This window comes from Halichoerus grypus, chromosome 2, assembly GCF_964656455.1.
Source record: "Halichoerus grypus chromosome 2, mHalGry1.hap1.1, whole genome shotgun sequence".
Taxonomy (NCBI): Eukaryota; Metazoa; Chordata; class Mammalia; order Carnivora; family Phocidae; genus Halichoerus; species Halichoerus grypus.
In genome coordinates, this window is record NC_135713.1 from 2,629,452 (window position 1) to 2,701,540 (window position 72,089).

Genomic DNA, 72,089 nt, shown 5'->3' on the forward strand with positions numbered 1-72,089 from the left:
CCTAAGATCCTGTGGATCTCGCATTGCTTCCTGTCAGGGCTCCGTTGGTGTAATTCTCTGTCTCCTGCTTTCTTCTCAGCCCAAGTTTTGCCTGATTTGTCACAGAGGCGCTGATGTCTTTAGAATCTGTTGCAAGAAGACCCCAGGTGACTGTTGTGCATCCACGGGGCTGACGCACAGGTCACAAGGGGGGCCCCGCCGGCTGGAGGGCAAGAGGGGAGCTCAAGGTGGTAGGAGCCCCGAGAGGCAGGGGCGCCACGGGCGAGGTCGGGAAGGCAGTTTGTGCTGTGTCTGAATTGCTCAGCTGGTGTCTTAAGGGGGCATTTCTCGAGACGCCTCCACAAAGAATAGTGTGAACTTGAGTCGGACCTTTCACTGGTACTAAACATGAATGTTTCTGTAGGGATTTTGGTGATTGCTATTCCCTGGGTCCCGGGGGCTTTCGATGGGGGCGTGGGTGGCTACCCTTCCCCCACAGCCCGACAGGGAATCACCCTGCCCCAAATGTCAACAGAGCTGGGCAGTTAGTCCTGTATAAGCAGGTTCTCCCACAGCTCCGCACCCCCAAAACCCATACAGTGTGCTATATGAGCGTACCATGATGCCCGTATATTAGCGGTCAAAAAGAAATAGAAATCTTACTGTCAAATTCAGTAGTCTTCTGACGAACAGCGCACACCTGGTTACTTCAGTGTGAGTACCTGTAGGGTTCTTGGAGCCCTTCTGAGCTCTAGTGACCGCCCCCCCCCCCCCCCCCCGCCGCAGGACATTGGCTGCCACATTCATTCTAATGTGAATTAGAACTAGCTCTGCTATCGCTAACGATTGAATTGGGTTTTTCTATCTCTTGAAGAAAAAATTAGGAAGAAGTAAATCAGGGAGTGAGAGTACCTGCTGAATGATTTAGGGAGGAGAGGTCAACCCTTCTCTAGTTAAAAAGGTAGGCATGCAAGGAGACCTTCAGCACACATGCCATCCATCCCCGTGCCCAGAGTGTGGGCAGGGCACTATGCTGACATCATGCTCAGGGCCAGGGGACTGCTGTGCACTTTGGTTCAGTTGTCCCCAGGGTCAGACACAAAATCATCTGCATGTGTGAGAAGGCAGAGCCAGACTGATTGCCTTTTCTGCCTGTTGGAAAGGCTCTCTGGTCCCCGACCTGTATGGCATATGGGGAGAAATTCTGATTTCCCCGCTGTGCTTGCAGCCTAGGAGCTGACCCTGGCTTCAAGAAATGCAAACCATTACGCTGCAATCTCAGAAGGGCAAACAAACAAGCAAACAAAAAATATCTACAATAAACAGCTAATCACAAAAGGAAGCAAATACCAACAAGTGAAATCTAGAACATTCAGAAGGGAAGCAAGCCTCATCTTTTAGGCAAAAAATGTGAGGTTGGTGTGTTTACTTGGAGCAGCCGTGAGGGTGTCTGGGGTCATTGACAAGCAGCTGAGCCATGTGCAGCTTGGGGAGCTCACCGAGACCCCATTCCTTCTCATTTGGAAGCTGAACATGTGGAGTCCTGTGGTGGGAACGTGGACCTCCAGGGAGCCTAGAACATTGGCTGACTCCACTCGGGACAGCGACTTGGAGCCCACCCTCCAGGGACAGGAACCCGTGGGAAGATGGGGTCAGGTGGCAAGCCAGCACTGCAGACATGGAACGGCTTACTTAGTGTTTCCCATCTGCACAGGTGCACCAGGCTCAGGAGGAGCTCCTGTGAAAGGTACAATCGTCACGATCCATTTGTTCACGGCCCCACAGGCCAACGGGCTGAACGTGCTCTGGTGACTAGACTCACAGGCTGGATAGGCAGAACATACATACATCGCTTTTGGGGGCTTTGTCCATAATAGCTCAAATGGCATGCTTCTGGGGAAATATGTTCAGTTGTTTTTTTTGTTGTTGTTGTTTGTTTGTTTTGTTTGTTTGTTTCGCATTTCAGTAAAAGAATACAGAACTTGAGGGGTTGTTTTGAAACAAAATGATGAACTTATAGATGCCTACTCCAGTAGCTTGGCAGTCCTCCCCATGGAGTTAATAGGATAGAGCTGAAATGCTCAGCCATGCTAAGAGAGAGGGATCGCTCCCCTCCCTCACCCCTGCAATCCGGGTGCCGTCTGTGGTCCTGCGTGTCCCCTGGACATCTGTGCTGTGAACCCCTGAGCTTCATCCCTGCTCAGACCTGGGGGGGGCAGGTGGGGTCTGGAGAGCCTGCTCTATTATCTCGAAGCAACTGATCTTTCTAAATCCACGGGGAGCCCCTGGTCTCTCTTGTGCGTCCTTCAAGGTGACTCTGACTTTGACTTCCCCTCCAACCCCAGGCTCTGCATTTTGGCTCTGTTCTTAATCCTGCCCAAATGGCCTTTCCCCCAAGGCAACAGCACTAATTTTGACTTTCAACCCCAGAGCAATCCAGGGGCATTTTTCCTGTTTCTATATATATACTTTTTTAAATGAGAAAAGCATAAGAAGGATAAGGAAGAAGAGAGAATAAGGACTCTTAAGAGCTTCAGGGAAAGATGTGTTTGCCACATTATTTATGAGGGTGAAGTATGGATGAACTTGAGGTCTCAAAGGAAAATGTTAATTCAATGGATTTTGATCCAACCACCCAATGGGAAAAGATACTGGCATTAAAAAGGAAATTTCAGAAAAACACTTAAAACTATGAGTCTGTTTGTGTCTTAATGATAAGTGACAAAAGATGGGTACTGACTGTGCTTATGCTTTGATCCCAATTCTGGAAAAATATATATGGAGCCGTATTTCTAGATTTACCCACATAGATACTGAAAAGAGCCTGGAGAGAAATTCACAAAAATATTAATTGTGCCTCCCTATTAAGTGTTAGGATGTTGTTGATTTATGTTTCTTCTTTACGCTTATATGAGTTTCTGACATTTTTTTTAAATGAGAAACAAAAATTTTGTAATCAGAAAAAAATTTCATCATGCAGACATTTGTGGACAAAACTCCACTTCAAGTTACAAAATCAATGAAACCATCTCTTTCTGAGATCTGGGCTTGGATGCAGAATGTCCTTTAAAATCAGACGTGATTTCTGTGCAACTGTTGTGCGCGTGTTCCAGCCCACGAAGGCGGGTGCAGAATGGACAGCCTGGACTGTGTATAGACCACGGTTGTACCCGGTGGAGCTGTGCACCGAGGACAGAGAACTCCCTCACGGGACAGCAGGAAGCCGACACTGGACAGCTCTGTGTTCCAAGTGCTATTTGGAGATGAAAAGTCACCTCATACAAACATGCTTAGGTACCTGGATGCCACCAAATGCGTGTCTCATGGGCGAAGAACCCCACAGAGCACTTTTACACATTTGTCCACCTCTAGCAGAATCCCTGCAGCACTAACAGTGGTCAGGTCCTCACCGTCCCCAAAACTTCAATGCCACTCGGCAGGCTTACGTCTCAGATAAAAGCCCCCAATGGCATTCCTCAGTTTCTAAAGATCAACCTATAAAAATTAATGTTTGGGCTATAGGATGAATTTTTAAAAGAGCTTTAGCAAAATAAAACAGAGGCACAGAATTTCCTGGCATCTTGGGGAGCGTCTTCCTGCCCTGTATTCATGTATCCGGTCTCTGTCACCTTCATACACCAGCACCGGGAATCCAATTAACACCAAGAACCATCGTGGAGGTCTGGCAAAGAGGACAGGTGCTTCCGGGCTCAGCAGTGCATCCTCTGGGCAAAAACCACGTGGTTACTCGTTACTTTCAGAGATCATGACTAATAACAAGTTAGTTACAATTTCCGTTTTCAAATTTACCTTGTCGACTTCTCCCTCATTGAATCCATCCTGGAAGTGCTTCTCTGTAAGGTTCTCCTTATTGACACTTATGGTTATTTTACACTGCACACCAACAGGAGAAAGCGAGCCTTGTGGTACCACAGAAAGTGCTTGAATGTGAGGTGTGGGGTCCAGGCCACCGAGGCTTCTGGTCCTTGGGGGCTGGGCAGCCTGCCGCGCCTGCTCGGCCCCTCCACCGTGTCTTAGATTGGACAAGACTGTGGGTATCATTTACTACGATGGAATGAAACTTGGTTTTCTTTTTTATGAGTACAAAACAGACAGTTCCACAGCCCACAAATAAAAATGCATGCATTGGACACACACACATACGTTCATACACATTTGTGACTGAGGAATGGCCTTATGGAAATATACTGACCATACCCTCTACCACAGTCTGGCATCTTCCTTTCTACTCAACCTTTGGATGCTGGTTGTGACCAACGACATTTGTGCCATGATCTGCATCCTGGCAAATGCCCGTGCACTTGCCTTTTCAGTCGGACCCTTCCAGGAGGTAACGTGAGGATAGGTCAATGCCGCCGTGATCATAGCATTTAGCACATTCCCTAGACAGTGAGGAGATGTTCAACTACATGTGGTTGGCATGCTGAGGACACTCACTCTCCATGGCACCACCCTCCAGAGGCAGGTGGCCGGGCTTGGTGAGCAGCTCCGTGGTGCTAGCAGGGACCCAGGGCCCTCCATCCTTCTGCCCTGCCCCCCTGACCAGTGGGAGGAAATGGGGTGTCCCCTTAAGGTCAACATAAGCCGTGGCAGTTCCAGGGTCATATGCCTATGACCTCAACCTTCAAGGAAGACAGAACTTCTCTCTTGAAGTCTTTTTTTTTAAGATTTTATTTATTTATTTATTTATTTATTTATTTATTTATTTATAGCATGAACAGGGGAGGGACAGAGGGAGAGAGAAAGAGAATCTCCAGTAAATTCCATGCTGAGCGCAGAGCCGACACAGGGCTTGATCTCATGGCCCTGAGATCATGACCTGAGCCAAAACCAAGAGTCGGATGCTTAACCAACTGAACCACCCAGGCGCCCCTCTCTTGAACTCTTGATTTTTTTTTTTTTTTAAAGAGGGAGGTGGGGAGGGGTAGAGGGAGAAGGAGAGAGAATCTTTTTTTTTTTTTTTAAAGAGTTATTTATTTATTTTAGAGAGAAGAGACAGAGAAAGCGAGCGTGAGCAAGGGTGGGGAGGAGCGGAGGGGGAAAATCTCAAGCTGACTCAGTGCAGAGCCTAACTTGGGGCTCGACCTCACAACCCTGAGATCATGACCTGAACCAAATCACGAGTCAGACGCCGATCCAGCTGTGCCACCCAAGCGCCGGACTCTTGATTTCTTATAAGCAAGGGGAAGGTTTTCCATCAGCCTGAGGGCAGGTTATTCTTTGGGTCAGCCTGGCCCAGACTGGATCCCATGCCAGGTGAAGGTTGTCAGAGACCAGGAAGGCAAGCATCTTGTTCCTTGAGATTCTGGGGTGGCCAGAGGGCTTTGTCTGCAAGGAAGGAGTGAGTGTCATGGGGGTGGTGGGGACAGGTGGAGGGACAGGTAGAGGGGGAGAGGTGAGTGTTAGCCAGAGTGCGACCCCACTGTTCCCCTCATCCGTGGGATCCCGGGAGGCTGGTTAGATTGGACATCTACAGGACTCTGAGCAAGAGTTCCCATCTACTATGAACCTACATATGCCTGGAAGTCTAGCCGTCCTACCCACAGACATGCGGAGCAAGACTGGACACAGCGGGGCAGCTCCTGAATGGAACCCCTCGACGCCCGTGGTCAGCCAGGGGGAGCCCGCTCTCTGCGCCTGCGGATTTGCTCTCTCATTACTGCACCCCCGCACACTTCTCCTTCCCGAAACCCAGCACTCCCACTCCCACTGACGACCTGAGTCAGACAAGAGTCCCCTCAGCCTCCCATCGCCTCGCCTGGACCCCCCTGCTCCGCCCCCTCCCGTGATGGGGAGGGAGAGTCCCCGCGCGGAGACCAGATTCTGCCTTCAGGCATGTACGCTTCCTTGTACTGGAAGTGTCCACTTGGCCGTGTACAGCCTTTCTCTTCTGCATTATCAGGTGCACCGTTTACTGTCTCCTGGATTATTTTCTTTTGCAAGCAAACATATTCTAGTATCTCCCTTCTCAAACTAACCAACAAAAGTTCTGCGGTCTTGATGTTATGAACCCGTTGAGTTCAACAGTCTCTTCATTCCAAAAGCCCTGGGATGATCGCCCTTCCTGCTTCTTCCCTGCTGAGTTGCCTTTAGAAGCTGTGTCCCTCCCCTCTCGGCCCGCTCGCCTCCGTCCAAGCCAGCAGACCTCCCCCTTGCACAGGTGCCGGGAGTGTTTGCCCCACCCCCCGCTGGGCACCGCTGGCCTGCTGGCTGGAAAGCTCCCTACCAGTTCAGCTGCGGGCATCGGGGACCTCCCCGTTGTCCTCGCTGCCCATTGGCCATCACTGCCCCATCATTGCACTGGCTCCTCCTGGCCGTGAGTTCTGGGGCGAGTCGGGGGTCCCTTCTCCTCTCCCCTCATGCTCTCCCTAGGCCACTGTGTGCACGTGATGGCTCTGGATAGCGTCAGTGTGCAGATGACTGCAGATGGTCGCCGCTCAGTAGCCTGGGGCTCACTGACCGCCCCGCAGGGCTCCCCATACACTCAGACCCAGTGCCCAGAGGGGTCCTTGGTCTCCTGCACCCAGATCTGCTCCACACCATCTCTACCCCGCAAATGCCCTGGAGCCCCATTCTCCCGGGTGCTCAGGTAGGAAACAAGGGGCTATCTCTTTCCGTCACCCCATGTCCTGTCCGCCAGCAAAGTGCTGATGCTGCCCCCAGCACGTCCCCCTAATCCCACCCCTCCTGGTCCCGTCCACCACCTGCTCTTGCCTGGATTGCTGGAAAAGCCTTCCTGGGTCTCCTCTTGTCTTGCTCTTGATGGGAAAGGGCCACCAGGGAGGGCTTCAAAATGCAATCAATTCTTATCCCATGTCCCCTTATTCTGATCACTATGTGCTCCCTATTGCTGTCCCTTAACAACAACACCACACACACACACACACACACACACACACTTTTTCCACTGTGGTTCTCAAGAGAGAACGTGACGTGTCCGTTTGATAAATGGGAAAAAAGCCCCCACCCTTTCTGGCCATAACCCGCTCAAGCCATCATGCAATCTTGTGTACAATAATAACTGAAGTTTTAAAACAGTTCAGTCCCTGTGTGGCAGGAAGAGGTCAAGGTAGGTGCCATTATTATCCCCACTCTACAGACGAGGACACTGAGATTGAGAGGCTCTGTGAGCTCCGGGGGGACAGAGTCGGAGGTGCTGGGTGTCCATGTTGGGGCTGTGCAGCCCGGTTCTGGGGGTGCAGACCCTGGACGGAGATGAGCAGGCTGGAAGATTAGCAGGGAGAGCCCCACAGTTGAACATCTATGGAGGGGAAGGGGCAGCCCCCCCCACGGGAGCTCACAGGGATGAGGCGAGGGCCCAGGCTTGTCCCCTCCTGCAACCAGGGATGGGACCCCAGGGAGGGAGTGTGACCTTGGGTGAAGGCAGCAGCCGACTCCCGTGGACAGGACTCCGTGGCTGGGGACAGGTCCTCTGGTCCTCACCGGGCCCCTGAGCAGCACATCCCTGCGTCCCCTGGGGGTCCCAGGCTGTTGGCTCTGGAGCCTTCACGCCACCCCCAGGCTGAGCACACAGGCTCCAAGTGCTTCAGTGTCGGGACCAGAAAATGCTTTCGGTCCACCGAGCGCCGGTGGCCGCTACGGGCTCACTTCCCTCCGCCTGCCACCCTGGGCTCATGCGCTTGTGCCCAGGCAGGGCTGGGCCCCTGGGTAACAGAGCCGTGACCCTTCTCCAGAACCGCCCGACTGGCGCTCATGCTGGCTTGCATCATGCACAGAAACAACTTGCCGCTTTTCTTGGGGAATTTTGAGGATTAATAAGTATATTTGAAAGGGGTGATTCGGTCATTGGGGTAAAGCGGCCTTTGCTGGGGGAAACGGTCCTCCTGCTGATGAGATGGATTTGAGTTTCCTGTGGTCATGCCCAAGGCCGTTTCTGTCCGGCTTTCATGGTGAGTTATGTTATCTGAGTCCGGGGAAGGCAAGGAGATGGCTCCAGAGGTTAACAGGACGGAAGGGAAAAAAATTGATTTTTCCATCCAAAAAGTCATTGTTGCATTTGATGGCAGAGAGCTTTAAGATCACAAAGCTTCATGTGCTGTGTCCACTGCAGTCAGCTGGAGTTTGCTGGCTCATTTCCCCCACCCCCTGAATGGAAATATCAGGATTAATTAGCCAGCTAGTCCACTTCTTATGAAACTGGCTTTTCTATAGCTACAAACGGATAATGGTTGCGGTTTATCCTTACGGTCTTGGCATAAACAAAACATGAATAAAATGAAAAGCCATATAGCTGAAAGGCAGCTTTGAAGGTAAAGCAGACAACTGTTCAGTCCGTGGGTTGATCGGAGCCTGTGCGCCTTCATGATGGTGGTGTTGATAGGGACCGCGGCCAGACCTCCCGCTCCTACAAGAGGTGGGGTGTCAGTCTCCGATGGTTCTGGGGTTTTTATGCTGGCACCCAGGGCCGGCGTTATGGGTAGACGAGGACTAGGGTTTCTCTGGAAACTGTGTTTCCATGGCAAGAGCTTTTATTTAGTTAGTTTTATTTGGGACTTTTTTGGGGAGCCAATGGCGATTCGAGGGACTGAGGCTTCCCTTCCTCTGCTCCCTGTGGCCGCCCTGGAGATGGACATCTCCAAATTCTGGAAGCTTCCTTGCACATGCAGACACGTTGTCCTATAGACACAAGCCACAAGTGGACACCCCCTTCTCTGCCCCAGCTGTCCTCACCATTCTGATGTGAGAGCAGATTTGAGCAGCTTTAGACTCCCACGGCTCCACCACCGAGACCCTTCCTCTTTATTCTCAGACCCTTGGACCGGGGTTTTGCTTTTTAGCCACGTCTAACTTTTCCTCTATTGCAAGGATGGTTTCTTCACTTGGATCGTTTCTCAAATACTGTTTAAAAAAGCCTTTATCCAGAAGAAATTATTTCTTTCTCAACACGCTAAACGACTCATTTTGTTTTCCCCCTCTGTAATGTGTGTTACCATGGCTAAAGAGTAGGCCCGAGTTTCCGATGAAATTTATTTTATGGAAATATTTTCGTCTTGACTCTCCTAACACATTTACACAGAGTCTCAGCCACCAGCTCCCCAGGATTCCTGCCTGGATACCCTTTTCCCGGGGAGACCAAGGCCCCATCCTCCAGCCTGACACCATGACTGTGTCATGGGGCAGGGTGTTCTCTCCTGCAGGATGCATGGGTCGCAGCAAAACCTGGGGAAGGACATGATTCATTCAGAATCTTTTAGAGCCCCAAACAGATGCTGTTTTCTGAGAAGCTCTGTAAGGTGCATCACGTTGAAGCAATCAGAGAACATAACCAGTCACAGTAAAAAATAAGACTATGAGCTTGGCTTCTGCCTACATGCACCGCATGAAGCCTGAGGTAGATGTCCAAAGCCTGCATTTGCCCTACTGAGTGTATTTCCTTATTTCCCATCTATTCTAAAAATGGTCTCCGAAGCTTGCAGGAAAGGCACAGTGACCACAAGGTTAGTAAAGGCTGCCTGGGACATCCAGAATGTGGGAAGTAAGAGCAAACACACCCACACTATGGTCTAACAAGGCTACAGTGACCAAAAACAAAATCAGGAGAAAAGAAGGCAAGACACGACATAGGACCCACTTATTAACAAATGTGTTCGAAATCTGTTATGTACCATGCTCTGAGCCATGTGATAGGGGCGAAAGACAAAGGACTCATTACTGGGATTCATCCTTGACTTTCCCCATGTCCCCAAAAGACAGATCTGACTTGACTGAACCACATTGGTAAGTTACTGTGGAGACTCTAGAAGTCTACCCCGTACATTGGGGAAGGTATTTTTCCCCTCTAAAACTTGAGAGTAGATATTCTCCCCCACCTTAGCCATGGGAACACTTCAGCAACACTCCCCCTGAACGTGCCGGAGTGAGTGACGGGGCCCCTGGGGTGGACTCGTGTTTCCCTGGAGCACGCACACTGTCGGACACGTATACCACAATTTGTAGGATTGAAATCATTTTAAAAGACCTGATGCAAGCTACGGACGTCGAGTGACAATGCCTTGTCCATGACGATGCATCGATGGTGACAAACACGTCCCTCTGGTGTGGGGTGTGGATGGCGGGGCGGCGGGGTACGTGGGAACTCTCTGCGCTCCTACTCAATCTTGCTGGGAACCGAAATCTGCTCTATAAACTGAAGTCTATTAAAATATCAACACCGACAGCACTGATAACAGTATTTCTAAATCCAAGGTTTCCCCCACCGTGTGCTCTGGCCTCCAATCTGAGCCCTAACTGGCCACCCCCGCCCCCCAGCCACGGCTCTTCTGTCCAGGTCTGCTCTCAGCTATGGAACTTCAGATCTTTCCATCATGTGTCAAAATAAATGGAGTCTCTCAGTTATAGGATACCTTTATCCTCCCTTGTTGCCCGCAGACTTCAGAGGAGACCATACCTTTCGTCTCCAGAAGAAGAAAGAAGGCTGTGATCTCCATATTGCAACACTTTTATTTACCTTATCTGTAATATAATTAATAGATGACTACGCGGAGATCAAGGCCCTTTCAAAGGGAATGAGACGGCTTCATATGAAACTTGCTCTTTTGAATCAGTCCAGGGCTCTATCAAAGTCTGTGTGATAATTTCATGTAAATCCTGGTGTTCCGAATATGTATCTTTTAACCTGTACCTACCATTTTTAACACAGTACATTTCAAAGACATCGGAGCCTGGTCTAATTTGTATTACAGAATTATAGTATAATCGGCAAGCCGCACATCATACTGATTCCTTGGAATTAATATGGAAGCTCCTTATAAAGACATTCACAGCAGTCTCATATAGACTCATCTCACCAGGGCTGTGATGGGGAAAACCACCTTCTCAGGTTAAAACCTTCTGGTTTCCTGCCGTCAAGATCCCGCCGTGGATATTTGGATTTTGAAACTGCCCTGTGGCAGTTCCCAGGTCCTGTAGTGTCTAGAATTGCCCCAGCATGGGCATGAGCAGTTGCAACTCATCACCATTTGAACCTCTGATGCATTTGGTTATAGAGTCTCCTTTGCTTAATTTGGGCAAATAAAATATCTTACAAATAAATATTGCTATTTCTCTCATTGGTCCACCTTGTGGGCTTTCCTAAATCATTCATCACGAGTGTGACTTACAACAATAGACATTTATGTGCTCACAGCTCTGGAGGCCAGAGGTCCAAAGTTTAGGTGTCCCAGGGCCATGCTTTCTACCTCTTCCAGCTCACGGCAGCTCCTGGGGTTTCTTAGCTTATGGCCACATCACCTGGCCTCCTCTCCTGTGTGTCTGAGACTCAAATCTCCCTCTGGCTCCCTCTTATAAGGAAGCCTGCCATTGGCTATACGGCCCAGGCTGAGTCCAGGATGATCTCATTGAGAGATCTTGAACTTTATCATATTTGCAAAGACCCTTTTCCCAAATGAGGTCACACTTACAGGTTCTGGGGTTTGGAGCGTGTGCTTAACATTTTTGGGGAAACTATTCAACCCACTGCACTTGGAGAGTTCTGGATGTAAGTTTTCAGTCCCCAGACCCGCTTTAGAATATGAGGATGCCCTTTTCCTATGGTCTGCAACTCTGGGGTTCTGGAGGAAGTTTTCAGACAGGAGACCAGTCCCACTTAGCACCCTGGTGCATGGTGACATTGCATGCCATCCCGTAACTCCAGAATGCTCTAATGTAGACGGTATCACAACCACTGTGTGAGACAGCAGGTGCAGAGTGGCCCGGTCCCCTGAGCGCAGTGGCAGGGCTTGGCGAAGATGGAGCAGGCTTTAGTCAAGAGCCGCTGGCTAAGTCACTTTCTCATAGAGGACTTTGCCTCCTGTCCCAGGCCATCCTTCAGGGCCAGCTGCATTTCCCCTATAGATTTAGGACTTCCTCTTCCCGCCTCACTACCTTCTCTGCTTCAGGCTGCCCGGGGGCCCCAGGAGAGTTTGCATCTGCCACGTGCGTATAATGACGTCATGTCCACCAGAGCTGTAGCTGTCCTTCCAACTGAGGGATGGGGGAAGGGAAGGTGACTCTTTCCGAGGCGTTTGCCCCATAGAGTAAGACAGGAAGCTCTACATGTGAAGTTTCATGTCCGTGATCCATTCTACCTTTCTGCAAAGACCCTGCTCCGTCGGTGCCCTTCCGGCTCTCTGAGCTGAGCGCCCTCTGACAGACAGACAGCGGCTCTCAGGCTTGGGGAAGCTCATTTTAACGTGGACACCTGCCTGCACTCAGGAAGTCTGGGGCCCGGGTGGCCCGGGAGCCTGCATGTTACAGGCTCCCAGCTACCTCTGCCCACAGGGTCCCAGCGCCGGCAGCAGCAGTGGCGCGGCGGGGCTGTCTCCCCCGTGGTGCTGGGGGAGCAAGCCTGGAGACCTCCCCTGCAGGGCCAGCGTCCAGAGCAGCGCACGAGAATCCAGGAGGACGGTCCTGTCCCTCCCGCCTTTCCGTCACGGTTCACTCGACAGGTGTCCGCACTGCCACAGGCCGCTGGGTGTGGTGGAGACCCGGCTGCTCCGGGAGACCCCAGGGGGAGGCTCTTTCCCCACTGCTGGCAAAGCGGCTTCTTTGGAGCCCACCGGCTCCTAAACTCGGCCCCCTTTCAACCTCCACGGGATGAGAAGCAGGAGGAAGAAAGAGGTAATGGTTTGGTGGCCCCTGATGCTCAGAAGCGCCCAGATGGGAGGTGTGCACGGAGTGCTGGTCCCGGGACACACAGCTCTGGCCACCAGCCTGCGGAGCCCGAGAAAGCAAACAGGAAGAACGCTGGGTGGTGTCTGCCCCGGAGAGGGGCCGCCCGGGGTTGGGGCTCTGGGAGAGGGGCGCTCTTTTGGAGGCTGTGGGGAAGGAGAAGCTCCTGGGAGGGCTGTGGGAGGGGCTCTCCTGGGGGGCTCTGGGGGAGGAGGCTCCTGTGGAAGCTGTGGGGGAGGGGAATTCTGGGGTGCTCTGAGGGGAGGGGGCTCCTGTGGTGGCTGAGGGTAGAGGAACATTCTTGTGGGGCTTATGGAGGGGAGGGGTCCCCCTGTGGGGGCTGTGAGGGGAAGGGGATTCTGGGGGAGCTACGGGGGGCACCCTGTGGGGGCTGTCGGGGGAAGGGATTGAAGTTGAGCCTTGTCGAGTGTAGACCCTGGAAGCCTCCTCTTGGCCGAGGCACCAATAGCACATGTCTATCTTTCATGAGGGGGATTAAAAACAATGATGAAGGGATTTAGCTAAATTGCTCTTCAAAGTATCGCTTTTAAGTGGTAACATCTTGCACCAAATAGCTGGGCTGCCTGTGATCTGGGTGCAGCGTCTCCCTCCCTTCCTGTGGCCCAGGCTGGAGTGGGGGGGCCCCGTCTCGCCGAGAAGCACCCTGGTGGGGAAGCGCGCTGGCATGGCCGGGTTCCCCCCTCGGCCCCCCTTCCACGCGCCCATGCTTGTACTTCCTGTAGTTGGGGTCGGAGCCCTTGGAGAGCTTCTGGGACGAGCAGTCGCCCCCTCGGGCCCGCGAGCCCAGCTCTGGTCAGTCACGTGTCGTGGAGGTCAGGAGATGTGGACAAGGACAGAGGTCAGGGCCCTGGTGCCAGCCTGGGATGCTACTCCGCAGCCTCGACGGAGAGATGTCCGTGATGGCTCCATACGCACCCCCTCCCTAGTGCAGGAGGAAGGGCTCAGCCGGGGGCCCCAGCGGGTCGCTGGGCGGCGGAGCCGGGGTGAGCTTGGACGAGACCTCGCTGCCCCATTCCTCCCCCTCGGAGGCCGAGGGCTGCCGGCCGTGCCACGTGCACCCTCACGCAGGAGGGGTGTCCAGGCGGGTGCTGCTTTCAGAGAGATGGAAGCTTTCTGCGAAGCTTTTAGTTCCTACGTGGGGGTTCACGGAGCTGACAACCTGCTTTGTGCAAAAGGAAAACGTAAGTGGAGATTGTTTCTCTCAGCAAAGGCTTTTTGGTAGTGGGCCTCATTTACTTGCAGCGGACAGAGATGCTCTTCTCGATGGTTGCCGAGGCTCGGCGTCCCTGAGGCAGTGAGGGAGATCCCTGGAGGGGCAATTTCTTTCAAGTCCTGGGGAATGGAGAGCTCCCGATGGGTTGAATTGCCCCTTGGTCTACTCTCTTCAATACACAAGGGTCTCAGGGCAGAGATGAGGCTCAACCTTTAGACAGGGGTGCTCTCTCCCCCCTACTGCCCGCTCGAGGAACAGGGCGGAGTACCATCAAGCTCCACCTACATTTGTCAGGGAGGGGTGCTTCCCCCCGGAGAGCTCTTGCTGTGGTGCGGAAGGAACCTGAGCCAGACAAATGTGGGTGGCAGTCTGCTGCCCTCTGTAACAGTGTGACCTTGGGAAAGATGCTAAGCCTTTAGTGGCCAGTGATCCTACCTACCTGAGTGCCCAATGAGGGGATGAAGGGATGCGTCATGGGCGGCTCACAGCACAGCCCCCGGCGCATAGTAGGTGCTTAATAAATGTTGGTTCCTTTCTGCATTTTTTTTTTTCTCGGGGTGGAAGGAGAGGTCCTAGAGAAGTCTTCGTGACCAGAAGGCTTCTCTAGGTCAATATTCTGCGTATCGTCAGTACCTTTGCAATATCTTGGCTGTTTCCTGTTCCTGGCCACAAGGTTTGGAGTTCTGAGGAGGATACTCATCTTGTCTTCCGGAGTAGTGGGGGAGTCTCCTCCAACCGTGTGGGTTCTCCTCTCCTCTCTTGTCCCATGCATCTTCTTGGAGACAGGGCCTTCTGGACGCCCTGCAGGGGTCTGGGAAGCAAGGGCTAACCCGGGCCGATCCCACAGTGAAGTCTTACCACCTGGCTCTAGACTGGTGGCTGTCAGCAGACGCTCAGCTGTAATCTGAGTTTAGTCCCCATTCGCCTAATTACTCAGCAGACAGAATACCGCGCGCGGCGCTTCCTGCCCATCACAGGGTGAAGAGGCAAGGTTATGCCAAGTACCTGTGGGGTGAAGCTGCACCTGTGTGCGAGGACTGGGGCTACTGCGACGGCTCGAGCAGCTCGAGACCCCTCGGACCCTCCTGATGGAGCTTAGAGAGGGATTGGAAGGAATGGCAGTGCGTGGAGCCCGGGGGTCACAGGTGGGGACAATGGAGGGCTGTGTCACGCTGTGGGTCTGGGGACATCCAGCTGGATTGCCCAGGCCCTTCCTCCCTTTACCTGGAGCTGGGATGGCTCCATGGGCACCGGCAGGAATAACACTTCCTGCTTCCATTTCCAGGTGAGACACAGACTTCCGGTCCTCTGCGGCACTGTTTACCTTCCGGGAGCTGATGCTGCCCCAGCTTGGGGACAGCCTTATCTTTTGTCACTTTTAGCAGTAACAACTCAGTTTTGCCAAGAAGTTAGCAAACACAAAAACCTTCCCTGTTGAGAAGATCTATCACACAAATGGCTGCTTTGGATGTCAGGCAAGTCCAAGTCCAGGAGACGTCATTAAGGTTTGTTCCTGCCTCCTGCCTGGTGTCAGCCTCATTAGCTGGGCTGCCCTACAAGGGAGAGGAAGACAAAGGGCAGTGTTGTTGGGTTGAAGGTGGGAAGGAGGGGAGAGAAGTAATGTCTTTTATTTTTCTGTTGAATTAATTCTAATTTCTACAGCAACACATAGCACATTTTTGGGACATCCACATAACCCCAACTAAACATTAAAACCATGCATTGCTATTCTGGGAATGAAAACTGAAAAGCATTGCTACTTTTGCACAGTCTAAGTCATTATAATTTTATGACTTTGGTTAACATTGAGCTATAAAATTCAGTAAATAACTGTTAAAAGCAGAGTCATTTGCTCAAAAATATTTTATGAGCTTCATTTTTGGAATGGTTGAACTTTCCACTAGATTTCCTCCCCTCTGTGTACACAGATAGCTCATGTTTTGTACAACTCTGTGTGTTAACAATGCTTCTCCTTCCTGACTGCTCGATGGATGGATCAGAGGTGGTTGTGCTGTGTCTTGATGATTCAACCAGCAATGCTGATTCACCCACTATTTTCTAGAAAAAACAGCTGTATTCTCAGCTCAGCATGCTTTCAGTGGGGTTATGCTTAAATATAAATCACTGCAGCCATCTCAGAGGCTCCTGGACTACCAGAATCTGCCACGGTTTCCATTCTTGGGGTCAAGAATGGTGAACTTGACCTCCCCAAAACTCATTTGCACTGGGAAGTCTATGTAGAGGGGGTACTAAAAATGACGGTGTTTGCCCTTGCACAGCTGATGTGTAATAGTGGAATATGGGGGAAGATAGGATCCTGAATTGCCCCATGCAGCTGGAACATGGTGGGTTCGCTACTCATTGTTCCTCATAGGTCCCCTGTGCTCAGGAGGCACATGAAAACTCCTCAGGCCCTGTAATGACCCAGTCTGCATGGGCATTCGGCAGAGGTTCTGGGAAGAGGGCATCCAAGGCTACCAGTTGGTGGGAAACACTGGGAAATCCCTAGATGTCTACTCCAGGGGCCATGATTCAGGAAGGGGGTCCATGCTGCCAGCATCCTGCCCAGCCCACCGTGGACAAGATGTAGTTGACTATTTATAATAACCCTGCGGGTGGCATGAACCCATCTTAGAGATGCACAGACTGAGGGGCGTGGGGCTAAGGAGCTTCTTCAAGCCACGCAGCTGTAAGCTGGCAGTGTCCCAACCACAGTGCTATGGTGTCTGAGCTGCACCGTCAGGGCCATACATCTCACCTGAGGGCCACTTCTGTCCCCTGAGGTCCCTGGGGGTAGGCCGCCCAAACAAGACTGCCCCTTGGGCTCCATCTCTGCTCATCCATGCTGCATCCCAGATGTGCCCATACATTCCTGGACGCATAACACAAATCCTGTTTAGTTGTACGTGCAGATGGACTTCAAAACAACATACACTGGGCACCTGTGTTGACCTCAACCCCACTCCTTAACTAGCCCTGGCATTTAAATTGTAAATCCAACTTTTTTAAGCAAGGACACTACCTAATAGGTTGTTTTTTTATCAACATCATTTTGTTTTATATATGGAAGACCTTAAGGGGCATCTGGCTGGCTCAGTCAGCAGGGCAGCTCACTCTTGATTTCATGGTCATGAGTTCAAGCCCCACATTGGGCATAGAGCTTACTTACATAAATAAATAAATATATACGGCAGTCCCCATGCCAGGACCTGCAGCAGCAGTAGACCTCAGCATTTCAAAATTTGGAACGTCCTTGAAAAGGCAGTAGTAATACCTTCCATGGCTAATACCCGCATACATTCCCGTTGAGGTTTTTTTATTCTACCTGGCAAAGTAGAATCTACCTGCCGCTCTTTTCTGGCTATTTCTTTTGGGGAGTGGTTACCCCTGAGATGACCCATTCGGGAGGACGCTGAAACATCGGAAGCACTTGCTGACCGGGGCTCTCGGGAATTCCCTGGAGAGATGAACCAAGTGAAAGCTCCCATCTGTAGCCCCTCAGGCCCATATTTCTTTGTCTGTGTCAAGCATCCTTAGGGGTCTCAGACCCAGATTCTCAACTATATTCACTTTAAATTAAGGTTTCTTAAAATGTGTAATCTTAGAGTGAGCATTTCTGTCTGAGAGTCTGCTTCCCCCCCGCCCCCCCCCCCCGCCCAAAATCTTGTAGTGTTGATCAGTTGTGATGGCTGAAGATGGACGTGTCGGCCAAAAATAATTGGGAAATGGAGGGGGAGCCCCAGTCACTGTATAAAGCCAGAAGGGCACAAGGTGTTCTCTAGCAGGTGAAATGGGGAGGGGGTGGCGGAGGGAAGGCCTCTGAGCACTTTTAGCATGGGCCCGGGTTTAGATGATGATACCACTGATGAAATTTTCCATTTCCCAATAATTAAGTTGAGGTCCCGTATTTCACTTCTGATAAGGAGCTAGACCACCACACCATTTTGGAATTCTAAAACACCTAACACGAAGCTCCCCGAATGGCCTTACGTTGCACCACCATCCCACATGCTGGCTGATTTAGCCCATTTCATTGGTTCAAATTTACAGTGGGAAAAATTTGACAGAAAGACCACGCTGGAAAGAGCAAGGAGTTTTACCTGGGGAACCAGTGAAGTGTTTGAGATTCCTCCTATGAACGCAGACTCAGAGCCCGTCATGCAAGTTACTGTTACGGGCTACCATCATTTCTGATCTGTCTCTGTTCCTGTTCCCTGACTCTGTAAGAGGGGCTAGCTGCAGAGACAGAAGGAAGGCGCTAACAAGTGTCAAACGCTTCTCAGGTGTCAGAGATTCACTTATCACATTATCACCTCATTCCTCCCTTGTGGAGCCCCATGAGGCAAATATAGGAATAACCTATAGCAGCAGATGAGGAAGCTGAGCACGGGACACTGGAGCGCATCCTTCCAGGCTGAGGGGTGGCAGAGGACACGGCAGGCCTGGAGCCGGCACCCCGGTGCGCTGGAGGCTGAAATCACGTATTTCCCGTTGCTTACCCGTCTGAGGAGACACACACGCACAGCCCACCGTGAAATAGCGCCTATAATGGTGACGCCGCTGGGGCTTCGGCAGGTCGCGTGCCTGCATCTCACGCTACAGCACATCCCAGCCGGACCCCGGGGATGGCATCAACCTGCCCCCCTTCGCCCAGCCAGCCATGGGGGCGTGCCTTCCTCCTGTACATGGGGAGAAGGACACGGGTAGTATCGGACAGCTATTCAACATGTGCCTTTTACGGCCTGTCTAACAGAGATGTCTGAGTTTGTGCATTTTCCATGGTCTTCATCTGAATCCAGATAGTAAACGCTATGTCAAGATTTAGAGCCCAGGAAATAAGTCCATTACCATTCTCAGTAGGTGCCACTTATATGCTTCTAAACCACATCTGTCGAGACAAAATGCGTTTCCGGGTCCTTCGGCCGCCTGGCGGCTGCACCATCACTACAAAATGTGCAGTGCTGGGCCAGCGTGAAGCCCAGAGCCGCCCGGGGTCCTCTGGGGGCCCTCCTGCAACCCGGAGCTTGATGCAGCCTTGCTGCTGTCCATGGGGATGCTCGGCCACCAGTCCCTGTCTGGCTATCCCCCAGGACCAGGCAGGTCTCAGACAACAGACACCAGCTGGATTTGCAGGCAACGTATTTTTCTTGAGACAAAACCCCACATCTTGCCTAATTTGATCAGTGTGGTCAGGAAATCTGATTGCCATTCCACGAGGCATAGCCTGACAAATGAGAAGGTCCTTGCAAACCCCAGCCACACACACCGGAGAGAGGAATCCCTTCCCCACGCCCTGCTCCGGCTCTGCCTCTGCTCCCCGTGGCCCTTCCCTCTGCCTGCTCCTCCCTCCAGGCCCCGGCAGCCCTGCACCTGCATTTTGGCTGAGACAGCGACCAGCTCACAGGTGGCCGAAATTCGTTCTTTTTACTTTGCAGTCATGCTGGCCATTGAATCCTGGTTAGACTTACTTCTTGGTGAATTCAATATAAGAATTCACTTTTGAAAAATCTTTTTAAAATTTAACGTTACTATTTTGAGTGTGAAAGACATCTCTGTGTCCTAAAGTTAAAACCACACGCTGAAGGCAATCTGACTCTTACAAGACAGACTCATCAGTTTCTGGTGTATCTTTCTTGCTCTTTTTTTTGCAAAAATAGTGAAGTATATATAGACATTCATTTATATTTCCATCCTTCTTTTCTTCTTTTTTAAAAAATAGCAGGCTATCTACACTTTTTGTTATTTGATTGTTTTGCTTACAGACAAGTCTGGAAATCATCTACGTCGACTGCTAGAGAACGTCCTTGTTCCTTGTACCCCTGTGGAGCACTCTGTTGCATGGACGTACCAGGGTTTATTCAATCTTTCCCTGTGGCTAGGTTCCTGCACTGTTTTACCTCATCCAGGAGATCGGACGATACCATGCAAGAGAACAAAGGACCTCACGTGCCTTCTGGCAGATGCAGTGGGGAGTATGGGACATTAACCAACAATTATGCTTGCGGGAAATATCCAACCTGAGTCTAATTGTGAAGAAACAAAAAGACAAATCAGAATGTGAGACATTCTTCCAAGATGTCAGGACCAGGAAAGACAAATCAATAAAATTGAGGGAGCAGGGTGGGGGGTGGGGGGAAGGAAAATGAAGACACCAGCCATTGAATTCTGTTCTTGGGCCTTGGTTGGGCCGAGGACGGAACTGAAAAACAAAAGAGCTCCAAATGATGTTTTGGGGACAACTGAGGGAGTCTGAATATGAACTGTATACTAAATAATGCCGTGACATCAGTGTTGACCCCTTGGCGTAAAGTAGTGACGTGGGGACCATCTCTGGTGAAGGGTTTAGGGGGAAGAGGCTGTGATATCTCTAGCTTATTTTCAAGTGGTCCAGGTTGTGTGTGTGTGTGTGTGAGATACGTGTGAGTGTGTGTGATGTGTGTGATAGGTGTGAGTGTGAGAGCATGGGTGTGGTGTGTGTGTGTATGTGTGTGTGATGTCTGTGATCTCTGTGAGTGTGAGAGAGTGTGAGTGTGTGAGTATGGGTGTGTGTGATATGTGTGAGATGTGTATGTGTGATGTGTGTGAGTGTATGATGTGTGTGAGTATGTGTGTGTGATGTCTGTGATCTCTGTGAGTGTGAGAGAGTATGTGACTGATATGTGTGAGCATGGGTGTGAGGGTGTGATGTATGTGAGTGTGTATGAAAGTGTGTGAGTGCGTGGGTCTTGTAAGTGTGAGTGTTGATATGTGTGAGTATGCAATAGGTGTGAGTGTGTAAGTATGGGTGTGAGGGTGTGACGTGGGTGATATGTGTGGGTGTGTGTGGTATGTGTGAGATGTGTGTGAGTGTGATGTGTGTGAGTGTGAGTATGGGTGTGTGATGTGTGTGAGCGCATGCGGGAGGTGGGGACAAAGAGTGAGAAACCAACAGAGGGACAGAGGAAAAGAGCCAAGTGTGACTCTGAGCAACTGGTACACATACAGGAAAGTATGTGGATCCTCCCTGTGCTAACTGGAAAAAATTTTCTCATAGGTTTGAAATTTTTCAAAATTCACAGCAAAATGAGTAAGTTAAAGGAAACATTCTCTATAAAGAAAAAAAAGAAAACCAAAGTGATTCTGCTTTTCGTTAGGTCCTCCTTTGCAACATATCGAAGACTTTAGGGGGGTACTTTCATGATCTGAGAATGTGTGCTCTCGCTTTTGTTGTTAATTCAAGCAGATTTAAGCAAGTGAAGTACACAGAGAACTAAAATGTGAGGATTCCAACCCTTTAGGATTTAGACCAATGCCTGGCACTGTGCGCCCATTCTCCGCATTATTACCATCTGCTGTGGGTCGTGGGGGGGTACTTCTGAGGCTCCCTGGACCCCGCAGTGCTGGGAGCTCGGTGCTCTTACACCCAGAACTGTCTCCTAGGTTCTAAAGGAATTGAGACCTTTCTCCTTGATGTCACAAGCAGAGTAGAGCCCCATGTGTTTCTTGGACTCTCAGACGTGGCCTCCTCCATAAAGTCGGAGTCTGGAGTCCAGCTGAGACTGACTCCTCACCAGTCCCTTGCAGCCCGCGGTGGGGGTCTGGAGATGCGTAGGCTTCCCAATGGGTGGGGAAGGAAGACCATGGTGTCCCTATGAGGACACGCCCACCTATGCCAAAATAGGCCTGCACAGAATGGGGGCAAATCTGCAAGGGATTAGGCCAAGTGGGAGAAAGGGCAGCCGTGAGTGCTGGAGTTCCCGATGCTGGACCGCATTCAGAGTAGGGTCCCCTCGGTTGCTATTCTGAGGGCAGTGAGCCTGGAGGCTCAGGGCCAGAAGGAGTTGGGGGCCCAAGGCAGGACTGCAATCAGGACACAGACACCTCTGCGTGAGGGCCTGCTGCCCAGGCACACGGAGCTCTGGGGCAGAGGAGGGAGCGGGGTGCGAGAGGGAGGGGCGCTGGGGCGACAGCCAGGAGGTGGACCTGTGGGCGCAGTACCTGTGTCTCTGTGTGGGGAGGGGGGGTCTCGGTGGTTCCAGGCTGTTTGCCCAACACCTTGTCTCCTGCGGGTCAGGTCCTTCCGTGTCCACTCGGTTCTCCAACGAAAGCCACCTTTCCTAAACTCGGTTCTGCGTGTTTGGGGGAAATATGGTAGAACAGTGGATAATCAAATATCACATTTCCTTATTCTAAGGTGCTGACAACTGTAATGTGCACCATTAATTCAATAACAGTTTTTCTGGAATTCATCTGAAATTTAATGCCAACTGGTCTTCCCAGATGCACCCTGACTTCAGGGATGTCTCAAAAAGCGTCTGAGCACAAGGAAATACTGTGGGTGAGGGCAACGCGGGGTGAAATCAGGTAAGTGCGTCTTTCTGCAGAGCTTCTTGGAGCCTGTGACACGTTGCACGCAGCCCCCATCTCTGGGGCATGCCTGCAGATTGAACCCACTTACCCAAGCGGGTCCTCCCTGCTGGAGATTACACCACATCTCTGCCTTGGAGCCGCTGGAACTGGGGGTGTCTGCTCTGAACCTCAGCTCTCCTTTCTGTGGGGCAAGCGATCTGGTCCCTTGGCTGCCTTTAGGGGACCCTGGGGGGTGCAAACCCCCCACAGGGTGTGTGCAGTGGTGTAGGAACTCCCCAGGGGATCCCTCGCCCCCCCAGTGCCTCTTGAGACCTCCTGGCCCCCAGACCTTCTGCCCCTAGGTTCTTCCAGGTGCTGTTTTTGTTGCTTCTCTGTGCCCCTGGAAGGGCAGGAAGGTGAAGCTGTCACTGTGGGTGATGCCCACAAACCAGTTTCCCGATGCCATGACGCCCTAGTGTGTGGATGTCCATCAGAGATGCACATGCGCCACCCAGCAGAGCGATTACTAGGGACTTGGAGCTATTGATCTATTTATGCAGCAAATATTTACCAATTGCCTGGATTCTTCTAGGCTCAGACATTGAGCATGAACCTAATACGAGGAGCATCTTCTATTCCAGCCATGGGAAGAGTCAGTACGCTCCATGTAGACTACAGAAGATATTAGAGAACGCAAGTGCCCAGGAGAAAACAAAGATTGGAAGAACGGTGAAGGCAGGTGTCCTCAGGGGCCGTGGGCTGGAAACCTGATCCAGGCCAGAGAGAACTGGGTAGGCGATCCCTTCATGGCCAGTCCTGGGGCTCTAGTGCTGGCTTCCTAGGACAGAGGCTTCCCCTGCAGTCGGGACCCACCCCTCTGGATTCTCCTCTGGGGCACGGCCCTGGGGCAGGGTTGTGACCTGGGTTGGGGTGTCGTCGGTGGGTTTAGTAATACATGTATGTGGTTTGTGAACACAGCCTGTTACATAGCCATTAGTGGGAATGCACCCATCACCCACGGGCCGCCTTGCCGGGGTCCCAGCATGTAGGTTCCAGGTCAGAGGGACTGGCTTGTGGCAGCACGACTCTGGGCGCCTGCACCGGAACCAGGTCTGACGCCCCCAGTGCCAGGACATGCTTCCAATCGTTGCTTTTGGGGGATTCGGTTGTCCTCCAGGCTTGCTCCAAACAGGAGCCCTTGCCTTTCAGGACTATTCCTGCTTGGATGGCGCACCCCATGGTTGATGCAGGATACTTTCTCTTCTTTCTTTCTATTTCTTTTTAAAAATGGGAAGAGACCAAAGTCGGATTTACCAGATGTTGTTTGTTTGTAGAGCACAGACCTGCTACGTTGCCACACTCCAAACATCAAAGATAAAAAAACAGATTTCAATCAGACACGTGACATCATCAATCTACTCTTTACAAAAATGATGTTAGTAAATCATTGTCATAAGAAGAAGCAATAAAAATGTGGAAAGCAGTATTATAGACGTGTGTCTGGAAGTTGATTAATAAGACATGTTATCATTTTGGATTTTGTGATATATGTGGTCTTCATCAAACTTTTAAAATTTGTAATTTGTTTTATGTTATCCTTCTAAATAAATATCTACTTTGGTGTCTAATTTTTCATTGGCAATTTTGTATATTTTCTTTAAAAAGGCCCCGTCTCAACCCCTGCCTCAACACTTGTATAAGCTTCTGCCACCCAAAACCTGGATCAGTCCCAGAATGTGGACATTGAATGGATGAACTTTCTAGATAGAGAAACATGTGCAAAGGCCCTGGGGTAGAAGTGTATTTGGGCTTCAGGAAAAGTGAGGAGGCCACTGTATCTGGAATCAATGAATGATGGGGAAAGCAGTCAGGGAGGTGGTCCATGGGTGTGGCCTTGGTGGGATCATGGAGGTATGGTCTGGGTATTTATGAAGAAAGAAATGGGGGTCTTTGGGGGCACTGGGTCAGGGAAGTAGCCTGATCCCTCTTATGCTTTATGGAATGATTCTGGCTGTAGTGTTAAGAACTGCTCTCAGGGCTGTCCACGGCCCCTCCCAGCTACTCCCAAGTTGTTCAGATTGGCTCAGTGTTCTGGGAACATTTCCCCCCAGTGAGATATAGACAATACTTGGTAATGATATGGAACTGACCTCCAGACACCTTTCTACAGGGTCAGATCTGGCCAAAGGACAAGAAGGCAGTGCTTTAGGTCTGGGTGAGGAGGTGTTTGCCTGACCCCACAGGCCAGCCTTCCAAAGCCTTGCACATCCTGATTCATGGCAGGGACCAGAGTCTGCTTTGGACAAGAGGGGTGACCACACATACATGTTGACGGTGGAATGCATGCTGTCCAAGGTTGAAGCAAAGTCCGGGGATGCAATACACTTTTCAGTCAAACTTCATACTTTGAGATAATTTTAGAATTACCTGTGGTGGTATGAAATAATATAGAGAGATCCTTCATGCCCAGTTTCCTACGATGATAAACATCTCGCATAAATATAGTATGAAATCACCACTGGATAATGACATTGATATAACCCACCCATCCTGCCCTGATTTCCCAATTTCACATATGATCATTGTGTGTGCATTTAGTTTTATGAAATTTTACCACCTGGACAGATTCAAGAACGGACCACCACAATCGAGACGCACACATTGCCACCCACCCCAGAGTCCTACACAGTGCTCGTTTTCATAGCCACATCATTGCCCCTACCCTGCCCCTCCTTAACACTTGGAAACCACCAACCTGTTCCTTATTTCCAGAATTGGGTCACTTTAAGAATGTTATGTAAATGGATTCACACAGTATGGAAGCTTTGGGGACTGGATTTTTTTTTTTTTTTCACTCAGCATTAATCCCTTGAGATTCACTTAGGTTGTTGTATATGCCGTTGGTTCATTTCTTTTTATTGCTGAGTGGCATTCCATGGCATGGATGGGCAAAACACTTTTAAAACACATTTCTCTAAGATGTTAATATCTAAAATATATAAAGAATGTATGCAACTCAACACCCAAAAAATAAATAATCTAATTAAAATGGGCAGAGGACATGAACAGACATTCCTCCAATGAAGACAAGCAGATGGCCAACAGACACATAAAAAGATGTGCAACATCACTAATCGTCAGGTTAATGCAAATTAGAACTACAATGAGAAAATCAAAAACACAAGAAAAAACAGGTGTTGGCAAGGATGTGGAGAAAGGGGAACCCTTGTGCACTGTTGGTGGGAATGCAAGCTGGTGCAGCCACTCTGGAAAACAGTGTGGAGATTCCTCAAAAAGTAAGAAATAGAGCTACCCTACGGCCCAGCAGTCACACTACTGGATATTAAATGAAAAAAAATGAAAACACTAACTCTAAAAGATATATGCACCCCTTCCATGTTTATTGCAGCATTATTTACCATAGCCAAGATATGGAAGCAACCCAGGTGTCCATTGACAGATGAATGGATAAAGAGGCTGGGAGATATATATCAGAATATTACTCAGGCATGAAACAGAAGTAAATCTTGCCATTCAGGATAACATGGATGGATCTATAATGCTAAATGAAATGAGTCAATCAGAGAAAGACAAATACCATAGGATTTCAGTCTTATGTGGCATTTAAGAAACAAAACAAACAAAGAAAAAAGAGACAAACAAAAACCAGACTCTTAACTGCAGAGAACACATTGATGGTCACCAGAGGGGAGGGGGTGGGGGGATGGGGAAGTAGGGGATGGGGATTAGGAGTGCACCTGCCGTGATGAGCGTTGAGTAACATATAGAATTGTTGAATCACTATATTGTACACCTGAAGTTAATATAGCACTGTATGTTAATTATACTTGAATCAATAGTCTCTAAAAATGAAAAATACATTTCTCATTTCACAATCCCTGGGAAAAAAATCTCAAAGCGTTCCCAACATGTTTTGAGTGATTTCAGGGTCCTTGGGATGAGTTCATGCCAGTGCAAGAGAGTGTACTTGTGTGACTCCACATCCAGGGGTGTTCATCGAGAGAAACCTCTGGAACTCGCCTGGGCCCCGGTTCAGTGATGGGGAATCACCGGGGGGTGGGGACAGTTCCGGTCACTGGCCATTTGGGCACTTGGGGCTTGTGGGGTGGAGGGTACCGGGAAGAGGCCCTGGGCTGCATTGGGGGGAGGCCATGGCTTCGCTGTCCCTTCAGCATGCAGACACAATTGTCTCCCAGGACCAAGAGGGGGTGGCAGTGAATATCAGCAGCTGTGCATGTCCCGTAGGGCTTCCCCCAGATGTGGAAAAGCCCCTCCCAGTTCCCTGCACTGCATTGCGGCCACCACTACTTTCCTCTCTCTGAGAATAAATTGGTTAATTTTGCAGAGTGCCTTGAAAATGCAGAGTGCTGTAAATGCTCGTGATGTAAGTGGCCCACATATGCACTGGAAGGAGAAGGTGCAGAGGGGACTATGGCTTGTAGTTTGCATAGTAAATTTCATGATTGCTTCTGGAAATTATGCTTTCTTATTTACAAGGCTTGTCAAAGAAATAAATTGAATGGAATCACCAGATGGCCCTAAATATTGTCTTTATTGCTTAGAACCGTCTTGAGAGAGCTTTTGTTCTAGGGACTGGAAGCCTTGCAATGGGGACCGAGGGAGGCAGAGGGACATGGCGCCTAATTCCAGTGATTGTCACGGCCATCTATTTATTTGCTCAGGGAGGTGAGGGGGAGACCATCTCATCTAGACTTATTAAAGGGTCCAAAAGTGTAACACTCTTCAAAAGGGTCACTATAAATATGCCACATACTATATTTCATGGAGTTTATGGGAAAGGAAATTGAAATCTCCTAAAAATAGAATTGAATCTTGTCCAAACAATATTGGATACACCAAACGAGTGTTTTTGTTATTACATATAACAGGCTGATATTCTGAGCACATTTTCATAAACCTTTAGTTTGTTTTCATAAATGTTGGACTTTCCTACAATTCTTAGGTTTCTTACAATTACCCGCCAGCGTGACAGTGTTTTAAAACTGAAAATGAAAGGGTCGTTTGTGGCAGGGCCTCCCCTCCTCCCTCCCTTCCTGCTCAGGTAGCTGGCTCTGCTCCCGTGGTCTCGGGGCGGCCCGGGCGCCAGGGGGACGGATCCGGACTCTTCTGGAAGCGTCCTCGGTCTGGCAACAGAAACGAAGTCTCCACCAGCGAAACCCCATCTGCTGCCCCACAGACGTGTGCCCTGAGAACCCACGGCCACTGGAGACCAGAGATATGACCAGCGCCATCAAGCTTCTGAGCCATCCCCTCCAGGAGGAAGGAAAAGAGCCCCATTTGTTGAAGCCACTCTTTGTAGGGTGTGGTGCATTAGCCTCCCACTCTTCATCCACTTGGACACTTTAGGGCGGGAATAAAATGGTCACAATTATTGTGCAATGACACGAACAAACAAACATGCACTGGGCTTCTGATTGCACACAATCTCGTGTATCCACAAGCCCATCTGGACGCCTGGACCTGGATGCGGGGGTGGACGGAGGAAGGGAGGAGGCCCCACACCTGCGTCTTCAAGGGAAGGCATGCAGTCTGAGCTTCAGCACCAGTGCAACGACGACCGGCCCCTGGGTGCTGGCCTTGCTCTGCTTTGTGCCTGACAGAGGCCCGAGGCAGTCACGATGGAGCTCTGGATCTCCTAGTCTGCGGACACCTCACACAGCGGAGTTTCTGGAACAGGACGCGTGCGTAGGCTCTCCGTACCAGGGATTCATCTTCTCAACGGTCACTAGTGTCAACAGAAGTGATTTTAATTTCTATTACTTAAAGATGTCCACAAATAAAGCTCATATAAACCCTTCGTGCTTGCCGTGATACACTTGGAATTGAGAATCAGATGCAGGTGAAACTTTACGATCAGTGATATTTAAACGAATAGCATCGGTGTTGTTTGGTTGGAGTTAAGTTGCTGCTCACGATGTGGGTGCATTCCGACCTCAGGCCTCTGTTTCTCTGTGTTACCAGGTGACTCTCTTCTCTACTGAACTACAGAAAAAGACCCTTCAGCCACCATGGTGGCAAATGGGCTTTGCTTGGGACGGAAGAATCACGTGTTAACTCGTGCCAATCCTGCCTTTTCCTTATTAGCAGAGGCCACAATCAAGGCTAATTCATTCATAAACCAAAGCTGATGGAAAATAGGTCCTTACTTTTTTTTTTTTTTTTTAACTAGAATTGAAGCAAAAGCACAAAGTCAAAAACATCTTTAAAGGAAAAGACCCATGGATTTCTGAGACTGTCTAAGGGCCCCTCTTGGTCCGAAGGGCATGCTCATCGTTCCAGAGGCTTCAGGTCATAGCACCGAAAGACCAGCTCCCACTAGGAGGTCTGCTTGAACTGATGTAGACGCGCTCCGTTGTGTGTTCGGGGAAACGCCTTAGGGGCGCCGCACTGGTCTGTGTCAGCAGCAGCCCCGCTCCTGGGCCCCTGGCCGGCCCCCAGCTCTCGCAGCGGGACGCTGTCCCGGTCAGCCCCCTGGTTACGATGCCACACTGCAAGACTTCAGGTCTGCGGTGGAGGAAGGGATCACTCTGACCTGAGCTTCTCCTCACAAACAAATACGCCCATAAAAGAAGTTTCACTGTCCTCAGAACACTAAATTAATTGTTTTGAATATGTAATGCAATATAAGAGGTCAAAATTATAAAGAAAAATAAATCAGAGGGCATATGGAGGAAGGAGTCTCCCTGCTTTCCCGTGGCCTAAATGCCGTTCCCTTTCCAATCACCAAGGTTGCTAAGTTTTGTGCATCTTCCAGAGAATCTTTTTTAAATGTACACCATGTACAAACGCTTTTACACAAGTGGTAATAAACCACACGTTGTCCTGCACCTTTATCTTCTTCAAATGCTTCAGTTACTAATGTTAACTTCACCCCCCTCGAGTCAATACAGATAGCATATTCTCATAAAGTCTGTGCACAGTCTACAAAACTCTAATGCCCACCATGCATGGTCTCAGTAGATTCCCACCATGTGACTCCCTGCGAATTTGGGATTTAGGAATGAACTCCACCTGGAGCTTGGGAGCTCAGTGATCATCAAAGGAGCCTGAAATGTCTTCCATGGGTGCACCGGCTCAGTGTGGTTCTGCAGCTTTGTGCAGAGCTCGCCGGGGGCCCAGGACGCCTGCCGGGGCCGTGACCTGCTGCTCCCCGTCAGCTCCCTCGGATGCTCGCGTGAGAGCCTGCGGGCACAGAGCGCCCCGTCCCTGCGACCTGCCACCCTCCACTCTCCAACCCTTCCTCCCAGTACTGCATACGCTGTCTCATGTTCTTTTTCTTTCCTCCTTCCTCTTCCCCTTTTATTGAGATGTAATTGACAAGCAGCCCCGTCTTAGCCTATGGCGTACGGCGCGGGCACGTGACTTACATATCTCTGAGATGAGGATTACAGTGAGTTTAGTTAACATCCAGCACCTCACACAGATATTAAAAGAAGAAAAAGAAAAAAATGTCTTTCCTAGTGATGAGAACTCCTAGGATTTACTCGCTCAGCAACGTTCAAATATGCCATCCAGCTGGGTGAACTGTGGCCATCACAGTGTCCGTGACATCCTAGGATTTATTATCTTATAACGGAATTTGTACCTTCTGTCACCTTCCTCCAATTCCACTCCCCAAACCCTGCCTCTGGTGACCACAACTCCTGCCTCCTTTTTGGCCGGTTTGCTCTTGCGTCTGTTCATTTAGACCCTGTATCGGGTGAGCTCATGCAGTCTTCCTCCTTCTCTCTCTGACTTAACCTCACTCAGCACAATGTCCTCAGCTCCAGCCATGTTGTCACAAAAAGCAGGAACTTTTCTTTTTAATGACTGAATACTATTCCAGTATATTCCAGTGGTTTCCAGAATATGTAACTTTATCGCTGGTTTAACTGGATTCAGTCGTTGGGCCAAATCCAGCTAGGGTTCCCAGATCCACCCTGCAGAGAAGGTTCCACTCGTCACATCGGGGTGTGCTGGCCTGACCTTGCGCTCAGTCTCAGCTGCGGCCCCCGAGCCCCCCGGCCCCTCTGCTCCCCTCTGCCCCCCCTGCCCCCCGCGCTTTCTCTGTCACGACCCGCATCTCCAGCCTTGGCGGGCGTGGCTCAGCTCCTTCCTGAAAAGCTACCTTCTCCATGAGGTCTGCCCAGACCACTGTCCTCCCACCCATGTTGCTCCTCTGACGCCCACTCCCTGCTTCATTGCACATACAGACCATCTGCTTATTTGTATGTTTATTTTTTAGGGCATGTCCTTTCCCCTACCCCAGAATGTTATGTTCAGGAGCTAGGAGGGATCAGGGATCTTTGGCCGTTCAGTCCCCCAAGGGATCCCATGTGCCTGGAACAAACATTTTTGCCAAAGGAATGAACACAGGAGCGGGTCCCCGGCAGACTGGACAGCACGCTCAGTGGTTCTGACGATCAGCTGGCCCCCAGCATGGCCGCCGCCACTGCCGGACCCCCAGGTGAGAGGTGACGGGAGGCCCGGGCTTCCTGGCTTCCCTCCTCCACGGTTCCTTTCAACCTTAATATTTTAAATTATAAACGAAACTGCTAGTGGGAGAGATTATAAAACCAGGGGGGATGTTGTTTTCAGATGGAGGAGGGATCCGAGAGCGGGAAGGTGCAGAAATGTGTCTCAGAAGAGGGCAGGGCCGCGCGGGCTTCGCTCCATGCTGTGGCTCCACACCTATTTGAAGGCGGCTTCTGTGCGTGTCACTCCTCTGCTGTTAGGAGTTTAGTCTTTTGTTAAATTATTTAGAGCTTTTGGGGGCTGCCAGTCAGGACAGGATTAGAGCTAGGTATTCCTTTCTTGGTCCTGGTGGTCTGCTGCTACACATTTTCAGTAACAAAATATCAGGAAGCACCATTTCCATAGAAAAAATTAGCACTGGATACAGATTAGTCCAGCTGAGTGTGGTTCGCTCTGGATCCCGGCAGGAGCTGGGCTTCTGTTCGGGTCACTGAGAAAGGAAATGCTAGAAAAAGTGACAGCAAGATTTATGTACGTCTTCTGTCTCAACTGCCTTCTTATTTATATTTATAGTAATCTGAAGGTGAAATGTGCTTCCTGCTAAGTTGAATGTAAGATTAATTTGATGTTAGCATTATTAGAAAAATCATTAGGGGATTATGAATACGTATAATTATCTTGAAAAAGCATTTGTGGTACATCTTGTCTAACCTTAAAACTTATCCTGTGAACCTATTACTTTAGGCAAGAAGGAATGCATCTCCCTGAACACCGTTGATGGTCTGAGATGGCAGGACCTGTGCACTCCACTGGACCTCAGGGTCCTCATGGGAGCAATCATCTGCAAAGCACTCGTAACCAGAAGTTTTCTCTGTGTCTGTGAATCCTCATCATGCTAGGATTTGGTGGCTGTTCACTCTGAATAGAGAAATTGCAAGTTGCCCGGTCCGAGCCTTGGTGACATTTCCCTCCAAGGAGACGTATCAGGAGCTACTGAATGCTAGTGATAGCCCAGGCCTGGGCCAGGCTTTATCCATGCACCTTCCCACTTCACTCCCACAGCGATGAATGGACGTGTCCTTTTACTGAGAATTTAGAGATGGGGAAGCAAAGGCTCACATAGGTCCATGCAGGTCAGGGAACCCACAGTTACTTGATGCACAAGACCTACCAGTAAAGGTTGTCTGATAAGCAAATTCTTCATTCTTAACCACTGTGTATTCTGCTTCGAGAAGGAGACAAAGGAGAACAAGGGGGTGGAGGGTGCATTATTAAATGCCTTGTGTTTGATAGATGCTTTAATAGTTATTTTTTTTTTTTAAGATTTTATTTATTTATTTGACAGAGAGAGACACAGCGAGAGAGAGAACACACAAGCAGAGGGAGTGGGAGAGGGAGAAGCAGGCTTCCCACCGATCAGGGAGCCCGGTTTGGGACTCGATCCCAGGACCCCGGGATCATGACCTGAACCGAGGGCAGAAGCTTAATGACTTAGCCACCCAGGTGCGCCTTAATAGCCGTTTTTACATGTAATCTTGCACAAGCCTCAAGGCAAGCTTAGAGGGAGTGATTACAACCTCCATTTTTGGGTGAGGAAGGGGAAGCTCAGAGAACCTGAGGTAGGTAGCCAGGTAGCCAGTGAGGGGCCAGGCAGGATCTGAATCCAGACCCACCGTGTGCCTCCCATCATGTAAACACATCCTCCTCCCTGAGGTCCGTCCCAGCCCAAGCCCCACGGTGGGCATCACTCCAACTGTGTTTTGATTTGGGGCTTTCAAGTGAGCAGACAAGATTTGCCGTTGGACATCAGACAGCCCGCAGACGGCCCCGGTCCCTGAGCCCCGGCAGGCAGCCGAGCGCAGAGCAGTGCCCTCGGAACCTGCAGAGGCCCCCTGCTCGCTCCCTGCAAGGTGAAGGAGCCGCTGCCCCCGGTCGTGGGCCCGGCCTGCGCTGTCCAGCTGGGGAGCCGCTGCCGAGGGCCCTCCGGCCACGAGGCATAAAATCCTTAGTGGCGGCGGCTGGCCTGGGACCAGCCCACCAGCGGGTCTCAGGCATCACCACGCTGCACCCTCTCTCCTCTGAATCTGGAAGTAAATAAATATATTTCTGCTTCAAGAGGAGAAGATCATAACTGTCAGGCTTGACACAGCCAGGAGTGTGTTTCTTTGAGCTTCAGGATGACTTTCTTGGGTTTGCGGCAACAACCAGGCACCGTTCATGTGGGAAGCCAGAGCGTGATACTTTCCACGTGACAAGAGCTCCATGTCCAGGTGTGGGCTCGGAACGAGGCTGCTTCAATCTGCCTTTCTCTTTCCAATCCCTGTCTTCAGAAACAGATGCCTGGACGGCCCAGAACCCACCCCGCTCTGCATTCCCCCTGAGCACGGCTCCATTTGAAACATCCCTTCCCGGGGCTGCTTCCTCTGCTCCCCGGGCGGGTGGCTGTCTCACCTTCTGCGCTGCAGGAGGGTGTGGGCCCGGCCCAGGAGGCATGGAGAAGCAAGCCCTTCTCTGATTTCTGCGGCCTCTCGAAGATGCTGTCCCTCAATAATGCACTGACTCTCGAGCAGTCAGCTCCCAAAGCTGAAGGCAGCTGAGCAGGGCACAGGGGAGTGAGGCACCGGGTGGCACCTTTAGGGAGACCCTCCCTCTCAGGGTCAGGCAGGGCTGGCTGTGCCTTCGGTGTTGTGCCCTGGGCACCGAGCTTGCCCTTCCCCAGCCCTGGCCCCGTGCTGGAGCCTGCTTGCATGAGAGGACAGGGGCACCCGGGCACCTCTTCCCAGTTCAGGGCTGTTGTGTCAATGGATAATTCTGGATATCTGTCTGACTCTCCAAATCATCACCCTTCCCACCACCCCCGATGACTGTCTCTCTCCAGAATTACCCCCACCCCCTTCTAGATAATTAACTTCCTGAATCATCACTTGCCAGGTCAGTGACTGGCTTCCAGTGTCTGTGGATCTAGTGTCGGGCTGTTTGGTCTCAGACTAGGAGGAGAGCCCCCTGGTCTCCTCTGTGTGTCAGGCCCACCGTGGGCTTAGTCTCAGCTTTGGCCATTGTGCGTTCATGGACCCAGAGAGCCTCCGCATGTAGGTCTGTTCTACTCTTCTTGGGCTGCTAACATAAAACACCACAGACTGCATTGCCTCAACAACAAGACATTCATTTATCACAGTTCTGGAGGCTTGGAAGTCCGGAATCAGGGTTCTGGCCAATTTAGGTTCTGGTGAGAGCTCTTTTCCTGGCTTGCCTTCTCTCTACGTCCTCACATGGCCTGTTCCCCCTGCATGCCCATGGACAGAGGGAGAGACAAAGGGAAAGCGAGGGAGAGAGAGAGAAAACTCTGGGGTCACTTCTTATAAGGATACTAATTTTACTGATCAAGGCCCTACTTTTATGACCTCATTTATCCTTAATTGAGTCCTTAGAGGCCCCACCTCCAAATACAGCTACCATGGGTCGTAGGGATTCAGCATATGAATTTGGAGGGGTGCACAAATCAATCATATCAAGGCTGAAGACAGACCGGGCCTGGGAAAGGCCCACATGGATCCTGGTTGGGAACTGTCTTTGCAGAGTTATAGGTTCATTCTGAATGTGGAGGAGGTTGAAAGCAGGAGAATGCCTGTGTACACAAGAACAGAGGGAATACAACTACCAATAATCCCAGTGAGGCAGGTTCTTCCTCCCGTGCATGAGCTGTGCCTTTCACCCGGCCAATGATCACGGGAGCCTCATGGGTGAGGAAGACCCATCTCCATCTAGTATTGCTTGTGCTGGGATCAAATAAAATGTGGGGGCTCCAGACCTGAAATCCTGACCCCATGGACCACAAGAGGCTCCTCCTTATCCTCCCAAGTAGGCCTGGGGTCCACCAGATCTAAATAGGCATTGTTCCAGGAATTTCATTTAAAAAAGAAATTCAATAGGCACATGGAGATGTTTGTGCAAACAGAGCTGTGGGTACAGAGTGATATTCTTTACAGGCTTGTGAGAGCTGCATTCTGGCTAAACCACCATTCGTGGAGGACACGTTCACAAGACTGGTTCCTTCCCCATTCTGTCCACCTGTGCCCTGGGCCACCTCCTAGCATTAGAACTGTGCCCAGCTCAGTCTGGGCACTCAAAACTACTTGCTGGATGAACAAATGAAGGTATTGTATGATATATTCTCTCATTTTTTCATAACATATTATGATAAACAAAATCAGAACCAAATAGCTTCTGACATATTTGTCACAAGTTATCTACATCAAATGCTTTATAAACAAGGTAAATTTGACATATGAGTTTTTTGGGTTGTGAGCATGTTAGCAATCGCCTACATTTTGATGAAGGAGAATCACTCAAGCTAGCAAACAGGATGCATCAGGTATTCAATTTCATCTTACTCTCCAACAAACCTCTCTTCTATTCATGTTTATGGTTATCTGCTAGTCACCCTGCCCCATCCTTCCTCCTTTGCTTCTTTCTTTACCCACAGTCTTCTTTTCATTCATTCAGTCAATCAATTCAAGTATTCATTTACCTTAGGGGTCTCGGTTGGCTCATTCCCAGAAATAACTCCAGGAAACAGGACAGACCCCGGCAATGGGCAATTTTATCCATGTCACAGATGTTTTCCATGGGACAAAAGTTAAGATACCCACTGAATTAACATTTTCTCCTCGATAGGAGGGAAATTGCTCACAGGGAGTCCTTTGCCTTGTCATTGCCCGCTTACTCATCTCTGTATTGGATGTATTTTCTTCTGATTCTGTGATCTATGCCTATAAATGATCCGGATGCAGATGGAGATTATACTTCTAAACTGCTCATTACAGGAAAAAAGATGTGCACTTTTTCATTGAGTTAGTTGATTACTTTAAATTTGAAGTTCTTCGTTTTGTTCCTTCTGAAAACTAATGTTTTAAGAATATTTATTTTTTTGTTTTTGTTTTAAAGATTTTATTTATTTATTTGAGAGAAAGAATGAGAGAGAGAGAGTGCGCACAAGCAGGGGCAGAGGGAGAGGGAGAAGCCGGCGCCCTGCTGAGCGCGGAGCCCAATGTGGGACTCGATCCCAGGACCCTGGGATCATGACCTCAGCCAAAGGCAGATGCTTAACTGACTGAGCCACCCAGGCGCCCCTATTTTAAGAATATTTAAACACAACATGGGTGGAGTACGCTTCCTGAATATTGTGTGAGGGAAACCAGCTAATCCACAGATCAGGCTTTATCTGACCCCACCAGCAGGGTGACGTGAAGCATTTGGTCTTTCATTTTTCTCAGAGAAGCATGTAGACACGATTTCCTCAGGACTTGAGCTACAGCTCACTAGTGCCCATTGCTTGTGGGTCCCAGTCCCAGTTGTCTGAGCTGCAGGGTGGTGGGGGCTCGGGGGACGCAGGAACATACTCCCCCCTTTCAGATGGCATTCTGTTTGCAGCAGTTGCTGAGTCTCTCCCAGACCAGGCGGTGTCCTCTCTCCTGATCACTTAATCTATCAGAGGGAGGGCCGAGCGATCCAAAACATCTCATACTTTCAAGTGTTTCCAGATATGAGAGCCATCCACTGCCCTGGTGCTTTGTGAGTCTGTTCTCTTCATGAAGAGGAATGTGAAATAAGAACCAGCTGAGTTTAGGATAGGATAGTCAAGCAATTTGTATTTAGAAAACTTTTCAAAATATATTTAAACCAATTGCTACGGTTCAGCTTTTATCAGTATTTGAACAGTTTTGGGGATGGGACAGTGGAACAGGCTAAGGAACCATCTGGGCTTGGGCTGTGTGTCCTGGCCTCACGCTCAGCAGCTGGAGCCTAGTCCCTAGTGGCTTCAAGCCTCAGTCCCCTAATCTGTAAAATGGGATAGTAAATAAAAGTGAATGTTGTAGGTGTTGTGAGGATTGGTCAGAACACATGTAAATGGTTTTAACAAATTGCTTGGCCCAGAGTGAGTGTCTGGATAATCTGATTTGAGACGTGAGGGTACGAAACATATTTGGAACGTGTTTAGTGGAGTGAAGTGATTTCATCCACATTTGGGCAATGCCATGGTGTCTGTCGAGGGAGCTAGGGGAGGGTCTCTGAAGGTCACGTGGGCAGACAGCTATCCTAAAGACCCCGATCCCCTGCATTCCCAGCCAGAGGGCTTTTCTATCCACACTTCTGCCTGAGGATGGAAAGAGACCCCTTCTTACACCTAGGCTGAGTGCTGTGATTATCAGTGACAATTGTATGGAAGCAGTAAATGCAACCAAGTTTTTTTGGAACAAGCACATGATCTCTCCCCATGGTCCCCTGTGGCTCCCTGAGGCCCTGGGTTCTCTGTGGGCTAAGGCAGGGAGGGCCCTGCCTACACTGGGGGAGCTCTGGTCGCTCCCTGGGTGGTTGGCTGATAGCTTTTTAATTGGACCTGAGTCTGTTGACATAAAGGAAGAGTCAACAACCATCCCATTTGGAGGGGGCGGAGGGCAAGAGAATTATTTTGCATTTTAATGCTTCCAGGGAGCTTGTGTTAGTTTTCTCTCTTAATTTTATTTTCCTTTCTTGTTTGGGCAACCTTGAGAAGCTTAGAAATGGTCTTAAGAGTCTTTATAACAGTGATTTTTTTCCAAGTTAATTTTGGCAGGACAAGAGTTGTTTTAGTCTCACTTTGGTTGATAAATGACACTTGTTTTAATTGCATGTTGTGGAGAATTGATTCAAGATGACTCGTAACGTTTGGAACAACGATGCCTAATATGAGTCTTGTTTTGACTAGTCAGAAGTAATTCTTGTGTGAGGTAGTGAGACCTTTTAACTGAGATGATGTTACAGGGGATGTATGCACCGGCCTGGAGCCGGGAGACCACACAAGGAGGTCTGGAGCCCGCAGCGGGGGCTGCGGTCACCGCTCACCGCCTCCTCCTGGGTGACACCTTGCTGGGTGTCAGTTTCCTCATCTGTGAAATGGGCCACTGGTACCCACCCTTGGCTACTGTGAGGACCAAATGGGAGGATGTGTGTAAAGTGTTCGTCTAGGAGCAGGAACCGGGCCCTTTGAAACCTTAAAAGCACAGCTTCCATGCAAGCCCAGGATCCGTTGTTCACAGGCCTTCAGGTTCCCAAGTGCGGAGCCCCTGCCGCGTGAGCCTCCCTGTGCGCTCGTGTGCCTGGCTCCCTCGCTGGCCCGTGGGATGGCTCAGCCACAGAAACTGCACAAGGAGGGTGGTGCTTGACCCCCGTCGGCGGTGAGAAGAAGGGCACTGCCCTGCACCCCAGCGCTCCGGCCCCTGCGGGCGTGGGCTCGGCCTGTGATATGGACACACAGTGCGCGATGAGAGCCAGGGTCCGGGTGGAGGGGCGTGCTCACCTGGGCATCCGGGCAGCTAATCCAGGGCCCCCCTTGAATGCCGTTTGTTGGGGCTATGCCATGCCCCCAGGCCCCCCTGAGATGCCCGGCAGGCTCATCTGGTCTGCTGGCCGCGAAGGCTGCACTCTGGGCCGCTCAGCAGCAAAGGCAAAGCTGTGTCAGACCCAGCTCATCAGAAATGGAGGCTATCCCTCTGGCTTTCAATTTTGACCAAGTGAAATGTCAACTTTTTTTTTTTTATCAGGAAGTCTTTTAATAGATTTTCACCAGTAGCCCTCAGGTCACAGGAGGAAGTACAGGGCAGGAAGATTAGACCAATACTCTCATTTGGCTTTGCTGAAACCGGTTACATCCACCCTATAAATAGTCGCCCTGTGCAACCTTGAGACTTTTGAAAACCCAGCCATCAACCCCACTCAAGGCACTGGGGGAAATCTTTGCTAACAAAATGTCAGGAGGTTTACAAGCCTGGAAGGATGTCTCCTTCCCTTCTCAAGCCTGACTCCTTCCTCCTTCGCTGCAGCTGGGGATTGCTCCTGGGCCGGCTGTGTGCTCTGCCAGGCGGGGCCGGGCCAGGAACCAGAGAGCTGTCTCCCTGTGAGTCCTGGGGGCCCCGGCACTGGGGCAGGGGCGGCCCGTGGCCCCTCTTTCTCTAGCCCACAGGGGTTTCTTCTTCACTTGAGCTACTACCGCAAAACTCAGCTTCAAAATTCTTCCAGCCAAAACCTTGCTCTTTGGACTCGAGTACATCATAAGGAGGGGAACCACGTGTTGTAATGATTTTACTTCTTTTCCCTGTTCCTCTCGTGGCGTTGAGCATCACACCCATAACAAGGGAGGTCTTTTTATTTACTGAAATGTAGCATATGGTCAAAAGAGTGAACACAATACAAAGGAAAGGGAATAAAACAAACACCTTTGAGCCCATGCTCCAATTTAAGAATTAGAAGCACGCCGCCTTCCGTGGTTCCTAGATCCCCCCTGACCCTGTCCGCATGCCCACCTCCCCCTGGAGTTTTGTGGTTTGGATCCCCGCTCTCTCTTGCAGTGCTGTGACTTGCTGGGGCAACCTTAGCCACACAGTGCGTAGCTATGCATCGTTTAACACCATGCAGACGATCCCGTTTGGCTCGGTCGGCTGTGATGTGCTTTCTCCTCCCGGATCACTCTGCAGGAGCTCGTCCCTGCTGACCTGGGCTGTCCTTCACTTCCCCTCCCTCAATATGCCATTTCTTCATGTGAGAATGCTGCGGTGCTCCCACGACAGTTGGCTTGGTCCAGGTTTTGTTACAACAAACCTTCCAGCCACCTTCCAGGACCGGTGCCCTGCAGAGATGGGAGGTTTTCTCTGGAGTACTTACTTCTGGAAGTGGATATGCTGAACAGTGCCCTCCAGCCCGATTTCCTGAAGGCTCCTGTGTCCAATCAGCACACGAGTTTCCCTTGCTGCCACTGTCATTCTCAACACTTGCTATGGGCAGATGTGGTAGTTACTCCAATCCGACGGTTATAGAAATTGCTCTCCTTGACGTGTAATTTGTACTTCCCTAGGGCGGAGTATTTTTTCATATGCTCATTTATTTTTTGTTTTGTTTTGTTTTTCTTCTTCTGTGAACTGCCTGTTCACATCTTTTGCTCATTTTTTTTCTTTTAGATTTATTTATTTACTTTAAGAATTTACATTCAGTATCTAGATTATAAAACCCGGGTCCTGACTTGCTGTTGTATGCATTGTAAATATGTTCTGTCAGGTTTTGGCAAGTCCCCCCAACTTTCTGCATAGACCTTTTTGGAAGTTCTCAATTTTAATATAGCCTAATCTATATTTTCTCCTTAAGTGTCAACTTTATAATTTTTTTTTCTTTCTTAAAAATCTTTTTCTACACTAAGATCATAAAGACATTCTGCTTATTTTGGGCTTTTTGTTTTTGTTTTTGTTTAAGTTTCAACTTTATGGCCAGTTCCACCCACGTTCACTGCTGTGGCTGAATCCTGGTATCTGGTAGAAAAAAGTCCCAACACCACAACTTTCTCTCTCAGAACTATTCTTTGTATGATATGATCTTTAGAAATTTTTGAGACTTGCTTTACAGCCTAGTACTTGGTCAAATTTTATCGATCATGCCTATTAATTTCTTGTTCAAATTGTGTCCATACTGAAACTTTGGGGTCAGTTTCAATTTGATCTTCCAATTGCTGGGAGAGGTATATTATAATCTCTTACTGTGATGGTAGATATTTCAATTTGCCTTATTTAAATTTTTCTTCTTCTTTTTTTTTTTTTTTGCATTTTTATTTTGGAGCTGTACTATTACATTTGTAGGTTAAAATTTATGTATTCTTGAAAACTTAGTTTTTGGTATAGTGTTCAATGATTCATTAGATTTAAAGATTTTATTTATTTATTTGTTTAGAGTGTGCACGAGCAGGGGGAGGGGCGAGGGAGAGGGAGAAAGAGAATCTTAATCAGATCCAGCCCCTGATGCAGGGATGGATCTCATGGCCTTGAGATCATGACCTGAGCTGAAATCAAGAGTTAGAAGCTTAACTGACTGAGCCACCCAGGCACCTCTAGAGAGCCATATTTTTTTAATGATTCCATATACATTTGGATTTATTTCTTCCATGTGCTTTCTGTTCTTTATCTCTTTTTTCCCCCCTGTTTCTTTGTTTAAATTCATTTCCTACTTCTATTTTTGTCCTTGACAAGTTTGGAAGTTGTGCACTTTATTTAAATTCTTTTAGTGGTTTCCATGGGATTTAAGATTTTTTTACTTGACTAACTCCAAATTAAACACATCTTTCTTGTCTTTCTAGACAACATAAGAGACTTAGAATTCTTTAGGGTTAATTACCTCCCTTTTGAGTCATATGCTCTCTGGCATTTTATATGTTCTGATATTTTATTTCTATATTTTGTTTCTTAATGTGAGCTAGACCTCGTTATCCTCATTTTATAAAGGCACGATTTGCTTTGATTTATCATGTTTACCATTTTCTGCTTTCCATGTCTGCTTCATCCCAGATATTCCATTCAAATTGTTTTTTCCGAGCTATATTAAACCCTCTCTCATCTTATTTTTGTTGGAAAAATAGCTTTCTAGTGCCCTCTTAAGACAGGGACTCTGGGCAGTTGACTCTAGGTTGGCAGAAACTTTCACTACTTTGTATATGTGCTGCTGAAGCGAGCACGAAACTTTCACTACTTTGAAGAGAATCCATTGTGCTGTTTTCCATTGTTACTTTTGAGAAATCAGCTTTCAGTCCATATGACTTTCCTTCACAGACACTTTGTCTTCTGTTTTCACTTGGTGGTAGACTTCTTGGCATCTGATGGTAGGGAAATGTCTTTGCCCTCTTTCTTGAAAGATAGTATTTTGGGGCATTCAATTTTAGGTTGAGAGTTCCTTTTTAGTTCTGGCTGTACGGAAGTTCTCCTCTTTGTCTTTGGTGTTCTGCAAAGTCACCATGGGGTATCTAGTGTGGATTTTTATTTATCCAATGTGGTATCTATCAAGCTTCCTTAATATAATGACTTTTGTCTTTTACTTTCTCTGGAAAATAGCCAGTCATTATACTTTCAAATAGTGTTTCTTCCTCATTGTTATTTTATTCTTCTAGTACCAGATAGAAGTATATTGGGTGTTCCTACTCTATAGTTCATGTCTGCAACCTTTGTTTTAATTTTGTATCTTGTTGTTTATCTCTACTATATTCTGGATACTTTCTTTAGATACCTTGTCCAGCTCAGCTCTCCTTTTTATTATCTCTAATATTTGTCTAATATGTAATAATTAAATATACATTGTTTTTCTCCTCTTAATAATTACATAATTATACATTTACATACAATAATTACATATTTACTTCTACATCTTTCTTTTATAATCTGCCCACTTATGTGGTTATTTTGAAAGTCTCTTGCTCTTTTGTCATACTTTTATACCCTTTTTTTTCTTATTAAATAAGTTGTTATATATTTTGGTGGTTTAGTCATCTGAGGACTTTGTGAAATTTATTATGTTGGTTGCTCCATTTTCTTCCTGTTGTGTTTGGCTCATAGTGCCTGGTTTCCCCATATGCTTCCTGATTTTTTTCTTAGTTGTGAACTGATGATCATTAGAACTTTATCTGGAAATTATTGAGGTTTTTGTTCAAGATATGTTTCTCTAGACAGACCTCATGACTTCATCCAGGCTCCTGAGTGCACGATCAACTCAGGGCCACTTTATTATGATGACTTTTACATTTGCATTTTGAAATAATTTTAGACCTGTATAAAAGTTGTGAAAATAGTACAGAATTTCTGTGCCCCTTTCACCAACTTCCCTTAATTTTAACATCCACATGCTCATAGTATAATTATCAAAACCAAGAAATGAACATGATTATAACACTTTTAATTAAGCTATAGATCTTATTCACATTTCTCCAGCTTCCCACGCATGCCTTATTTGTGTTCTAGTACTCCATCCAGGTTACCACATTGCATGCATTTGCTGGGGCCTGTTATCCTCCCAAATCTGTGTCAGGTGCTCAGTGTTTGTCTTTCATGACCTGACACTTCTGGAGAATACTGGTTATTTTGTGAATGTCTCTCAATTCAGGTTTGTCTGATACTGTCTCATGATTACACTGAACTTGGGCGCTTTCTGCTAGAATACCATAGAAATGATGTTGTGCCTTTCTCAGGCATCACAGCACAGCATAGTAAACAAAATTCCAAGTTTGGGGTTATTGGGACATATGGGAGCATGAATTAGAGCCCCAAACATGTGGGAAGGCTAGTTTGCGGTTATGGGCTCTCAGCAAAGACTTGGGTTTGTTCACGCAGAGCCCGGCCTTAGAGAAGTATGGTTCATTACTGCTTTTCTCTTTGGGGAGTTTCCTTATAATTACAGGTGTAAACTTTTGTAGTTCTATTATGTGGATACAGATCTGCTTTTACATCTCACAGTGACAAAGGCTTTATCTCTATTCCCTGCACATGTTCTATTAAATTGAAAACTCTAAATCTGTAGGGATGAGCAGATGCACTCAGACTTGGTAATATCTCTGAACTCACCTTGTCTTACTGATTTTAGCTTCTGTGAATTATCCTATGTTTGTTGGTGTACATCAAAAATTTCATATATATATACATATTTATGAAATTTATTTTATATTATTTATTCCTTTAGAAATTCTGGGTCAAGAGGGTTCTGAGGTCACCTGATTCTCCATATAATAAATGTTAACTGAATAAATTAGTAAACAAGGAAATGGGAAAAAAAATAAGCCTATTACAGGCATTTATCCCCAACAAATACTCAGAGATGTCACCAATATTTTGTACAAAGATGTTCAATGCAGTATTATTTATAATGGGGAAACACTGAGGATAAACTAACTGAAAGCAATGGTTAAATAAATTAGGGCATTAATTTGATAAAATATTTGATTAGATCTTATGCAACCATTGAAATTGAGTTTTGAAGAACCTTTACAGGTAGAAGATGGCATAGACAGGTGAGCTTAAACATGCTCAAAAAGAGGTGTATGAAGGAGTCTTGGAAGGGAATGTGTCAGAAGCTAACAGCGTTTCTTCATGATCCACATACATTTCTGTGCTTCCAAAATTGTCTTCATTGCTATGTATTTAGTGTTTATTGAACCTACATATGTGTAGGTATTGTGTGCAAGCACAGTGGTGCGTTCGGCCAACATCTCCGTTAAAGTCCAATCAGTGGGGGACTGAATGGTGCCCCTTTCCTCCGACAGCCAGCTGGGACAGCCAGGCTTTGCAGAGGTGACAGGGAGTGACACTAGTCTTCACCTCTCTTCCGTGCACCCCAGTAACTATAAAAAAATAAGACACGTTCTTGAGATAGAAAGCCCAGTCAGTTTCAGTCCATGTTGTGTGTCCACGCAGCCTGGCTGCATTTCTGAGGGAGCTCACACTGGCTCTGCAGCCAGGAGCTGCCCCCCTTTTAGGCAAGTCATTTCCTCTTCTGGACCAGCCTGCTTACCTCTATGTGGGGTTCTCTCTGGGTCCTATTTCCATTTTGTGATTCCAAAGGTAGAGTTGTCATTACTTTTACCAGTGACACTTTGTGTTGAGTATAAAATAAGGTTTTCATAAGACTCAACTTTTTCCTTCAGGGTAGTCTTTTGGGGTTTTAGAAATGTAGCATTTAGTTAGACATGTTCAGTCCAGGTGACTCCTTTCACTGGTACTATAGTTTGGGTTTGTGGGTCGACTTGTCCAACACGAGAACTTCACTGTAAGATGACATCTAGACGTCACCACTATTCATGTAAATATTATTCACCTAAAAACAAGGGAGTGATGGAGAGGAAGAGCAGATCCTTGGGGACCCTGCCATCTCTGAGGGCTGGTGGTCACATAAAGGAACACGTCTTACTTACAGAGGTTTCTAGAAATTTGTATGGCTCCATAAAATGAGTTTCACAAGGCTTTATGTTTTTTAAAAAATGTCATTTGGATCTAATATAGCAAAATGTTAACATATATTAAATTTTGATAGTGCACACAGGAGTGTTATTTTCTGTATGCTTGAAATATGCTGTAAGTAAAACAAAAACATGTTTAAATTGAAAAGAGAAATCTACTTGAAGTAGATCCCCCAGACTTGATGGAAGCCCCCATCTGCTGAAAGTCACTCTGTCCCATGCAGCAAGAGGGCAGAGGCAGCTGAGCTGGAGATACGAGTCCTCTCGTGATGAACAACCGCACTAAATGATCCTAAGTGGTGGAGGGGGCATGGGGGCTGCAGAGGGCTGCTAATCCTCTGCCAAGGGACAGTCCTCTGTGGCATCCAGAAGGGAACAGGAATGCCACAGGGAGTGGCCCTGCTTTGTCGGTGGATTGCATGCCACTGAGGGTGAACATCTCGAGGACCCCACTGGAGGATGTGGTGGCGACTCGATGGCCTCGTCCTGCAAAGCTGTGTCCATGTCTCGTCACATCCACATTACCTCCCAGCCTCTCCTAGCAGCTGAATCCCCAGAGCCATTGTGTGTCTCATTCACCGTGCTCCCCTTTGCTCTCCCGTTCCTTTTATCTGGGCGGTGGAGAGGACAGTTATTAATTTCTGACTTCTCTTTTAAATTCTTGTATGTGTCTCTCAGAAGGGATCAGAGCTCACATGTAGATAGCTGTCAACCATCAGACGTAAGTTTTTTGACACCAAAGGTTATTTGCCTCCTTTTTAAATACGCATTTTTTGTATACAGTGGAAGATATTTGTTTGTGTGCTCTTGATATGAAAATATTGAATGGGTTCCTGGCCTTGCAAGTGCTGCTGATTAATCTTAGCCTCGTATTATCATCAAAGCATGGAGTTAAGTGTAAGGAGTAGAAGTGCACTAGCCAAAGTGAAGAGATCTGCTTTCTCTGTTTCAGGCAGAACTATTTCCGAGCTGGAATTTATCAGAAGCTGCATTTGTGGATTGTGCTATTGGCACTTTCAGTATAAAAGAAGAAAAAAACAAGCGGACATGTGGTATGCCTACAATTTCTGACCACTCCTGCCATTGCCCTGGACCGCTCTGCTCTAACAAATAAAAGTACTTATGGAGAGATGGCATCTTTGCCCAGAAGGTACCTCACCACCTTCCGACTAGGGCAGAGGATGGAAACACGGTATGCCGTCAGTCAACGCCCACTGTTAGCTGTCATGATGTAGTTTGGATCCAGAAATGCAGAAAACATGATTTTCCTCAGAGAACATCTCCCTGATCAGGCAGTTACTACTTGACTAATGGGTTCTATGTAAGTACAAAGTTGGCTTATTGGCTAATCTTGGTCCTAAAAAATGTGGTTGTCAATTGTTTACATGTCTCCTTTGATTGGCATCACCTTGTCCTAAATAATTGTGGTTTTATTCAAGTCGATATTGTCTGAATTTATCATGGACTGAGCGAAAACTTTGGTGGGACTGTTGGGATAATTGGGCATTGGGGATTATTAGAAGTCTTTATTATGTGGAAATGCCAAATTGCATCTGCTCCAACATTCCTGTTATTCAGGGCTGCTTTGTAGTTGCCTCGTCTTCAGGGACCTTCCAAACAAGAAACAAAGAAATTCAATATAAGCTGCACTTGGTGTAAAGCCCGTTAAACCCATCAAGTGAATGTGGCCTGGCTCTGGGTTAGCCTAAGCCTCGGTGAAGAGGGAAGGGCTCACCCCAGGCGCTCCCCCCAGTTCGAATGGAAACCCTCATCCTAGCACCTCCGTTCTTTCTACTTCCAGCAGCAAGTGTGGTTTAAGAACACTGGGCTTACTGAGGCCAGTTGCTCTTCAACTAAATGGACCTCCGGCTCTCAACACTCACGTTTTAGTCCTAGGGCTTAGCTACTCCTAGCTCGTAAATACTTCTTGTATGACTTTTCTGTGACTTTGCACCAGGTCACTCTTGAAATGCAGCATTTTTTCCCAAGAAAAGGATGCCTTCTGGTGCAATGTGGAGAGGACTGGTCTTGCCGGCAGATGGGTTAGGGGCTGCCACCAGGAATGGGCTGCCACCTACCACGCTGCCACCATGCTCCAGATGTTGTGCAGCCTGAGTCGGTAACTACTTGGCCCCTGGGCTCTGGCTCTTGTGCATGTCCCGGAGAGGATGCAGCAATGGCTTGTGCTGTGTGCAGTGGTGGGGCATGGATTAGCCAGCATCTGGCCTGCCTCAGCTCTGAAGGAACTGATGTGGGGGGTCTGGGGTGCATGTTCTATAAGGGAGACAAGTGACCCATGTTGGAGGCCTCATAGATTCCAGGGGGAGTTAGATGTGGGTTCAAGCTCCTTTCTCATTCAGTCCTTCCCACCCTGCTCCCCCTCTTCACAGCCATCTTTCAATTCAACCACCTGGTAGGGGACCTTGCTCTCAGCACCAGATGCCAAAGAATGTTTTAGCAGCTCCCATGATGGCAACAAATCAAATCTCTATAAGAAATCCCCAATTCTAAGTTGTTTCCAGTATTCTGTTTGACGTCTGAATTACAGAATGTGTGTGTGTGTGTGTGTGTGTGTGTGTGTCTTGTATGGCTATAAAGGACTTTTCTGGTTTCTTTCAGATTTTTTTAGCCCACTATGCTTTTAAACTTTCATCTTAATTTTTGTGGAGATTCTAAGAAAAAGCCTGAGAATCAGTCTTTCCCTCCACTTCCAGATTGCAGGCCTATCTGTCCACCACCCCTGAGCCAAAGAAATCACAGTGGACAGGCCAATAGTCAGAGCAAGGAATATGATATACCTATTCCCTGATTTTTCTTTTCAGGGACATGGGCCTGAACCAAAGAACAAAACAAAACCAAAAAAACTACCAAATCAGGAAATAAATCAAAGAAAAGGATAGACACTGTTACACCAGAAATTAGTGGCCTATAAATGAACCAAAACACCAAGAGACAGGACACAAAGGGGGGAATTGCTAAACAGAGTTGCAGGATGGATCTGAGAACTCTATTATAACATGACTGGACAGAAAAGGGGTATATGGGAAAAATAATTAAACACATAAGAGATGAGAATTTCTGAGCTAAGGAGGTGCCCCATTAGTAGACTGAAATGGCTAAGCAATTAATACACTTAGATGTCCCTAAAATGAAAGAAAAAATTGAATATGTTTTCAGGCACAAACACCCAGCTATTAACAAAACAAAGACATAGGTTTGCTATTAGTTTTCTCAAGTATCAACAGTGCAAGTAAAACATAGTGAAACACTGCAAATTGTAATAAAACCAATTACAGAGGGCTCAGGACAAGGACTGCGCATCAGGATTTCTATACCCAGCCAAGCTATTACTGACCCAACAAGGTGAAAGATATCATAGATCAATATATGTCAGAGAATACGCAGACTGGGAATTGGCCTGGGCACATACTGGGAAGACTCTGAATAGAACACAGTGCACCTGGGTCAGTTGTGGGAGGGGCAGAAGTAGACAGAACTGCTTCATGCCAACCCAAGGGGCCTCTCTCGCTCTCTCTCTCAATGATTATATACTACCTGGGAACATGTAATTGTATGCAAAGTTATGTTTCTTGAAATAGAAGAGACATACATCCAGGGGAGATTCTTAGAGTGATCTAAAATAAAATCTAGTAAATCCTCTGAGCAAATCCAGGAGTAATTACATTCCCAGAAGAAGATCTTAGGGCAGACGGCAGGTGGTGCTGAAGTAAAACCATACCGGAACGTGTCAACCTACCATTTCATCTGAGTCGGGCCTGGGGTGGGGGTGGGGGTAGGAATATAGAATAACTTGATGTGGCAAATGGTTTTCTCATTGTCACATCGTAAAGAAACACGTGTTTCATTGAGTGTGAGGAAAGCCCCGTTAAGCATAAGGGGAGGAAGAACAAATAGAATCCCCAGGCTGATGGGAAAGGAAGGTGTTAGACCTGCAAGGAAATCAGGGTGGGGGGAGGAAGTGAAACTGAGTAAAATAAGTAACCAAGTAAAATCGAAGGGATAAAATCAAGCATATGGACTCAACGTCAACTGTGAGGGAACCGGGCTCTTCCACTGAAAAGCAGAGAGTGTCAGTGAGGTTAGGCATGAATTCCAGCTTTGCTTCAAACAAAATTGTGTCTTCTCCTGCCTTCAATACCATCAGGGCACCTCCCGCATGGTAGACACTCAAATGGTATCTTAATGAGTAAGCCAACGCATGGAACCATCTCAAACGTTACTGCTTAGAGAGGCAAGGAAATGGAGCTGACATGTTTTAGAAAGGTTTCAAGCAGTAAGATTAATATAAAGATAGTTTCTGCTTAATCCTCAACTGACAGGTTAATCCAATAGTCAGAAGATCCTGCTCTCCTTAGTGTTTATTAATGGAAATTGACTCCATGTAAAAGAGTACATTCTATCATTAATAACATCTCACAAGGATTTTGTTTTGGTTACTGTAAAGACAAGGTGTAGAGAAAGGACTGGACACGTGACTCCTTCTACGCAGACTACAACCCCCTGTCCAGTTACTTCAGTCGTCCGTGCATTTTGCTTGATCTGCAGCCCTGTCTCATTGCTTTCAGGTGCCCTCGCCACCTTGGGCCCCTCGGGTGATATCCAGCCTTTTGCTGAGGATTACCCTGGAGGGATTCTCCTGCTGGCCTGGACCCCTCAGAGCGTCTCTCTCCTGCTATGGTGCCTGGAATGAGCTGCAGGCGCCAGCTCTGAGCTGCTCCCTGGGCGGCTGCGTGCTCCCGGCCACTTCTGTTCCCAGGACTCCTGGTGTGCCCTCACTGCGAAGCTTCCTGTCACTGCAGAGGCCCCGCAAGCAAAGGCACGGGGAGGGGAAAATGTGACTGTGTCCCCATTCTCCCTTCCCATGCCTGTACCAGCCCTTCTTCCTCCCATGCAGGAGGAGAATGGGTGGTTTTCCCTCCCTTGCTCAGCTGCCCCCCATCCAAGCCCACCACGATGCTCCAGGAACAGTTCTTATCCCTTCCTGGGGGCGAATGGTGCTCCCTCTGGCCCACCTGGCCACGTGTGGGCCATGAGATGTCCACGCCAGCCACATGCAGTGGGGAGGACACAGCAGCAGGAGTTTGCCTTTTCCTGGCCCCAGGCCCCTCACTGTCGTCTCCAGAACAGCCTTATAAACGGCAGCGATTTGTGATCGACGTGCATCGGCGGTAGGAGGAGAGACAAACGGGCTGTTTTTGCCTCTTTACTATTTCATTTTGGAGATGTTTCCCCAGTGCACTGTTCTAGAAAAAATTTCCACATAAACAAATTATTAGTTTCACCAGCCCTCCTCGTAAATACTTTCCCATCTCCTCCAAAAAACGTATCTACGTGAAGCAGGGGGCAGTTTAGGATTTGCGAAGAAAGTAGTGTTGCCAAATACCGTTATTTCATTCAAAACTTCAGCGGTGTTTGGTTGGCTTCTACCGTCCCCCAGCTGCCCCCATGCTTCGTCCCCGGTCATGAGCATGGACACCACGGAAATTTCCAAACAAAGCAGATAGTAATCATTTTCCATATTTTTTCTATAAGCCTCTTGTCCTCTTTGGGAAGCACGGAAGCACCGCATGTTGCCATTGTCCCGAGCAGGGCTCTCCCCGGACCCCTTGCACAGACGGAGAGCATAGGGAGTATAGTCCCCAGAGCTGGTAGTGTCTTCCCAGGAGCCGTGTGTGCCCTGGCAGCTCTGTTGGGAAGGCAATGCCTCGCTGCGAGGAATATTCCATACCTGAGGAGCCTCACAGAGCTCTGAGAGACTGCCCGCCCCTGCTGAGCAAGCGAGGGACAGCCATCCATCCAGTCCCCTCCTGCTCCGGAGAAAGGAAAGGGGGCCGGTATCTGGCATGGGAGGGGAGCTTGACTCCATCCAATTTCGTCAAGAAATGCTAACGAGGAAATGGAAAGTTACCCAAGCAGAGTCCTTTGTTAATTTGTTACCCTAAGCATTGCTTTTGTGAAAGACAGAGGAGCTTCAAGATTTTGTAACAAGAAGAGAGCCAACTCTGGTTTGGGAGCTCTGGAGGGTGCAGAGTGTGGTATCCCCCAAACCCCTTGGTTCCTGATGCATCACTTCGCTTCTCTGGGGAAGACTCCCCCTCCTTACTTACTACATTTCCCCTCCTGTCCGCTTTCCCTGCCCGTATCCCCTCAGGCCACACCCATGCACCGGGGGAGCCCTGCACCGTTCTATTGCCCTGTGGCTTTGTAAAGGTCAGTCTTGTCTCGTGTGCATGTAGTTTTGCAAGTGCTGCTAATTGCATTGCTAGTGGGAATGTCGGATGGTAGAGCTCCTGCAGAACACGGTATAAAGAATCCAACAATTTATGGTAACCTAAATTCCCAGAGGATCTAGTGATTCCATTTCTGGGGTACATACACACGAGAATTGAAAGAGGGACCCCAACAGATATTTGCAGATCTATGATCCCACCATAACAACATTACTCACAATAGCCCGAAGGTGGAAGCAGCCCAAACATCTGTGAACAGATGAATGGATAAACAAATCGTGGTCTATCACAATGGAAGGTTATTATTCAACCTGAAAAAGTAAGGAAACTCCAGCACCCTACCACACAGATGACCTTGAAGACATTGTGCTCAATAAAATAGGCCAGTCACAAAACAATAAATACCGTATGGCGCCACTTGCATGGGGTACCTGGAACAGTCAAATTCAGAGACACAGAAAGTAGCATGGCGGTTTCCAGGTTCTGGGGGGAGACCCGAATGGGCAGGTGGGGTTGAACGTGTATAGAGCTCCTTTGGGAAGATGAGAAAGTTCTGGAGGTGGATGGCAGTGATGCTTGCACAACTTTGTCAACATACTTAACACCCCAGAACTACCCATGGTTGGTTAAAATCATAACTCATAAATTTTATTTTCATTTTTTACTACAGTAAGTTTCTTAAACCAAGATATTAATGGTAAAATGCTATAAATCTCAGTCTGTTCTTCACTGTTTCCCTCCTCACTCTACTTTAGAGATCTCTCCGTATGACGGAATGTTCTTGTAGTCCGAGGCTTCTGACTGCTTCCTGCTTACTGTTCCACGGTGCGCAGTGCCAACATTTTACTCGTCTTTCCCCAAAGCATCAAGGTTCAGAATCCTCTCTGACTCCAGGTCACCACACAGGATGCTGTGGGGGACATTCTCGTGAGGTCTTGGGTTTTTCTCTACTCTGTTCCCAGGAGCGGAATTGCTGGTCAGATGGTATGTACGGGCTGGATTTAGCCCGGTGGTGCCAGTCTACTCTCCAAAACAGGGTGAGATCCTCAGGGCCACCTCAGGGCAAGGCATTGTCTTATTCCTATGGACCTGCCGACACTTGTCAATCCAGCTTGCAGGTTCTTGCCAGTCTGCTGGATGCAGAGTGAGATCTTGCGGCTTTCACTTCCAGTTCTCCAATTATTGATGAACCTGGTCATCTTTTTATCTTCTTAGCCTTTCAGGGTTCCTCTCCCTGTGAAGGGCCTCTTTACGTTCTCGCCTTCCTGTCCTTTGTGTTTTTTCTTTATAATTTATAGGCATTTCTTGCATATTCTAGATAATATGGTCCCTCGTTGGTTTTAGATGTTGCAAATATATTATCTCAATCTGTTTCTAACTTTGTCCATGTGTTTTTCATTAAAATCAATCCCTATTTAGTGTGATAAAGTCAACCTATTTTCCCTTTGATTAGATCATTCGTTTCCAATCTGTCCTGCCTCATGAAAATGTATTTTAACATATACATTTTACTTTACGTAATATTCTAGATATGTCCACACAGTTTAAAATACAATGTTTTCATGTCATCCAGTCCTGCGTATTTCACAATTTCCTTTATAATTTCCATTTTAGCAAAATATATAATGTGGAGATTCTAGAAATAAAGGGAGTTTTGGGGGTGTGCTTTTAAATTCATTTCAGGTCTTAGTCACTGTAGTAGGAGAATGTAGTTTATGCCTCGTTGGGGGTCTAACACTCATTTGAGTCTGTGGGTCTTCCCTGCTCACTCAGAGCCAGTGTTCCTCAAACATTCTGCGGTGAAGGACCAGGGGCTTTGGTTTTGGTTTGGTTTTGTTTTTGTTAATTTCCTGCCTTTCAAAAACCATTAATTTGCAAAATTTGATATAATGAGATACTAGAAAAATGATCACGTAATTAGAGGTCTCAGCAATACCAAATTATTGTAAAAGTTTTTGAACATTCTCAGTTTTTATGTTCATCTCATTGCCGATGGGGAAGTGACAGCGATGGCCGGGCACTATAATCAGAAATGCCGTGCTTCCTCTCTCTGCCGGGGTCACAGCAACAGGCCAAATCACTGGAGTTTATTAACTGCATGATTCCCATAGCCTCTCTATCTCTGTTTATTTTGTCTCTTTCAGGGGAAGGGAGGGTGTAAAAATCTCCAACTACTACTGTTTATATATCTACTGACTTAATTTGCCAGTCATTTTGCGTATTTTGAGTATATATTGCTAAGGACATGTCGGTTCATGGTGGTTATATGCTATTTTTATTGTAGAACATTTCTCATTTTCCCTTAAGATAATATTGTCTGGATATTTGTTTAATCAAATATTAAAATTGTCATTACAACATTTTATGGGTAACATACCCGTGGTATGTATTTTTCTATTCTTCTGTTTAACTTTTCTTGATTCTTTTGGAAAAAAAGGATTCTTATCTTTCAGAATCTAATCTGGATTTTTGGTTTCTCTGTTGCTGAGTTTCACACACTTTCACTGATTGTAATTACTGTTCTATTAGGATTTATTTCTACCCTCAACTCATGTTTCCAATTTACTCTACTTGTTTATTTTTTATTCTTCTTTCATGTCCTTTATTGAACCGTCCAGGTTTAAATTACAAGTTAGAATTATAGATTTTATTTTTCACTCTTTTAGTGGTTTCCTAAAATTAGAAACCCATAATTATTAACTTTTATTGCTATGTCTGAATTGAGGTAAAATTAACTTACAATAAAATGCATAAGCTTAAGTCTTTAGTTTGAGGAGTCCTGGCAACTGCACACAACTCTGTAACCACCACCTTAAACAAGAACATCAGCTTTACTCCAGGAACCTTCAAGATCCCTTCAAGCCAGTTTTTGCTACCTCCTAGAGATGACCATGTTCTGACCCCTTCCATGCCTTTGCCTATGCTCCTGATTAAAAGCATTATGCAGGTCTTTTTTGTATGCCTTCTACTGTCTCCTATAATTGTTTTGAGATCATTCATATTTATAATTACCTGTGCTTTATTCCTTTTTATCACTACATAGCACTCCAGTCTATGAATGTATGACTATGCCATGATTTCGAAAAAATCCAGTCTTCTTTTGATGGGCATTTTGGTTATTTCCAGTTTGAGCTATCATGAGTAAAGCTGCCATAAACATTCCTGTATGGTCTTTTTTTATGGTCATAAGTTTTCATCTCTTCTGAGTAAATACCCAGCAGTGGAACTGTGGACCATGGGATATATGCATGTATAACTTTTTAAGAAATGGGCAAACAGCCCCCCAAAGTGTTTGCCATTTTGCACTTCCCCTGGCCATGCACAGGATCAACAATAGCTCTTTTTCCAGGGCAACATGTGGACTCTCAGTGTTCTGAACCCATCTCAGTGTGTGAAATGGTATCCCATCACGATTTCCATTGTCATCACCTTGGTGACTAATGATATCACCATTTTTTATGGGCTTCTTGGCTATTCATACGCCTGTTTTTGTTACATGCCTTTTTTGTTTTTTTTTTTTAGATTTTATTTTTTTGAGAGAGAGAGAGAGAGAGAGCACAAGCAAGGGGAGCAGCAGAGGGAGAAGCAGGATCCCCACTGAGCAAGGAGCCTGATGTGGAGCTCAATCACAGGACCCCGGGATCATGACCTTAGCCGAAGGCAGATGCTTAACGACTGAGCCACCCAGGGGCCCCTGTTACATGCCTGTATAAATGGTTTGCCCAATTTAAAAACTTCTGCTGTCTTTTATTGTTGAACTTCCAAAATTTTTATGTGAACTCATCAGATGCATGTACTACCAATATTTATTTCCCAATTTGTGATATATTGATTTACTGTTTTAATGATCTCTTTGGATCAGCAGAAATTTTTAAGTTTGATGAAGTTGAGTAATTCTTTTTATTTTTGGTGGGTTCTACTTTCCTGTCCTATCCTGGAAATCTGTGGCTACCTCAATAATGTGAAAATACTCTGTTACATGTTTTCCTAGAAAGGTTATGGGCTTTAATTTCACATTTAGGTCTATGATTCATGTTTGTCCATGGAGTGAGCTGGGATACAGGTTCCCTCATGCTTTTCTAGATGGCTACATACTGTTCCAACAATATGACCGAGGATGTGACTATCTGCTTCGGTCTACCTTGTCCATCGATCTGTTTGCCCATCCTCATGCCAATGTCAGGCTGTCTTGTGGCTTTGTCACAGGTCTTGAAAGCACACAGTGTTCATTCTCTCCACATTTTCTTTTCCTTTTTAAGATTGTTCTCATCACTCTGCATTCTTTACATTTCCCTCTAGATTTTAGAATCAGCTTCACTCTTTCTTTAAAGAGAGGCTTCTGGGATTTTGATAGTGTTTACATTGGATCCACAGATCAACCTGAGGAACACTGATGTCGTAACAAATTTAAATGTCCCTGTCTTCTGTCCAACATCCCAGGAAGCTTGAGGAAGTCTGATATCCTTTGACAGCTTTTCCCTTTGCCTTTCCCATCCCCACCTTATGAAGAATTTTGTCACTCTAGTTCTGGGTGAGTGTGGCTTGTGTCCCCCTTTGCTTTTGTTCTTATTTTTTATATAAAGACTGTATGAAGCTGTTTGGTGACTCTTACATTGCATATCTCCTGCAGAACTCACTTGGTAGCTTTTTTTGTTTGTTTGTTTGTTTGTTTGTTTGTTTCCTAATCTGGTCTTTCTCCAAGTAAGGTTTCGAGGTAGATCTTTCTGTACCTAATCCGCTAAGCTTTTGTGTGCTGGAAGATATTTTAAATTTTCTCTCTCATTTAAATAAGGGTTTGATGGAACATATGATGATCGTTCAAAAGTTTTTTAGCCTCTTCATTCCTTTAAAAATATGAGGCCCTATCTTCGTGCGTTCTGTGTTTCTGTTAAGGACTCTGGTGACAGTTTGCTTGTTGTTCTTTTGCAGACAATCTGCTCTTTTTCTCTTGATGCTATTAAAATTTCTTCTTTCTTTGATATTCTCATATTTCCCTGCAGTATATCCCGGGGTGGGTTCTCCTCACCTACCCATTCAGTCTCCTCTGAATCCTTGCAACATGGGATCTGCTGTTTCTATTTTGAACAATTTTTCCACGATTCTTTTTTTTAAGTTTTTTTAAATCTTTAATTTTTAAATATTTTGTTTATTTATTTGACAGAAACATAGACAGAGAGCTCAGATAGGCAGAGCAGCAGGCCGAGGGAGAGCGAGAATCAGGCCCTCCATGAAGCAGGGAGCCTGACATCGGTCTTGATCCCAGGACCCTGGGATCACGACCTGAGCAGAAGGCAGATGCTCAACTGACTGAGCCACCCAGGTGCCCCTCCATGATTCTTTCCTCTCTCTTTTTGGATTTCTCTTATGAGGATGTTGGACATGTTTAATCCTGTCCTCCTTACCTCGTGATTGTCCCCTCATGTTTCCATGTCTCTTTCCTGATCTGCTCTCTGTGGAGCTTCTCAGGCTGATGTCCTGCTCTCCCTATGTGAATTCTGCACACTCTCCCACCTAGCGTGCTCTCTATTTCACTTGTTCTGTTTTTCGTCATGTCAACATTGATAATTTCTAGTCTGGGGGGAGGTGGACTGCTTGAGTTCATATCTGGTTCTGCCTCTCTCCATCTCTAAGTTACTTAATCCCTGTGCCCCTGTTTCCTAATCTTTAAAATGAGTCTTGTAATAACCACTCGCTCTGGTAGTCAGTGCAGGAATGAAGGTGCTAGTATGTGTCAAGCTGATAGAACGGTCTCTGTGGAGATACACAGGGGCATGGGCTTGTTGGGATCACCTTTTAAAGGCTATTGATGAGGCATATTTTCAATCCTCAGTCTGTGCCAATAGCTTCCCTTCAGGTCCCATGAGGAGCTCAGCAAGCCTGGCACTGCTTCCAGAAGTTCTCTCCTGTCTAATTACCTTGGCCTGTGTGTACCTGTTCCCTGGGGTCCGATGCTCTGGCTGCCGATGCATGCTGCAGAGGGGATCCTCTTTGTCAGGCCCCTGCTTTAAAGAAAGTTGAGAAGATGAGCCCAGGGTGGCAGAACCCCGGAGACCCAGAGGTCCCAGATGAAGCTGTTTTCTTCATCGTGATCTCCCTCTCCCTCTTTCTATATTTCTCTTTCCTTTTTCTTTCTTTCCGGGGGGCTTCTGTTTCTAATTGCATGTCTCCAGCATTACAGAACAATTATTTGTTTTCCTCTTCTTTTGTACTACTTCAGGAGCTGGATTTTATCATGTGTAGATTCTTAAGTGAATTCACTGTGATTAAGAGTCCATCCTGAGCATCACTAAATGTGCAGCCTGGTTGCGCTGTTTTCTTAACCATGGATTTACATTTTATTTCTCTCCCCTTTATCATTCTGTAAAATAAATGCAAGGTTTAAGGAGCAAGGGAAATCCACAAACACTGTGATGCTCTTCAATGAAGAGAAGAAGATAGTTTCATCGAGGCACATTTAGAAGACGTGATCAGAAGCTCCCCAAACTCAGATGAAGCTCCCCACACCTCCCAGCTTTCCAGGTGATAACATAGATAAAATCCCAAGAAACATTTGGCAACTTCTGAATTCATTATTTACAGTGTAGCTAATCTTTCTTTTGTGGTAGGGAAACACTTGATTGAAGTTCTGTTTATAAACATTTTTCCAAGCCTGATCGCTTCTGGCTTTTCCGTTGATTGCCTATTTGCAATATATTGTTTTGTCCATTGGAATGTTACAATTGGAATGAAAATACATTTATCCCAGACACTCTTACACACCTGTTAGGAGAGCCTTGCCAATTTCCATGATGTGTGTATAACTCTCTCTGAAGAGTTCAGGAGGGGGGAAAATCAAGTTTGGAAAATTAGGGGTGAATCTCACCTCACTAAATTAAGACCTCCTGGAGCCAAGGGCCCCACCCTCAATAACAGTGAGGAGAGGCCATGTTGGGCCTGCTGAGCCTTTCAAGTCAGTTCAGCTTTGTTTTTTTTTTTTTTTTAAACGTTTTTTTTTTTTAAGATTTTCTTTATTTATTCATTTGAGAGAGCAAGAATGAGAGAAAGAGAGAGCACATGAGAGGGTGGAGGGTCAGAGGGAGAAGCAGACTCCCTGCTGAGCAGGGAGCCCGATGCGGGACTCGATCCTGGGACTCCAGGATCATGACCTGAGCCGAAAGCAGTCGCTTAACCAACTGAGCCACCCAGGTGCCCCAGTTCAGCTTTGTTTTTGTCTGATTAGGTCCTTATAAGTTTAAAATTAAGAATGCAAACTGTACGCTTCGCTGGAAAGTGCTAGAGCATAATTGAAAACCTGTCAGCAAATATGAGCTGAAGCCCACTTTTTAAACGGGGTTGGAGAGTAGAGTGGGTTCCATAAGCGAGTGGGCTCGTCCCCCCTTCACCACCGTGGAGATGCTCCATGGGCTGGCCAATGTCCTATTCCTGCCAAGCACTGGCCTGAAAGGGCCCAGACCCTGCAGCCCACATCCGCTTTCATCCCAAATTTCCAAAGGCTCTTTGGAACTAGTAGGGACTTTCAAACTCATCTTACAAATCAATTACACAAGTTAAAAATAAATAAAAGTTACACAAGATAAGAATCTATAGGAGCAGGGGCATGGGTGTATATATAAAATATTATATTAGTGTCTGCTACAGAATTTGAGGAGCTGTATGGATTCAGTCTCAGAAATGAACTACAATTAACTTAGAAGCAAAGTCCAGAATCAATTAAATTCCTGAAAAGTCAAAACTGAGGTCTGATAGATACATGTAAAAGAATCTTATGAAAATAAGGAATTTATTTCTTACCCTTTTTTTGGTAGCGCCTCTGAGCAAATACATTAAATTATATTAACCTGGAGCCCCTGTGATGAAGAGAGGGTATGTGCGGCTCACAGCGGTGACCACACTTCTACACATGAAATAATAAAGCACGGATACAATTGGAACAGACATAATAATGCCCATACCCATGATTTCGTCAAACATTGTGCCCACAGCAGAATTTTGCAGACAAAACCCAGCTCTCCCATGCACCAGCTGGGCCTCCTGAGCCCGGGCCCCTGTAATTAGCCGTTTGCACCCCTCTGCGAGCGCTCGCTCAGCACACGCGACTCTACCCTTCAAGCCTGTTCCTCCAGCACCGCTTTGTGCCTCTTTCTTCATGGCTTTGTGTTAAACTCAGCACACTTTCCTGTTTGGTGTCTCACTTGGAAAAAGTAGGACAAGTTTTGTTGTGACAGTGTCTTTCTGCACTTGGAGTGGGTGGCTTGTCTGTTAGACATCAGTCCATCTCTGCTGGTGACTTTTTTTTTTCCTTTGTGATTGCCAAACAAGATTTGCGAGGAGCACTTACTCCACGATTTCAGGCTTGGGTTAGCCTTGGACGCATGCAAATTGCTTGAAATGCTGAAATATTCAAATACATTCTGCCGAAGCATGACGGCAGCTCTGCACGGGGCTGAGGCACCTGTGATATCTCGGATCTGCAAAACTCACGTCTTGAGAACTGTCATTAAGTGTGGAATATTCTCAGCCAGCCAGCATGGCGTTCATATTACATATTTATGGCATGCAGTAAGCCTCTGCTTTGCTTTCAGAGCTTGGGGGAGGAGTGAAAAATACACTTAAATGGAGTGAATCAGTGCCAAGGCAGTGGGTCAGGCGCAACTAACCTCATATAATCAGAAAAAGGTGGGATGCTTGGGATGCTTTCATTTCTGGCCCCCTCCTGTCCTTCTCATCAGTTTAGAGAGATTTCTAAAATCCAATAGCCAGCACTCAGTGAACTTTATTGCTGATATAATGCGACCTTGCAAGGTCATTAGCAAGCTCCATGCATGTTTGAGGGGGTGGAGAGACAGGCTGTAATCTTTCAAGCATTGAAATATCTCTTTTCCCTTAAAGAAACTTTTAATGAAAGGTGCCATTAAAATGGAATTCTTTTGTCCATCCTTAGAATGTCTCAGTGTGGGGCCGCTCCTAACACATTTAAATGCTACCCTGCAGAGAGCATGGCCCTAGAGGTTCCCAGCAGCCGAAAGCTCCCTTCTCCACGGGGACTAAGGACAAGTGCACCAGGCAGTGCTTTGGGCTGGAAAACCTGCCTCCTGGGAACTGAGCTCGAATCATGAAGTCATTTCCTGGGGTGGTCAAGGAGGCCGATGTGTGACCGCAGCCTCGTCATGGAGTGCCCGGCCCAGACTCGGGTGATGCTCCCCGACTGCAGGGCACCATGTTGTTCAGGGTTTCCATTTGTGCTCTTCCCATAGAAACAGGGTGCCGTCCACTGGATTCGTGGATCAGAAAGTTGGCGTCAGGTTGATCAATGTCCAACACGGGTCCCTAGAGAGAATCACAATCCAATGACTCTGACGTGGGAACCCCTAAATAGGGGAGCAGACCCTTCTTCATTCGTCAGGCGATGACGTACTGTGAGCATTAGCTCTTGCTTTTAAGTTTTAAGAACCAACAATTATATCACATTCTTTATTCAGAATAGTAGGTATTTGATGATTTACAAGTATATTTCTAAATCACCTGATCCCAAATTTTAAATTACTTTTACCATTAATTATGGCTATTCTGCATGCTTGTCAGACGATTACTCAGGTTGAATCTATTCTTATCACGGAATAAAAGTATTATTTGGATATACCCTAGACCATAAGTGGCAAAAAATGAAATAGTCTTCCAACCCAATCAGTATAAATTTCCCACTCAAATTTATGTTTTTGTTCATTTAAAAAAATGCTAAAGGTAAAGCATGCTCAGTAGAGAGGACCATGTGTTGTAACAGTCACTGACAGAGAGTATACTCTGTAGCATTGCCAGGTGCCCTGCCAACTGAGGCCGCCCTGGTTGTCTTTCATAGATAGACATTTATAGAGCCGACATATGGGCCGCATGCCCGGCATTGCCCCAGCGAACAGGTGTGAGGTTCTGATGGCTCTCAATCCACTCTCCCCTCACGGGTCCATTTCCAGCCCCATGGGCACTTGTTTGAAGGCTTTACGGGGTCAAGGTAAAGAGCACAGATGTTGGAGAAAAACTGGATTTTTCTGGATTTGAATTCCGACTCTTTCCTTCCCTAGCTGTATGACCTCCCTGTGCCTCAGGTTCCCCGGTAAAATGGAGATAACAACCCCTCCCCGCAGGCTTATTGTGAAGGTTCAGGCCCTCGGTATTTGGGAAGCATTTTCGGAGCACCTGAAACATAGAGGTTGTTATGTAAGTATTTGATAGAATAAACAGCATGCATAAGAATAGATCTTCCATTCATTGAGGTCTGTTTCAGCTCATTTCAGAGCAAGAGTCAACAGACAGAAACAGGTAGCCATCTAGGTTTTGGAGTGACCATAGGATTTCCAGGCACTGATGTTGGGATATGAATTCCAGGCCTTAGCAAACCTTCCACCCCTAGGCATCCACTCCTCAGCCTCAGCTGCACACGTCCACATGAATGAGGAATGAAGCCTTGCTTTATCCTCTACTTGCTCCTCACATCTTTTTCTTCCTTCTCCATATACCTTAAAGTCAGACACTAAGTTTTGAAAATTGATGTGTGTCCCTAAGTTTGCTTTTCATAGACGAGCAGGCCTGGAGAGAAGTGTATGACTCACAAACACCTCGCGTGGGTGAATGCCCACCTCGGGCCCTGTAACCTGTTGAGACACGGGTAGTTGAAATCAGGGATTCTGAAGAATAAGGTGGGTTTGGGAGTTACCAAGTCCATCATTTTTGTGGGTTCAGGATGAATCAGGATTCCTTCTGGACTACCTAGGATAGTGGGTGAAGTGGACCAGATGCAGAGCGGGCTGGAATATAATGAATTCCCCTTGAGACCAGCACATTGCAGGCAGGAGGGGCTTGTCAGGCTGAACTTGTTTTTATCTGAAGAATTGAAAGAATCTAGAACATTGACGAGGCCATCCAGGGGACTGTAGTCCACTCTGTGGTTGAGAATAGCACAAAATAGAAAATAGTCAAAGCTGGTGAGGTGACTCATCCCCTGGGTTTGTACTTGAAGGGATTTTCCGTTGAGATTGAGTCTTCTCAATCTGTGGGTCTCTAATGAGTGGAGTGGTGGGGAGGCGACTGAGAGCTGCCCCCTTGGGGTCTGTTGTGGTGATACTGAGCTCCCTTGTCATGACTCGTGCCCCCACCCGCCACCCCACCGCCCTGTTCTTGAACATAAGCCCACTAAATCCACTTGGGGCTTGCAGACTCAGGTTTTTACTATTGAATATCCCACTGTCTACTCATCACACGTTGGCCGTGTGTTTATGGTCAAGAAAGGTTTTTGGGAAACTTCATGTTTCAGAGGACCAATACCCAGTATGTTGAGGGTTTAGGATCATGGTGGTGATATTGTTTACAAATGAAGATTGTGTTTGTAACCAGTGTAACATGGACAGATTTCGTTGAATCTTAGAATATTCCAGAGAACAAATTCAACTCTGTAAGTGTACCAACCTTATACGAGAGGCGAACAGTGAGGGGCAGGGTGGTTGAGACAGAATTACAAGTAATATTTTTCTCCTCAGGGAACTAATTGAAACCATCTTTCCAGAAAAGGGACTCAGGGTAAAAGAAATTGGGAAAGGGTCTCTCACATGAAGATGTGGGGAGAGGATTTCCCCCCCAAGCCCTGGGATGGGAGACAGATCCGATGGAGTTGAAGCAAAACACTACCAACCCATTCCAAAACGGGGGGTCTTGCACGGGAACTTGCAGGGGAGCCATAGACTGAGTGCGAGCTTGGGGGAGTTGCTCGGGCTCCACCGTGGACCTGCCGCTCCGGTCACTGCCAGATGACCCTGGAGCGAGACCCCCTGCCAGCAAGAACCAGAGGGAGAGAACACACACCCTCTCCTTCTTCTAGCTCGTGATTGTTGTTCTCAGGTCAGTAGGAATAGCAGAGGGAAATATATTTCCAAAGACATCTCTGCACCATCCTTTCATCCTTAGTTCCAAATGAGCAGTCCTTCAGCCACGTCCCGTGTCAGAACCTGAATTAGAATTTTTGAAATTAAAAAGCAACACATATTGTTTATGTGATACTTGCTGTTCATACACATTTTGAGTCATTTTAAAAAAATATATCAGAACTTGTGTGTTTAAAGTAGTACTATCTTTCAATGTACCCCTTTGGGGAGAATTTCCCCCCCCCCTGTTTTATGGAGAAATTGATATGCCTTACTATATACATTTAAGGTGTACAACAGGATGGTTTGCTTTACATCTTGTGAAGTGATAATCACAACAGGCTTAGTTAATATCTGTCATCTCATAGAGATACAATACAAAGAAAAGGAAAAGGGAAGCTAATTTCTCCCTGTGGTGAGAACTCTTGGGATCTGCTCTGCCCGCCCTTGCTCTGCACCATCCAGCAGAGTGGACTGTAGTCATCATTTTGCCCGTGACTTCTCTAGTCTTCATTTATCTTACAACTGGAAGTTTGTACTTTGGGTGAATTTTGAGGGCATAACTTATCTTTCCCCAAAAGATAGCACAGGGTATGGGTCCCCAGGGACCCCCTAAAAACCCAGGCAGGGGGAACCAAAGCAGTGTCACTTATAATGTAAAAGCAAGTAGAAAGAAAAAGGAAAAATAGCAAATCAAGTCCAAGGAGGGGGCCCGGGAGGGGCAGGGATCACACAAGAACCTGCTCTGGGTGCAGAATCGAGTTTACAAAATTCTCCAGCTTAGTTACCACGTTAGTCAACAGGCTTGGCTTTAAATGGCTCTTGCCATTTCCCCAAATCAAAATGTTATCTTCCTATAACGGAGTTTGCAAACCCCTGAGCTGACTTACAGCACTTAATCCCATCGAACCCCAGCATTTTCATCTGTATCAGTATAACAACAATGCTTAACCACCACATCAAAACACGCAAAGATGCAGAAAAGAAATGGCCATTCTCCAGTATTAGGTAAATAAATTGAGATTACACTGTGCTTTTTACACTAGCTGGCTCGGGTAGGCACTCCATAAATGTTTATTTATTTATTTATTTTTTTGATATGCTGCAGACTCTGGAGATGTTTCTAAATTGCAAATTCTAAAAATGTTCTGAACAACACCAGTGTGCCCGGACGGAAGGTGCTGTGTGTGATCCATTGGGAAATCCTTCCCGCCGGTTCTCTGCACATCTCTGCAGACCTTGCTCCATTCCTCACATCCATCACACACACACACAGTTACCAAGTGCTGTTTCTGACAGGGTTGCATTACACGAATTCAAATAATTAAAGTCAACTAAATTAAAAAAAAGATGTAGTTTTATGAAAACTACATAGTTGACACAAACTACTTAAAATCTGAATGATGGAAAAAATTGTATGGGCTTTTGCTTTAACTTGCCTTAAACATCATTTGTCTCCACCGTGAAAGTGAGTATTAGCTAATCTTTTTGGTTGATGAATAGAATAATAGGTAAATAGGCACAGAACTTACATCTATATTTATACACCTGTAATGAGTATGAAAAACAAATACACTACATTTTTAAGATTGAATTGAGACATACTTTACATAAAGCTAACATTTCTTTTAAAAAAAGACAAACCTTTCCCTGTAATGCTTTAGGAGATTAAAAAACTTAACACACGGTATTACAGCATTACAATAAATGCAAAACATACCATATGTAACTTTTATTTTTCAAATTTAAAAAAGCAATTTAAGAATTGTTTTTATAACTACTTAACGCCTCCCTCTGCTCACCCCTGGGTAAGCTTTATTGATCACACATTACCATAAGGTTCTCATATTGAGTAGTTTAACTTGACAGCAAAGCCCCTTGCGTCCCCCTGTCTGTAATTTACTGCCTTTCCGTGGCTGCCTTCCCACGGAAGCCACACGGACCCCTTCGACTCTCTCGCCTAAGGTTCTGCCCCAGGAACAATGTGCTTCTGAGGGCTCTCGTCTCCTTCTTAGAGACTTTCCAGGTTATATTCTATTAAGATTTTACTCTTACAATATTTTCAACTTTTCCATAAAGATGTGCAATAAACATAAGTAGTAATGGGAACGAGGGCTGTCAGGGAGCCAACAGCTCAACGTAATTTCTGCAAATATGAACGCTCTGTATGGAGATGAATGGTCTTATTTCCATATGGTTTATTGTTGCCTTTAGCCTCTAGTGTAAGAGCGACTATTAGGATTTTAATATATGGATTGAAAGGCTATTTGCTTCAGATTTGATGAAATATTAACACTGCTTCTGAAATATGTTATAAATGTTGCACTAACACGTCTTGACGAATGACATTAAGGAGAGTTTATACTTCGCGGTTCTATTCTCCCTTCAGAGAGTTATTACCGTGTGTCATGGAAACACTTCAGATTTATGTTTTAAAACCTGTAAAGTCTTCTACTTAAATATGTTATTAATTTTTAAAGTTCTGTTTCAGAATAACCATATATTTGTAACTAGAAGTACTGTAAAAGAAATAAATTTGTAGTTGAATTACAGTAGTTTCTAAAGGAACCAGTGGACAATTACTTGGGGGAAAGACTATTTTTCTGAGTAGATCTTTGCTCTCAGCTCTGTTGAAGGTGGCACAGGGGGATTTCTGTTCCTCACCGCCCACCCCACCCTCCACCCCAGCTTCTGACTAAGGATAATTTATTGCTGTGGGAGAAAAAATACCGAGAACTCAGAAAACAGAAGCCGGTGTTCTGGGCTGAGCTGTGTCCACCCACAGCTGGAGTCCTAACTCCCACCTCCCAATGCGACTCTACTTGGAGGAGGATCTTTAAAGAGGTAGTTGAGGTAAAATGAGGCGGGGGGCTCTAACGCAGCATGACAGGTGTCCTTATAGGAGGTGGAGATTAGGACAGACACACACACAGGGGGACATATGGACACAGGGAGAAGGCAAGACAGGGAGAGAAGCCTCAGGAGAAACCACCCTACTGACAACTCCATCTTGAACTTCCAAATTCCAAACTGTGAGAAAATAAACTGTGGTTCTAGCCCCCACCCCGGTCCGTGATACTTTGTTAATTGGCTGTGAGGCATATATAAGCATAACCTCTCATAAAACATATTTAAATCGAGGTGCATGGGAAAACATTCGAAGTCAGAAAGTATATGGGGGCTTAGGTCTACTGTGGAAGGTCCTGGACCCCACCACAGTAACTTGAGCACAAGAGAGGCTTCAGACGGACGTGAAGGACCTGCAGGGAGGGCCCAGGCTCTGTGGGGTCAAGACTCACACAAGCGGGGGCCTCTTTATGGAAGGAACACAGCCTGTGAGTTTTCCTTGCCTGCGGGGCTGGTCCTTAGCTCACACAAACCTTCCCTGGGCATGGGGTGTGACCAGGGGCTCACCCCATGCTAATCACCTGACCGCCTTCCCCCCTTCCCTTCTTGTTCAGGGGTGACCCGTCTCCTGGGATGGACTTCGCCCTCCCGAGCCTCCATGTGCAGAGGCACCTGCTCTCTGTCTCCGCCCTCGCCCCCCACAGCCCCTACTGTGGTCTCAGAGAGCCCCCCGTCTCTAGCAAACCCTGCGACCATCAATCCTTGTCTGGTCAAGGCCCTGTTGCCCATTTTTCTTCATTGAAAGCGAGTTCTCCCCGTCCCCCTTCTTGCACATGGAACGCTGCCAGGATGTCCCTCTGCGCCGTTAGGAGCGTGTCTGAAGAGACAACATAACATCGACCGCTTCCAAAACGATGGTGCCTGCTCTCCGTGCCCCCAGGACCGAGGAAGTGGGCCAGGGTGGGGGAGCTCCCTGAAACTTCCGTGCAGCCATGTCATGGGAACCACCACCTCCCATGATGTGCGGCAAAGATCCTCTGTTTCCGGTTGTTCTTCAGCCCAGCCCATCAGTCCCTGATGGTTCCACTCTCAACTGCCTCTCCTCAGGTATATGTTTATTAACCCTCAGGGTGTTTCTCCCTTCACTTCCTGGGGCTCCCCTGGCCCTCCCGAATCCCGGGTGCAGCAGAAAGCTTGCTACCCTAATCTCATGGTGGGGTAGGGGTCGGGACAGGTGGCCCTGACATGGGGGCTTCTGGCACCTCTCCGGGAATCAGGAGCAAGGGTCCTGCTTAGCCAGTGGGGATGGGCTGGGGTCCAGCCTCCTCGTCCCTTGGCGGGCTCCAGGTTGCACAGCCAGTTTGTGCGGCATGCACCGCAGCCAGGACAGCAGATCAGGGCCTTGGGATGGTCTCCACTGCGGTGAGGAGTGTTGGGTGCAGCGCTCCAGGCCCAGCTAGTGCCCTCAGGGGTGGGGAAGCTCCCGTGCTGCGTCCCGGCTTAGCCAGGTCTGGTGATCATCTATCTAGTCCACCTCAGTGCCGGGGCATTTGCTGGGCTCAGGGTGACACCCCCAGGTCCCAGCCCTATGATAGGCCACAATGCTCCCCCACAAGCATCCTGTGCATATCTTCTCAGCTTAGCTGTGCATTCCTTGTAGGAACTTTTACATTGTCACTGCATATAGGTCAGGGGCATCTAGGAACCTGGCCTCAGTCTCACCTGGTGGGCAGCACCTGCCCCGGCCCATGTCCCTGAACCACCACTTCCCATGATGTGCGGCAAAGATCCTCTGTTTCCGGTTGTTCTTCAGCCCAGCCCACAGCATCATTCTGGGGCTGGCCCAGTACTCCCAGCTTTGGCCCAGGGGGTTCCTCCAGCACTGGACAGAGAAAACATCTGCCGCGGGATGGCATCCACATTTCCAGAGGCTTTGCTAGGAGCCATCACTGGCTAGAGGTGGAAAAATACAGGCAATGAGGTGCCTCTAAAGTAAGAAGTTGATGGAAGTGCTGGAAGCTCTTTGCAGAATCACCCCCTAAGTCAAGACGGTCACCAGTCTTACCCCTATGGGCACAAATCCAAAGGGATGGTACCAGGGTGGGGTCTCCTGCTGAAGTCTTTCACAGGATCCTGTGACCCAGTTCAGGGTTATGCACATCTGGCCGTGCAAAGACCCAGTAGTTCTGTGTCAGAATGGCTCTGCCAGGAGCTGGAAAGGCAGATGGCTTCCTTCTTACCGTGCTCTCGGGCTGGAGTGGCAGGTGCGAGCTGGGAGGGGGCAGGGCGTGTGTGTTACCTGGCTACTGAGGGTGGGTAACAGGCAGCACCATCATGAGGGCATTCTCCTCCTTTCTCATGGGGGGCAGGGCTGGTCTAGTCAGAAACAGGCATGCAAATCCTTTGTTATTTCAATAGCTACTCCAACTTACCCCTTGGCCATGGTCAATGGAAACTCATCGCAAGGCACTCATCTTCTCTGTACGTTGCTTTTCATTAATTCGCTTGTTCTTTACTCATGGATTCATTCATTTCCTTGTTGGTGCCAGGCAGGTTGGTGCTTGATACGGGGGGACTCTGTTGGGTCATCCTGTCACTTCTGTCTGTGCCCACTGTCCAGTGGGGTGAATGGACACCTCAACGTCTAAGGGCCATGCAGAGTGATAGAAGCTGTGGTCAGCAGAGCACAGTCAGCACAAATTCTCTGATGAGGATATGGATCACCTTACACCACCTTGGGGCACACCTGAGCTGGCTCCCTGCATCCTCAGCATTCCGTGAAACCAGGCTGCTTGTTCCCCAAATGCGCAGTGTCGCTCCCTGAACGCACCGCTCTCGGTGGGAGCTCCCTCCACATTCTTGCTGCACATAAATGTTTTCCACAGAAGGAGAATTTCTCCAAGAACATCTAGACCTCATGTTTCTTTCTTTCCATCATTTTGGATTGGCAGGAACCAGTAAAAACCCCAAGGTTTATACACCTGCTACCGGGAAACAGCAGTGTCAAAACAAAGCAAAGCAAATCCTTTTATCTAACAGTTTAGCGTGGATTTCTGAAGCCACATAAGCCTCAGAGAGCCTCCTTGTAATCGTCATCCTTGGGTCTCTTGTATTAGCTTGTTCGAAAGGAGGTCACTTTCCAAACAGCTAACAATCTTGTACGCGGGAAATGTGGTGGAAACTTACATTTTCATTTTTTTAAACCTTTTTTGTTGAGAGCAAATGGCTGTGTTTACTATGATCCTATTTGGGGCTTTATCAGCTGTATCACGTACTGCGTCTAAGGAATAACATGAAGGTGTTCTAGAAATTATCTGACAAGAGCATCTTGTTATCAGAAGCATTATTGCTAAAAGAAATCAACGAGAGTTCCTGCATCCTGGAGAAGGAGGGGCCGTGTAGGGTGAGCCCGTGAGAGGGACAAGCACCCCAGCAGAGAGAACCACAGTGGCCCCATAAAACGCCCCTTTGCACATCCTCCTCTCTCCCTGCCCATCCCCCAGCTAGCATTTGGTTCTCGAAATGGGGGTTAATTTCCTCGCTGAATACTAAAAGGAATGATAAATCTTAACTTGGTGGAACCATAAACAATGGGACATTTACCTCTGTGAGGGAGAGAAGGAGAAGATAAATACTATCTTTCTGTGGCAAATCGCCCTCAGTGAATAAAATCACTTGAAACCATCCTAGTTTTTTAAAGAAGTGGTCACGTAGACTAGACTCTAATATCAGAATGACTGTGTTTCATGTCCTCATTTCTCTGGAGCTCATCATTCTGAAGAAAGTCTCCCCAGGATATTCAGAATCTGAAACCCCAAAACCAAAGCCGGATGGCCATGAGGGCTGCCCTGTGTCTGATGTGTGGTCCCAAATGTGCTTTTCAATTCAGACTTTCCTGCCCTCTTATTGTTGTGTTGTTTTCTTCCATTGACGTATTTGGCACATACTTTTATCAAGTGGTCATTGACTCATTAAGTAGCTCAGGGGGTGAAGGCAAGGATGCCTCTTTAATTTGCTACTTTCACGTGATGGACTTGCCATGCTGACCTGCAGCACCAGGATGGGGGTGGGGGCGCCTCCCTGCGAGAATGCGCTCAAGGCAATTACTACCTTCAGGCTTGACTTGCGCCTCATGATTTTGGTTGTGCCCCCTGTCATTTTCTCATACAAGCAACTCTATAAACACAGGGGTCTGGGGCAGAAAACCATGCCCCTCGGTACATGAATTATCTCTTTGCTGGTTGTTCCTTCATCCCACATCAATTCGTGGCTTTGCCACTCAGGAGTTATCCTGGATTAGAAAAACATTTCCATGGATGGAAGCTGTTAGCCCCAATTGTGGCTATTTCTCCACCATGATTTTACGTGATTTGATTTTATTTTCTAAATGGCTGTTTATATTATGCATGAAATCATTCTGTTCGCCTCTGGGGTTTGTGTGATATGAGGGCAGCTAACTGCTTTTGTTAGGGTCATTGGTAAAGTGATAGATTGTCATGAAAGAGTTAGAGATCATTTGGAAAATTGACCCCGAACGCTACTTGTGTGCCCTGCAGATTTAGAACAGCGTTGCCAAGCGTTTATTATATCATAAAGTTAGGCGTCTGTCCCTACTTAAATGTCACATTTTTGGTTGTTTAACACAAAGATTGCCCCGCTTCCAGGCTCTTGAAGATATAACCTGAGAGACGCAGGCTTTGATGCTCTGAATCTTAAAGGGTTTTTCTTTCCTTTTTTGACTGTCACAACTACTTACGAGGGAGTTGAGTCTGACAGATATAATGGAATGAGGAAAAAATGAGCACAACGTGGAGAGCTTAGGGAAGTTCCAGGAGAGAGCCCAAAGTGATACAAGGTTTGAACATAAATCCCCTTGAGAGAAGCTTAAATGCATTTTGCCTTGAAAAAAATATATATCTGAGGATGGACTTAATAATTTTGGCTGGGTCTGTATAACAGACTTCAGATGGTTTGAGGTTTGGGGGGGGATCAAAAATGAAATTGCCTGTTTAGTGATGTTTTAAACCGCTAAGTGTTTGGTTTAGGCTTAAACCAGACCACCGTCTCCACCTAGCCCAAGCCTGGCACCTTCCCGGACACTCGGTCAAGTCCGAGTCCTTGCCAGGGGGAGGGTTTTGTACTAGAAAGGCGACTCGAACTTGTTTCTCTGTCAATTTCTCCTTTCAGCAAAAACACCCATGCTCGCCTTTTAGTTTGAGCTCTTGTCTGTGGCTCACTGACAGCAGTGTTGGGCGAATGCTGTGTGGACCCCTTTATCGTGACGTCCATTTGCCAGCAGCGACGCCACCACCGAAAACGCGACCCTGGATGCGGCGCGTGTGCTCCCGTGTGTCTGTGGGCCGGGCGACCCGGGCCCACCCCCAGAAACCCTGTCCAGCCCCCCAGAGGCCCGCACAGGTCCCCAGAAACATAATTTTTCTGCACGTTAACTAGTACATCTTTTTTTTTTTTTTCCTGTTGTATTTGACAGTAAGTGATACGTAAAAGTTAGCAGTGTGTTTGCAGTTGCTGCCGGCCAGGCTAGCGGATGTAATCGCCAAATGCATGAAAAACAGTCCTTCAGAAGAGGGGGCTGCGAGTCCCCCTGTCTCCTGCATCGATGACCTCCTGAATGTTCTGCTTCTGCGTCGTGAAGATGCAAGTTCAAAGAGCAGACTGATTCTTAAGTATTCCTCCAGCAATGAACACAAGCAACATGCTCTCCTAGGAACTAAGGAGTCAGTGACCAATGAGAACCAACTCCTACCCTCAACCTGCTGGAGTTCCGTGGCAAGAAAGGCCACAGACACTCATCAGGGTGTGGGGAAGCAGGCCCCGGGCAGCCCAGCGGGACACAACCAGACGCGTGTGATTTCTCGGGGTAGGAGCCGAGGTGGTACTAATCGGCATTGGCAAGGCCGAGGGCTGGCATCACTGGATGCCAAGGTTGTCCATTTTTGGCCAGGGGGAGCTCCTTCAAGCTGGCTCTGATGTCTTTGGGACACCGCATTCTTTCTTCCACGATGAGACGTCACGGACTCCTTTGGTCCATGTCTTAGCCCAGATCTGGAGTCAGCTGTTTCGCCAAGGAGCTCTGGCTTCTCCTGGTAGCGCGATCTGGATGCCCGATAAACTGGCTTTTGTTTCATAAAAGAAACTTTAAAATTGCTGTACTCCTCAGAATTTGGCGGTATGACCCTCAAAGTTAAATGCTGGTCCATTTCAAATGTGAGCATATATCTTCCCGTCATCTAAAAGAAACAGGAGTTTAGTAAAAGATGTTTGAGCCTTTTGGTAGAAAACATTATGTTGGGCGCCTGGGTGGCTCAGTTGGTTAAGCGACTGCCTTCGGCTCAGGTCATGATCCTGGAGTCCCTGGATCGAGTCCCACATCAGGCTCCCTGCTGAGCAGGGAGTCTGCTTCTCCCTCTGACCCTCCTCCCTCTCATGCTCTCTGTCTCTCATTGTCTCTCTCACAAATAAATAAAATCTTAAAAAAAAAATTTAAAAAAACAAAACAAAACAAAACAAAAACATTATGTTACCTTGGGGTGCAGTAATTTTGC